Source organism: Somniosus microcephalus, unplaced genomic scaffold, assembly GCF_052327205.1.
Source record: "Somniosus microcephalus isolate GS21.2 unplaced genomic scaffold, FLI_Smic_1.0 unresolved_chr1, whole genome shotgun sequence".
NCBI lineage: Eukaryota > Metazoa > Chordata > Chondrichthyes > Squaliformes > Somniosidae > Somniosus > Somniosus microcephalus.
In genome coordinates this window covers 121961548-122033352 of record NW_028225179.1, presented here as the reverse complement: position 1 = coordinate 122033352, position 71805 = coordinate 121961548, and the positions used below count along the sequence as shown (strand labels likewise).

The window sequence follows — 71805 nt, the reverse complement described above, 5'->3', positions numbered from 1 at the left end:
GGGTAGGACATTTAGGACTGAGATGAGGAGAAATTTCTTCACTCAGAGGGTGGTAAACCTGTGGAATTCTCTACCACAGAAGGCTGTGGAGGCCAAGTCATGGGATATGTTTAAGAAGGAGATTGATAGATTTCTAGATACAAAATGCATCAAGGGGTATGGGGAGAGAGAGGAATACGGTATTCAGATAGTGGAATGCGATGATCATATTGAATGGTGGAGCAAGCTCGAAGGGCCGAATGGCCTAATCCTGCTCCTATTTTTCTATGTTTCTATGTTTCTTAAATACATCAAAAAAACGTTTAAATTGAATTAAAGAAACAATTATATCTACCATGATGACTGTTTGCGCTGATTCATGGCAGACTTTACATCTGTGATAATGCACATGTATTTTTGCGGACATTTGATGCCTAACCTGACCAGTAAAATTTCAAGCAGAGGTTTTGTGCAATTTCCCAATGCACACAGCGGAAACTCTGCCCGATAGCCTTTCTGCAAAAAAAGGGAAACATTTATTTTTTGTCACAAGGCCCACATTGATGTCCTGATGGGAGATTGATTGACACAGGAAGTCACATCAATGGGTGTGTGCTAGATTATATGACAATTGTAAAATTGTCTCCTGGCTTTTTCCTGGCTCATCGTTGCCCATCCCTAGGAGCCCTGAAAAAGTGGTGATCGGCCGTTTTGTTGAACCGCCAATAGCTGCTTAATAGATCTTAGTGGCTGGCTAGGTGATTTCAGAGGGCATGTGAGAGTCAACCAGGTTGATGTGTGACTGGAGTTATACGTAGGCCAGACCGGGTAAGGATGGCAGTTGTCCTTCTCTAAAGGGCATCAGTGAACCAATTGCTTTTTTTTTTACAACAATCAGACAGCTTTTTGGTCACTTTCGCTGTCTTTTTATTTCCATATTTTTAAAACAGTATTAAAATTCTCAAACGACCATGGTGTGACTTAAACTCATGGCCTCTGGATTACCCGTCCAGTGACATAGAATCATAGAATGGCTATTTGACCCGTCGAGCCTGTGCCGGCTCTCTGCAGGAGCACTTCAGCTAGTCCCACTCCCCCTGCCTTTTCCCCGTAGCCCTGCAATTTGTTTTCCTTCAGGTACTTATCCAATTGCCTTTTGAAAGCCGTGATTGAGTTTGGCTCCACCACCCTTTCAGGCAGTGCATTCCAGATCCTAACCACTCGCTGCGTAAAGTAGATTTTCCTCATGTCGCCTTTGGTTCTTCTACCAATCACCTTAAATCTGTGTCCTCTGGTTCTCGACCCTTCCGCCAATGGGAGCAGTTTCTCTCTGTCGATTCTGACTCAACCTCTCATGATTTTGAAAACCTCCTCTCAAACTTCTTTGCACCAAGGAGAACAACCGTAGATTTTCCAGTCTAACCATTTAACTGAAGTCCCTCATCCCTGGAACCATTCTTGTAAATCTTTTCTGCACCCTTTCTAAGGCCTTCACATTCTTCCTAAAGTGCAGTGCCCAGAATTGGACACAATACTTCAGTTGACGTCGGACCAGTGTTTTATAAAGGTTCATCATAACTCCCTTGCTTTTGGACTCTATGCCTTTGTTTCTGAAGCCCAGGATCCCGTACGCATTTTTAACCGCTTTCTCAACCTGCCCTTCCACCTTCAATGATATGTGCCCCCATATACCCCAGGTCTCACACTTTATGCACCCCCTTTAGAATTGCACTCTAGTTTAAATTGCCTCTCCTCATTCTTCCTACCAAAAGCTATCACTTCACAATTTTCGGCATTAAATTTCATCTGCCACGTGTCCGCCCATTCCACCAGCCTGTCTATGTCCTCTTGAAATCTATCGCTATCCTCCTCACTGTTCACTATACTTACAGGCTTTGTGTCATCTGCAAATGCTGAAATTGTACCCTATACACCCAAGTCCAAGTCATTAATATATATCAAGAAAAGCAGTGGTCCTTGTACCAACCCCTGGGGAAAACCACTGTGTAAGTACCTTCAGTCCAAAAAACAACCATTCACCACCACTCTCTGTTTCCTGTCACTTAGCCAATTTTGTATCCACTGTTCCTTTTATTCCATGGGCTTCAAATTTGCCACTACACCACCATGCCCACGACATTATTAAAATGCAGTTTCGGACCTGTACTCTATTTGATATTTTCACTCATAGAGACCAAAGGGAATGTTTCCATTGTGCAGGTGATATCTTAACTCAGGGAAACCAAAAGGAATCTATCCATTTCGTATCTGATATCTTCACTCGTAGGAGGAAAGAGGAACCGTCAGCACTTCGTTAAGCACCCATGAGAATATGCTCCCGCTGTGTTTCCGTCAGAAAGATGACCAATTGTGAAACGTTGTAAATTTTAAATTAGCACAACACACTCTATCAATAACATGTTTAGAAACTGAGCGGCTGCCTTGGAACCGAAGATTCAGCAGAGGAGGAGATAGAAACCGGAAAATGAAAAGATCATAATACTGGCAGGATGTGACTAGTTGTGACCCCCAGGTTCTGTACTGGGGCCACAGCTTTTCTTGATATTTATAAATGACTTGGATGAAGTAATAGAGAGCCAAATATCTAAGTCTCCTGGATGTTAAATAGTGAAGCTGGAAGCAAACATTTGCAAAGGGACATTGATAGATTAAGTGAGTCGGCAAATCTGTGGCAGATGGAGTTCAACGTTTCGGACCTAAGCAAGCTAGATCAGAGTATGTTCTAAAAGGTGAGAAGCTCGGAACTGTTGATGAATAGAGAGATTTAAGGGACCAAGTGCAGGAATCACTGAAACCTAGTGGACAGGTAAAAAAACTAATTTAAAAGATAAATGGAATGTTGGGCTTTATATCAAGAGGGCTGGAATAAAAAGGGGTGGAATTATGTTACATAGGATTACATAGAATGTACGGGACAGAAACTGACCATTCTGCCCATCCAGTCTGTGTCGGCGTTTATGCTCCACTCGAGCCTCCTCCTAGCTTTCCTCATCTAACTCTATCAGGATAACCCTCTATTCCCTTCTCCCTCATGTGCTTTACTAACTGCCCCTTAAATGCATCCATGCTTTTTGCTGCAACCACTCCCTGTGGTAGCGAGTTCCACATTCTCACCACTCTCTGGGTAAAGATGTTTCTTCTGAATTCCCTATTGGATTTCTTGGTGACTATCTTATATTGATGGCCTCTGGTTGTGCTCTTCCCCACAAGTAGAAACACTCTCTGTATGAACTCTATCAAAACCTTTCATAATTTTAAAGACCTCCATTAGGTCTCCCCTCAGCCTTCTCTTTTCAAGAGAAAAGAGACCCAGCCTGTTCACCCTTTCCTGTACAGAGCTCTCGCTGGACCACCATCTGGAGAACTGCATTCAGTTTTGGGCACCGCACATCAGGAAGGATATATTGGACTTGGAGGCAGGAGCGCTGTGGTGTATGTAACCTGTTCCACCTTAAGAGAACTTAAGCCTGGTCCACCTTAAGAAAGGTACTACTTTCTTTGGCTGCTGTATACGTAATACCGGTGGTGACCACACCGGTATATAAGCACAGTGTAATAATATTGTATTCAGTATAGTCCGACCTCCAACCAGTAAAGACCTGTTGAATTTACTCTTGTGGTCTGTGTAGTAATTCTCACTATAACACACAGACTTAATAGTGGCGACGAGTCCGATTCTTACCCTGCTGCAGTAATATCCACGGTGACTTCGTCCACAGACAGGATGTCGAAGAGAGGTTTCCACCCTCATCACCTACGGGAAGACACATCGAGCGGCAGGCATCGAGCAACCGGAGTGCAGAAGACATCCTGACCTCGAAGCCTCCATCAGCGACTGTCAGCTTCTTCTACTACCTCGTGGTGGGTAAGTCGGGTATCGACGCAACAGAAAGTCAACCGCGTTGGCTGTACAGACGGAGCTGGGAAGACGGAGGAATAAGGGCGGTGAGGTCGATCGTGACCAGAGATAAGGGCCGGGCCGCTTTCGAGCGAGAGGCGCAGCGCGGGATATCGATCACGACCGGAGATAAGGGCCACATTCGGGATGAAGGCGCAGCGTCTGGGGAAACTGAAGGCGCGAGAGCCGCAGTGAAGCAGAGACAGCGTTGGGGGACGGGTGAAGACCACCAAGCGTGGGAAAACCGCCATTTTGTGGGCGGAGGACGACGGCAAGAGCGGGAAGCCGCCATCTTAGATAACATTAAAAATACGATAAATTGCTATGATGCCTAAACATGGGAACATTAATGCCTTCGACAGTGATATAGAAGACTGGGCTATGTATGTAGAACGCATACAAAACTATTGTAAGGCAAATAAAATTCCTGAGACAGATAAAGCACTAACATTACTAAACTTAATGGGTGCGAAGACATACGGGCAATTGAAACACCTGTTATCACCAGATGAACCGGCGGATAAGACGTTCGAACAGATTGTTACTCTCCTAAAAAATCATCTTAGCCCCACGCCTCTGATGCTAGCGGAACGATTTAAATTTTATGATAGAAGACAGCGGCAAAATGAAAGCAATGCTGAATATTTGATGGAATTACGTAAGCTAGCAAAATATTGTCAGTTTGGAACGGGACTGACAGAGGCACTTCGAGATAGATTTGTGTGTGGTTTATTTAAACAGGATACACAAAGGCGACTGCTCGAGGAGAATGAGCTGTCTCTTGAGAAGGCGGTCACTATGTCAGCAGCACACGAGGCCACAGCGAGAGGCACGGCAGTAATGCAGCTACGGCCACCGGAACTCGGTACAAACAAATTGGGTTTGAGTTATGTCAAATGTTATCATTGTGGAAAGACAATGCATGATCAGAACCAGTGTTGGTTTAAAAACCAAGAATGCAGAACGTGTGGCAGGTTTGGCCACATAGCTAAAGTATGCCGGTCAGGAAAGAAGACCAGCAATAAAAAGTCACCGCAAGGAAAATATGCAAAGGTACACAAGGTGACAAAGAACAGTTTGACTGAACAGAAGTCAGATTCAGACGCTAGCAGTAATGAACTGGATAGCTTAAGAATACACAACGTTGGTAAGGATACAGACCTCCAGACAATTTGGGTCACTCTTAAGATAGCAGGAGTCCAAGTAAAAATGGAATTGGACACTGGATCGGCATTGATGGTCATGAATAAGAAAGATTACAGAAGGTTATTCCAAAATATTCCCTTACAGGATACGGAGATTATATTGAAAACGTACATGGGGCAAAGAGTGTAAACATCGGAAAAATAGAGGTAGAAGTGGTTCACAAGGGCGAAGGAAGCCAAGTGTGTTGGTGCCAGTCAGTTCCTTCTCTATCCTCTAGATGGCACCTTCACTTGTTTGGCCCTCTTTTTTGTAAGAACAAAATAAATTAAACAAATAAACTGTAACTAAAACTCTAATAAATCTTTAAATAAAACTTAACAAATCAAATTAAAATTTGGTCATTTAAACCAGCTATGCACTCCAGTCCCCGCGGCGCCCACCGGTCACGAAAGTGCTCGAGTGCGCCGGCGGTCACCGCGTGCTCCATCTCCAGGGCCACCCGGGCGCGAACATGGCCGCGGAAGCGAGGGAGGCAATCTGGCTGGATGACCCCTCGGCCGCCCGCTGCCTGGACCAATTAATGGCTTTTTTTGCCAGGCCCAGGAGCAGACCAACGAGGAGGTCCCCCAGCCTGCCCGCTCCCCTCTGCACCGGGTGACCGTAGACCAAGAGCGTGGGACTGAAGTGCAACCAAAAATCAAGGAGCAGCCCCTTCAAATAATGGAAGAGGGGCTGCAACCTCACACATTGAACAAAAACGTGGAACACGGACTCCTCCAGACCGCAAAACAAACAGGCGGTCTGGCTGTCCGTGAACCTATTTAACAATATATTGCACGAGACTGCTCCGTGCAACACCCTCCAGGCCAAGTCCCCAATAGAACAAGGGAGGACTCCCGCATAGAGAGCCCTCCATTGGGGACCTCCGCCTCAGCCGGAAGGCAAAACGGCACGCCATGGCGTGTCCGGACGGCAGGCGAAGATGACAAAGTGGAAGGTGTGCAGGAGCAGCCTGTACAGGAATCCCCTCCGTGCAGAATGAAAAGGCACGGAAGGCATCTCCTCGAGACGGCTCAAGTTGTGAGGCGCTGATCCCCGAGGGGAGTTTCGGGGCAGGGCGCCGATAAGGAATTCCGTCCGAACGGGGGAAAGCTCGGACGGGATCGCCCCACGCACTTGAGCCACCTCGATACACCTCGTGGCGCCAGGGTGCAGCGTCGCTTTCACCGCCTCGATGGTATCGACCGCGAGCCGGACGTTGTCCCAAGACATGCGCCGCGCCAACTCCTCCGGTGCCATCCAGCCCACTCCTCCACCATCGAGTAGGTCCCCGACTCTAGTCACCCTGCCAGGCACAGCCCTGCATTCCGCCAGCCACCCGAACTCGCGGACGTGGAGGTGCGGATTCCTGAACAGCGGCTCCCAGAGGACAGCCGCCATTCCTGACGGGGGAGAGCTCCGCCTGGAAGCGACGTAGTTCCAAACCCATAGCAGTTCCTGGTAGAAGACAGGCAGCTCCCGCAGGCTGGCACGCCTGCCATCCACTTCCAAAAACAGGAGCTGCATGTCGTAATTGAGGCCGTGCAGCTGGCGGAAAAAATACGTCGCCAGTGCACACCATCTCGGAGGATTCTCGACGTACAGGTATCTCTGCAGCATCTGAAGACGGAAAGTCGCAGCCTGGGGGCGGAGGCACACCAACGCCTGACCGCCCTCCCTAAGTGGGAGACTCAGAACCGCGGCAGAGACCCAGTGCTTCCTTTTGTCCCAGAAGAAGTCGACGAGCTTCTTTTGTATCTTGGCGACAAACGCAGGGGGAGGGATCAAAGTGACGAACCGGTACCACAACATGGCGGCCACCAGTTGGTTTATGACCATCGCTCGACCCCTGTAGGACAACACTCGGAGCAATCCTGTCCAGCGTCCTAAGCGAGCGGTGACTTTGGCCTCCAACTCTTGCCAGTTCGCCGGCCAGGCATCCTCGGCAGGGCTGAGGTAGACTCTCAAGTAGAGGAGGTGCGTGGTGCTCCAGGCGAAGGGCCTGAACTCCTCCGGCAGGGAGTCCACCTGCCACTGACCCACCAGGAGTCCAGAACATTTCTCCCAGTTGATCTTGGCGGAGGATGCGTCCGAGTAAATCTGCTGGCATTCCCGCATCCTCCGCAAGTCAGCGGGATCCGTGACCATGAGGAGCACGTCATCGGCGTAAGCCGAGAGGACCACCTCCATGCCCGGCCCTTGCAGAGCCAGTCCCGTGAACCTCTTCCGCAAGAGGTGCAGGAAAGGCTCTACGCAAACGGCATATAACTGGCCGGACATGGGGCAACCCTGACGCACACCCCTCCCGAAGCGAAGGGGCGCTGTCAAGGACCCATTAACTTTAATCAGACTCTCCGCGGCAGCATACAGAAGTCGGATCCGGGCGACAAAATGCGTCCCAAACCTGAATGCGCGCAGATTCCCGAATAGATACTCGTGATCCACCCTGTCGAACACCATCTCCTGATCCAGGGAAAGGAAGGCGACCAACAGACCAGCCCTCTGGGAATGGTGGACCAGGTCCCGGACCAGATGGATGTTATCATGGATGGTGCGGCCCGGGACCGTGTAGGACTGGTCGGGGTGGATCATGTGGGCCAGCACCGCGCCTAGGCGAGCAGACATCGCCCTGGCAAATATTTTATAGTCCGTGCTGAGGAGGGAGACCGGGCGCCAGTTTTTAAGGAGGCGGAGATCACCCCTCTTAGGCAGCAGGACAATAACCGCCCTGCACCAAGAGAGGGGCATCTCCCCGGTCGCCAGACTTTCCCCCAGGACCCGCGCGTAGTCACCCCCCAAGATGTCCCAGAATGCCCTGTGGAACTCCACGGTCAGCCCGTCCTGCCCCGGGGACTTTCCCCTAGAGAGCTGGCGGAGGGCGCCGGTCAGCTCCTCCAAACTCAGAGGAGCATCCAATTTTTCAGCGTCCTCCAGGCCGACCTTCGGCAGGTCCTCCCACAAAACTCTGCGCACATTCTCGCTGAACGGATCCGGAGAGAACAGAGCCCCGTAATAGGCGCGGGTCTCCGCGTGGATTCCCTCCAGATCCGAGACCAGAGATCCGTCGTTGGCCAGCAGCTGCAAGAGCTGCTTACGGACCCCCCGTCTTTTTTCTAGCGAGTAGAAGAAGGGGGAGCCGCGGTCCAGGTCTCGCAGGAACTGGATCCGCGACCTCACGTACGCGCCTCGGGACCCGACAAGCTGCAGGTCCTTCAGCGCGCCCTTCTTCTCTTCGTACACCATCCGCAGGGCCGGGTCCTCGAAGACTTGACCGAGACGGGACTCCAGGTCGAGCACCTCCTTCTCCAATTGCCCGACCCGGGCCTCCCGCCTCTTGGTCGACCCCTTCGCATACTCTTGACAGAAGAGACGGATGTGAGCCTTACCCACATCCCACCATAGCCTCAAGGAGGGGATCCCCCCCACTTCCTTCCCCAGCCGGCCCAGAACCGACTAAATGAATCCCGGAACCATGCGTCCTCCAGCAGCAGGTTGTTAAAGTGCCAATATGCGGACCCCCCCCCCGTGCGCGCAGCAGAACGAGCTCCGCCCACACCGGGTGGTGGTCCGTGCACGGCACCGGCCGCATGGAAGCCGCCGGAACGCAGGAGACGTATGCCCGGGAAATGTAGAGGCGGTCGATCCTGGATGCTCCTCTCCCAGACCTCACGCAAGTGAAGGCGCTGGAGTCGGGATGGAGATTTCGCCAGATGTCCACCAGTCGAGGGGCCCGACCAGGTCCCTCAACTTCTCCATCGCCGCCGGGCATGGCAGGGTGCCCGTGCGATCCCTCGCCTCGAGGGTACAATTAAAATCCCCCCGAGGATGACGCACTCGCCCGCGTCGATGGAGCCCAGAAGAGTGGACACTTCTTCAAAGAAGCGCGCTTCCTGCGCACCGGCCCCAGGGGCATACATGTTCACTAGATGGAGCGGCACACCCCCCAGGCGAACAGTGACCTGGAGTAAGCAGCCAGGCACGAGCTCCTTGACCCCCAAGATCTCCGGCTGAAAATGCGGGGCCAGCAAAATAGCCACCCCACTGGAAACACTGGAGAGGTGACTCAAGCTGACACCTCCTTGCCATTCCAGGAGCCACGTGGCCTCGTCTCCCAGAACGGTGTGGGTTTCTTGCAGGAAGCACACCGCATACTTCCCGTCCCGAAGGACTGAAAAGTTATTAAACCTGCGGCTAGCTTCCCTGCTGCCGTTGATGTTGAGGCTGGCTATGGTTATCTTCATTTCAGAAGCATAATCCACCCTCTACTTAAGACTAACGGGGGAAGGGAGAGGGCGGCCGCTAGTCAACCGCCACTCCCTTTGCAGCCCAGTGAGGAACGTCCGGAGCCAACGCTGCACGAGCGGGCTCAATCCCGCGCCCGCGTCCATGGCTTTGACGGCGGTGCGGGCCGACCCGAGGAGCAGCGCCAGGTCCGGCCATCTGTCGAGGGCCACCCGAATCCTGTGACAACCCTGGCACGTGGCCACAAAGTCCCGGAGTTCCTCGATGGGAATGAGGGGGGTCCCGGCGAGGGACGGGAGGTCATCCGTCGCCTCATCGGCAATGGAATCCCAGTCGTCCTCCGCCCCCACCACCGAGTCCCCGTCCTGCTCCGGGGGGTCGCTACCGGTGGCCGACCCATCCGTCACGCAGAGCGCAGTGAACGGCTCGGCCGCAACGGCCGGCCCCGCCTCCGCCCGGATCCCACACCCAGCATCGGTGGCGGAGGATTCCTCCCTGGGCTCCTGCAGGAGCGCCGGGCCAGAAGACGGCGGCGGTTCAGAGCCCCCCTCTGCCCCAGTCACCGGAACGACCGGAGAGACCGGAGAATATGTAAATCCGATCTCCTCCAAGTCGCCCGGCGCCAGAGACACAGACAGAGGGCCTTCCTCCACCGCGCCACCGGCCTCCAACCCAGCAGAAGGGGTATTTCTTGTAAAATCCTCGACGAGGTCGAGCAGCACCTGGGAAAAGTCCGGGCCGCTTTGTGCGAGCTCATCTTCCGCGAGCTCGCCCGAACCAGACTCCAAGCTGCCCGACTCGTCGAGGGGTAACGCCACCGAAAGGGGATCGATCTCGGCCGTGGGTTGTTCCGCGACCCCCCCCATGGGCAGGGTCTCGTCCCCATCCCCGGGAGGCACGAGCTGGGCAGACACCTCTGCCTCAGCCTCCCCAGGGACGGGCGACCCCTGCTGATCGCTCACGATGGTGACAGCGGTGGGTTGGGGCGCAGTACCCGCGGCGGGCGACGACTCCCCCTGACCGGAGGGATCTTCCTCCTCCTGGTCCTCCTCCTCCTCCTGGGAGTTACACCTTCTTTTTAAAGTGGAGGGATAGGGGGAGACCTCCATTTCTGCAGGGGCCTCCCCTGCTCCCTCCAGTGGAGCAGCTTCGTCGGGTCCCTCGGGCCCAAGCCCGGCCGCAGATTTTGGCGCTTCCGCCTCGGCGGTCGCGGCCACAGGCTCGGGCACGAGGCCCCTCCCACTCTCGCCCCCTGCGATCAACGCGGCAATGCTCTCGGGCATCAGGGGCTCCATGTCATGGGGCACGACCTCCATGGGGGGACCCGCCCTACGGTGTTTATTTTTCCCCCACGCCATCCTCCCGACCGGACACACTTCCTCCCCCTCGCCGGAGGCCTGGATGGCATCGAACTCCGACGACAACCGCACCCCGGTAGTATTTGTTTGGGGGGGGGCACGGCCAGACCCGGGGGGAGGAGCGGCGGCGGCGCCAGCCTCGACCACGCCAGATGATCTGGCGGCCTTGGAGGCGGGGCAGTTTTTCCGTACATGCCCCACCTCCGTGCAGGCGTGGCACCATACGCCATCCGTCGTCCAGATGACGTGGTGAAGGGTCCCCTCATGGAGGGCCGAAAGAGCCCCGTCAGTCTCCCCCTCCCGCGCTAGCTGAACAAAGGCCTGGCGCCGGAAGGAGCAGACATGGCGAAGGCTGGCTTCCCGGAATCCGAGCGGGATCGGCGTGATCACCGACCTCACCTCCCCGAGTTGGAGCAAGTGGGGGAGGAGGAGCTCACTCGAGATGTGGGGCGTGACGTTCGATAACACGACCCTCTGCGCGGTGGCCTCTAGAGGGTCCACCGGCAGGAAGGTCCCGCCCACGGTGAGCCCCTTGGTGATGGCCAGGGCCACTGCCCGCTCCGACTCCAGGAAGAACACAGCCTTCCCATACATTTTCGAGGCGGCGAGTATGGCTGGATGGCCGACAACCCCAGCCATGGCCCTCACGCACGCCTCGATGGTCATGTTGGAGTGGGTGTAGCTCTTCACTCCAAGCTTCTTTGTTAGTAGTCGGAACGGCGATGGGGCAGCAGCAGAAGTGGGAGCAGCCGTGGCTTTGGCCGTCGCTGCTGCATAAGTCATTGCTGGCCCTGTCACCGCCGTAGATGTGGAAGCCATAATGGGGTTGTTTTTAAAAGAGCCACACACACCCCAAGTCACAGGCCTGAAGGTGTTAATGGCCTTGGTAAAAAAGTCTTCCCTTGAGCAGAGGGAGTGTAAAGTAACTGGCCCGCCTCTCCCCCTGATGGAATTAATTGGGAGAGGGGCCTTCCTTCCCTCTGCTCAATTGGCAATTAGTAAGTTAAAAGGAGGTGCTTTTTCAGAGAGGCAAAGAGAGGACAAAGAGAGAGAGAGAGGGGGGGTTGGGAAGGAGGGGGGCCGCAAAGGCAGGGTCCTCACTCAAGGTGGTATTTGGTGGGTGGGTGTCGGCAGGGTGCACTCCCCGATGGAAAAGCAAAGTCTTAGGCAGATGGTCTTCGGGCAGGGGGAGAAGATGTCTTCGCCTGGGTAGGCTGGAGAAAGCCCAGGCTCAGCCCCACACCAGGTCTTCTCAATGCAAGGGAAAAAAGCTTCACCCGGGCAGGCTCCAGCCAACCCAGGCCAGGCTTTCCGACCCGTCTTCTTTCCTCCCCCCGCCTAGAATGCAAAGTCTTTAGGGGAATGCACAAAAGACACCCACCTGCAGATGTTAAAGGATGCAGCTCCTCCCCTCCTTCCAAGTTGGAGCTGAGTGGTATTCCTCTCCCCTCTCTCCCTCTCCTGGACCGGAGGCCAAATTGGGAGGCAGTGATGGATGGCCTCTCCAGTTGTAATAATGGCCTCCTCCTCTGCCCTCTACTCCTCCCTCTCCAGGCACCTCGGTAGATGGTTGAAGTTGGATGTAGGTTGCTGGTAGTAGTGGCCTGGGGTCACTCCTTCCCCTCCACTCCCAGGCCAAGGCGACCACCACCTCCTACACAGCAGCAGCAGCACAACCTGCTCCACTGAGAGCAAGGTCTAGAATGGGGTCCTGTGACGGTGCCAGTCTGTTCCTGCTCTAGCCTCTAGATGACACCTTCACTTGTTTGGCTCTAGCCCTTTGTTAATTGTTCCTAGCCTCCTGTGTTAATTCTTAACGGCCTGTTAGCTGTTCATGGGTTGCACCTGGTTTTCTTGGTATATAAGTTCTGTGGTTGCTTCACTCCTTGATCAGTCCTAACCGGGTAACCGGGGACGAGCCCTTGCTCTGTGGCTCCTGGCTTTAATTAGCTGGTTGCCATGGTTCTCTCGAGCCCTGTATTTAAGATGTATCTCGAGCTTTGTATTTAAGGTGTATCTCGAGCTTTGTATTAAAGATGTATTCTCGAGCTTTGTATTTAAGATGTATTCTCGAACTCTGTATTTAAGATGTAACTAACTTTGTGTTCTTGTTGTTCTTAGTCTTGATAAGGTGCTGGGCTGGACTAGCGTGTTGCCATGCTGGTGCTTGTCTTGAGCTTTGTATTGAGAAGCCTGTTACCCCTGTGGCAGCCCCTCATGATAGCTTGTCTCGGCAAGCTGGTTGCGCTTGTGGTAAGCTTATCCCAGCTCAGTATGGACAAGTATGTTGCCTCATGGAAGCTGTCCTGAGTTCCTATTTTTGACTAGCCGTTTTGTAACTTGTCTTGAGTTCCATGTATACTGTTCTTGTCTCGAGTTCTTACGTATACTGTTGTGTTCCTTGTATGAATCTAGTTATGTGTGAATCTAGTTAAGTAATGAATAAAGTACTGTTCCTTAAGATTGTATACCTGCCTTTAGCCTGGTTTCTGCACTTGGGTCCAGAACCTTCCTTGCCCGGAGAGCATGGCCCCGTATCTACACGGCCCCGTGGCTCCCCAACCCTGACACCAAGTAATGGACTTATATGTGCTACCTGAAGGAGGTCCACCACTACTAGGACGGGATTGGATTAGGAAAATGAATATGGACTGGCACTCCTTGAAAGCACTAATGGTAGATTCTGGGGAAACAGCTGTCAAACCTAAACGATTGGGCAGAATATTGGATGAGGCTAAAGAGCTGTTCCAGCCGGGACTGGGAACACTGAGAGGAATTACTGCAAACATCAAGATTGATGAACATGCACAACCAAATTTTTTTAAAGCCAGACCGGTACCCTATGCAATACGACCTGCGGTTGAAGCGGAGCTGGAAGCACTTGACCGTTCAGGGGTACTGTCTAAAGTAGATTGGAGTGAGTGGGCTACGCCCATTGTTCCCATTATGAAACGTCCTGCGAACAATAAGCCAGGAGATCCAGGGAAGGTTCGCATCTGTGGAGATTTCAAGATCACCGTTAATCCGGTGCTTCACACGGTGCAGTATCCGCTTCCACGGATTGATGCTATTTTTGCTTCACTGTCTGGTGGGAAACACTTCACCAAGATAGACCTGGCGCAGGCGTACTTGCAGATGGAGGTTGAAGAAGAGTCATGCCAATACCTCACGATCAACACGCATCGAGGGTTGTTCCCGTACAATAGGCTGGTTTTTCGTATGGCATCGGCTCCAGCAATTTGGCAGAGGGCCATGGAGCAGATATTACAGGGAATTCCAGGCACACAATGTTACCTGGACGACATTCTGATCACAGGTGATGGTGATGAACAGCATCTCGCTAACTTGGAACTGGTTCTCAACAGACTGAAAGAGTATGGATTAGGGTAAATCGGCAGAAATGTGAGTTCTTCCAGAAGCGGATCTCGTACTGTGGTCATGTCATTGACCGGGAGGGGCTTCATAAGTCTCCTGACAAGATAGCGGCAGTTGTAAAGGCTCCCGCTCCGGAGAATGTCTCTCAGTGGAGGTCGTTTCTAGGATTAATTAACTACTACCATACATTTCTGCCAAATCTATCCACGGTGCTGCATCCATTGAACGCTCTTTTACAGAAAGGGGTACCATGGGACTGGGGCGAAAACTGTAAGAAGGCATTTCGCAAAAGCAAAGAATTGATCACCTCAGAGGAAGTGTTGGCTCACTTCAACCCGACACTGCCTATTCGGTTGTCTTGTGATGCTTCTCCATATGGTATTGGGGCAGTACTCTCACATTAATTGCCAAATGGCACGGAAAGGCCAGCCGCATTTGCATCCAGATCATTGACCTCCGCTGAGCGCAACTATGCGCAGATCGAATGGAAGGCCCTTAGCCTTGTATGCGGAGTGAAGAAGTTTAATCATTACCTACAGGGCCAAAAATTCACACTTCTGCCGGGCCATCTACCGTTGGTGTCCATTTTTAACCCTAAGAAGGGTGTTTCGGTGATGACAGCAGAGCATCTCCAGAGATGGTCTCTTTTCTTAGGGGCACATCAATATCAGATAGAATTCAAAGGTACGAAACAGCATGGCAATGCTGATGGCCTGTCGCACCTGCCACTACCTGAAGATGAAGACACGATGGAAGTTGACCCTGTTGAGTTATTTCATTCGACCATTATCGAGTGTTTACCTGTCACCAATGCAAGTATTGAAAGAGAAACCAGGAACGACCCGACACTGTCCAGAGTCTATGAGGTGACAGTGAAAGGATGGCCAACATGGGGTGATCCTCTGTTACCGGCATTCTCGGCAAGGCGAGACCAGCTGTCCGCCTGCCATGGTACTTTGATGTACGGGACAAGAGTGATTATTCCTCCCAAGTTAAGGGAAAGAGTTTTAAAAGAACTACATGAAGGTCATCTGGGGGGAGTTAAAATGAAAAGTCTTGCTAGGGCTTACGTATGGTGGCCGGGTATTGACCAACAGATTGAGAAGTTAACGAAAAGCTGCGCTGGGTGTCAAAAAGTGCAAAATGCACCTCCGATAGCACCGCTACACCCATGGGAATGGCCTTCAGCCCCATGGCAACATGTACACATTGACTTTGCTGGTCCATTCATGGACTCCATGTTCCTAATCGCGGTGGACGCACATTCCAAATGGCCAGAAGTCATCAAGATGAATACCACTACTTCAGAAAAGACAATTGTGGTGTTAAGAACAATATTCGCAAGGAACGGATTGCCAGAACAGATCTGTTCGGACAACGGACCTCAGTTTGTATCGGAAGAATTCCAACAATTCTTAAAGAAGAATGGAGTTAAACATTATACCTCTGCCCCATATCATCCGGCGACAAACGGGTTGGCTGAAAGATTTGTCCAGACATTCAAAAAGGCTATTAAGGCCATGAATGATGATCAGATTCCGCTGCAACACAAGGTCGATAAGTTCCTGATGTCATATAGAAGCGCCGATCATGCCGTGACTAACCAAAGTCCTGCTATGATGTTTTATAACAGGAGGTTGCGGTCCAAGTTGGACTTGTTAAAACCAAATGTGCGGAGGGAAGTGGAAAACAAACAGTTTCGGCATATTAACAGCAAGACCACTCGAACTTTCGACGTAGGACAACCAGTGATGGCAAGGGGCTATGGAAACGACAAATGGCAGTCCGGAACAATCCGGGCCAGACAAGGACCTCTGATGTACACCGTAGATATTGGTCATAATGTGATAAGGTGTCATTTGGATCAACTGGTAGAGTCGAGAGCAAGGGTCGAACCCATGGTTGTGACAGAGACAGCTGTGGAAGGCGTTCATGAACCTGAAGCATCTACCTCGGCCGAGAATGTATTTGATGATGATGACACCCAATACATTGGCAACCAACTGGAGGAGGCACCTCAACAACAAGAATCAGAGACCACTGAAAGGCGTTATCCAAGCCGAATCAGAAAGCCTCCTGAGAGACTGAACCTTTGAACTGTTATACCTGAAGTTATATATGTATATATGTTATGTTTATTTGGGGATATGACTGTTAAGCTAAAAAGGGAGGATTGTGGTGTATGTAACCTGTTCCACCTTAAGAGAACTTAAGCCTGGTCCACCTTAAGAAAGGTACTACTTTCTTTGGCTGCTGTATACATAATACCGGTGGTGACCACACCGGTATATAAGCACAGTGTAATAATATTGTATTCAGTATAGTCCGACCTCCAACCAGTAAAGACCTGTTGAATTTACTCTTGTGGTCTGTGTAGTAATTCTCACTATAACACACAGACTTAACAAGCGCAGATTCCTAGAATGATCCTGGGGCTAAAAGAGTTTTATTATGAGGGCAGGTGGCGCAGACAATTCTTGCATTCCCTTTAATATAGAAGATTAATATGTGATCTAATTGAGGGGTTAAAGATGATTAGAGGATTTGATAGGATATATAGAGAGAAACTATTTCATCTGGTGGACGTATCCAGAAACAAGGGGGCATAACCTTAAAATTAGAGCTCGGCCGCTCAGAGGTGATGTCAGGAAGCACTTCTTCACACAAAGGGTTGGGGAAATATGGAACTCCCTATCCCAAAAAGTTGTGAATTGAAATTTTTAAAACTGTAATTGAGAGATTGTTGTTAGGCATCATAGTTAAAGTTTCAGAACAAAGGCGAGTAGATGGAGTTAATAAACAGATCAGCCATAAGCTAATTAAATGGCAGAACAGGCTCAAGGGGCTGAATGGCCAACTACTGTTCCTGCGTTCCTAGGTAAAGTCTAAATATACTGAACCTCGCAAGTGCTTATCTATCGTTTAGTGGCTTGAAGCTTCTGGATCAAATTGTCCAATATGTAAATTGCACTTCAACGTTTTCTCCCAGTATACTGATATTGTAAATCTATCTTCAGAATTGATCGCAAATGGAATGCAACTACAACTAAATGTATTACCGGCATGCCTGATTAATTGCTTTTTGATCTGCTGAGCATATGTGAATCCAAATTGCAATGAATGTAAGGGATTTTAAACTATTTGTAGTTCGACAAACCTGTAGAAATAGTTCACCATGCAATTTGACTTGATATCATTTAGCTGCTTAACGAATCGAAGGCCATTCTGTCAGGATGTGAGCGACGTTCGAAGGGCAGAAGTGCGAATGACATCATTCAAAAAGCAATTGTCACATGAGAATAAACTTGGTCAAGAAATGTTGGCATGTTAAAAGGGGAAAGGTGATGATATCGTCTGGCTAGCAACAAAACGCTGGATATAATTGGATGATGAATGATGGAAGTAATTTTTTGGGGAAAGGTTGATGGAGAGAATAGATTCTGAGTTGGTCCTCGCTTGACAATAAAAGAGTCATGGAGTTGGCCATGAGATACTGTGCAGGTAGATGGCCATATAGTTCAAAGAATCATAGAAACTTACAGCACAGAAGGAGGCCATTCGGCCCGTCCTGCCTGCGCTGGCCCTTTGAAAGAGCAGTCGTGCTTAGTCCCACGCCCCAGCTTTTTGCCTGTAACCCTGTCAGTTCCTCATCGTCATGTACCTGTCCAACTCCTTTTTGAAATTATTGATCGAACCTGCTTCCACCACCTTTTCAGGTACAGCAGATCCCAAAAAATCTCCCCTCCATATCTTTTGCCAATGATTTTAAATCGATGGCCTCTGGTTATTGACACACTGGCCAGAGGGAATAGTTTTATTCTATCGACTCTCTCAAAATCGTTCCTCTTCTTGTAAACCTCTATTAGGTCACCTCTTAAACTTATCTGTTCCAAGGAGAACAGTCCTAAATTTGCCAACCTCTCCTCATCTCTGATAAGACCCTGGTAAACCTCCTCTGTACTCTTTATAAGGCCTTGATATCTTTCCTGAATTGTCGTGCCCAGAATTGTCCGCAATGCTTTGGCTGAGGCCTAACCAGTCATTTATAAATTCTACCATGATACATTTGCTTTTACATTCTATTCCTCTACTTATAAACCCAAGTAACCCATAAGATTTTTTAAACTACCTTATCAGCTTCCCCTGCCACCTTTAAGGATTTTGGTATATACTTGCCATAGAGGGAGTGCAGCGAAGGTTCACCAGACTGATTCCTGGGATGGCAGGACTGTCGTTTGAGGAGAGATTGGGTCGACTAGGCCTGTATTCACTAGAGTTTAGAAGAATGAGAGAGGATCTCATTGAAACGTGTAAACTTCTGACAGGGCTAGACAGGCTGATTGCAGGGAGGATGTTTCCCCTGACTGACGGGGTCTAGAATGAGGGGTCACAGTCTCAGGATACAGGGTAGGGCATTTAGGACTGAGATGAGGAGAAATTTCTTCACACAGAGGGTGGCGTACCTGTGGAATTCTCTACAACAGAAGGCTGTGGAGGCCAATCACTGAACATTTTTAAGAAGGGGATAGATATATTTCTAGACACAAAAGGCATCAAGGGGTATGGGGAGAGCATAGGAATATGGTATTGAGGTAGAGGATCAGCCATGATCATATTGAATGGCGGAGCAGGCTCAAAGGGCCGAATGGCCTACTCCTGCTCTTATTTTTCTATGTGTATATGGACACCAAGATCTCTCTGCTCCTCTGCACTTTACAAAACTGTGCCATTTATAGTACACTGTCTTTCAATATTAGATCTCCCAAAGTGCATCACGTTGCTAGGAAGTTTGACAGCAATGAGCAAAACGTTCATTCAAAATCATATGATGGGGCAGTAATTCCTCCCCAAACGCGTGAGTACGGAAGGGGTACTCACGCGTCTGGCTGGAGGAAATGCCGGTTTTCAGCATGCACAGCGCATGCTCTAACCCAAGAGGTGAAGAGGCTAGCGCGTGCGCTGTAGGGGGCAGCGCGTGCGTCTTGGATTTCCTCTGTTTTGGGGGATTTGCGCATGTGTAAATGCCTCCGGTCTTTACGCTTGTAAAAAGCACACGTAAGTATTTATTTTTACAGTTAAGTGGTGTTTTAGTGCAATTTAGAATTTTTTTCCGCACAGATTTATTATTTTAAAGAATCTACAATAAGATAAGTTTAGTTTTAGACCCTTTTTATTAAAAAATTATTTTTTTCAAAAAAAAAATTATTGTTTAAATTATTTTTTTTAACTTATTTATACTTAATTTAATGATTGGGATGTTTTTGACATTTTTATTTAAAGTTTAAATAGTGTTTTGGGCCCCCGTAGTTTCCATGAGTTTGACAGCTATTGCTCTCAAACTCATGAATGAACCTTCCCCTCCCCTGATTGGTTATACAATGCTCACCTGATCCCAGCTGGCACATCGCACTAACTACGCCGCTGGATCAGGTAAGCACTGCGCGCTGACATCTGAACCAGGCCAGGGACAGAAAATGCAAGCCGGCCCGGGCTTCAGATGTCAGTGCGCCGGGTGAGTGCAGATTGGAGGCTTGCACGCGTGGCAAGCCCCCGATCCTAATTTCAGGGCCGATATTAGCTTGTTTAGATGTTGAAATGTCAGACTCTGTCAATGGCGTTGAATATCAGGAACCTAAATCACCAAACTGCTCACCAATAGGAACCTTGTGGTGCAGAAAGGAGTCAAAGAGGCTATCAGTACAAATGCCACACTGAATCCCATACTGCAACAGTGACTACACTGCAAAAATTGGCTGTAAAGCGCTTTGAGACGTCCGGTGGTCGAGAAAGGTGCTATATAAATGAAAGTATGTCTTTCTTTCTAATGATTGGGGTAAGAGGAGACATTTCACGTGGAGGAATAATTTATGATTTAAAAATTTCCTTCATAATTTTGGAAAACAAATGTTTAATTGTGTTAGAATATTTTAACGTACTTTATATGGTTCAAGTATCCCAGCATACTTTGCATTAGCAATTTAGTCAGAGGGCAAATGTGGAGTAAAGGGGAAATTAAATCTTGTCTTTGTGTATGAACAAAGACAGTTTAGAAACTTAAAAGACAGAGAATGATGAACATCCTGGTCAAGAGATGGCCCATACCTAGATGAGGGATTTGTTGTTGCAACACCACAAAGCACAGTAAATGATAAAGATGAACCTACGCATTACAGTATAATAGCAAGCTTGTTGGACATAGTTGGAGGCCAAAAAGATTAGAACGTGCGGTAAACACCTCAAATATGTCCTCACCAGTCGTGCTCCTATGCATACTGCTATGTGTAGGTGCAGCCCAAGGTCGTCGAATAGAATAAAAATGGAACCAGTTCCCTCCAAATGTTAGAGTGCTATCCGGACAGTCGGAAGTTCATTTGACTTAATGGTAGACTAGAGAGCCGGAACTGATCACTCTGGGCCTATGAACCAGGTTGTATTAACTGTTTGCCATTTAATATAATCTGTAGAGCAGTTGCATAAGAACCATACTGTTATTGGTCAATGTATATTAAAGCTTGTTGTTTAGAACCACTTGGGCCTGAATCATGCGGAGGTTATTGGTACAGGACTAACAACCCTTTGTTCCGACCGTAACCTCGGTAAATCCACTAACAAAGTGCAATATGCCTTCAGTTAAAACGTTTGAGCTATCGACGTTCCTCTGGATAGGACGTTGACAAACAGCTATATCCGTAAAACGAAAGCAGGTGTGAATGCAACCGAAAGTGCACAAACAGAACACATGGTTGAGATCAGGCACATGCATTTCGAGCACCATAGGAAGGATCCTACCAGAATGAGAATTCTTTGGAGTCAATAAAATGCAGGATCCAACATACATTCTATTATAATCTTGATGGCAATAAATAAAGGGACCTCGAAGATGCCTGGAAGACACTTTCCACCTCCGTACCATTATCCGTCTCTGCCCTTGCCTCAGCTCATCCACTGCTGAAACCCTCATCCATGTCTTTGTTACCTCTAGACTTGACTATTCCAATGCACTCCTGGCTGGCCTCCCACATTCTACCCTACGCAAACTTGATGTCATCCAAAACTCAGCTGCCCGTGTCCTAACTCACACCAAGTCCCATTCACCAATCACCCCCTGTGCTCGCTGACCAATGTTGGCTCCCGGTTAAGCAGCACCTCGATTTCAAATTCTCATCCTTGTTTTCAAATCCCTCCATGACCTCGCCCCTCCCTATCTCTGTAACCTCCTTCAGCCCCACAGCCCCCTGAGATATCTGCGCTCCCCTAATTCTGCCCTCTTGAGTATCCCTGATTATAATCGCTCAACCATTGGTGGCCGTCCCTTCTGCTGCTTAGGCCCTAAGCTCTGGAATTCCCTGCCTAAACCTCTCTGCCTCGCTACCTCTCTTTGCTTCTTTAAGAGGCTGCTTAGAACCTACCTCCTTGACCAAGCTTTTGGTCATCTGCCCTATTTTCTCCTTGGCTGGTTCGGTGTCAAATTTTTTGCCTTATAATACTCCTGTGCAGTGCCTTGGGACATTTTACTATGTTAAAGGCGCTATATAAATACAAGTGTTGTTGTTGCTGTTGTTAAGTGGCGTTTCACTATATAGTGGCTCTTTTAATATCTTCAAAGTCAGTCTTCATAAGCTAATCCAAAATTAAACCACGTGCTTAAGGCAGGAAACCAACACAAATTGATTTCCATTCCGTGAGTTTCCAGATGATTTTAACCAGTCTCTCAGAAGCAGTGTTCCATGATGGATAACCAGCTGCCTGCGAGCCTGTCTCAGTGGTCATACTGTCACCTCTGAGTGAGAAGATCGTTGTTTTAAGCCTTGCTTCCCAAAACCTGAGCAGATAACCTGGGCAGATATTTTGGTGCAGTATTGAGATTGGCAGATGTGTCATATTGCAGATAACACATTAACTCGAAGTTCCATCTGCCTGTGGGATGGATGAATTCTTAATAAACGATTTAAAAATGTTTATCCTCGTTTTCAAATCCCACCACGGTCTTGCCCTTCACGATCCATGTCAACATTCTTTCTGTTTCACACTCTCTGCCCCATACCTGTCTTTAAAAAAAATTATTCTCAGGATGTGGCTGTTGCTGGCAAGTCCATCATTTATTGACCAAGCCTAGTTGTCCTTGAAAAGGTAGTGGGCCGCCTTCTTGAAATGCTCAAGTGGTTTCTTACAAGCGATACCACTGGATTCCGAGGCAGCTTCAGAGAGCAGTTAAGCGTCAACCACGTTGATGTGTGACTGGAGTCACATTGAAACTAGGCTGGGTAAAGACAGTAGGTTCCCTTCCCTAAGGGACATTCGTGAACCAGTTTTGATTTTATGATAATCCAACAGCATCGTGCTCACTTTTGTTGGTACAAGGGGTGGATGATGACAGCCTTTTCGTGGCCCACCTGGTTACGTGATCTTAGATCACAACTAATGGCCCATATTTTCCAATCACAGGCCTTCCGCGGGCAGAGGACTGCGATGTCAAAAAACCTACGCCCTTACCTGAGGGCTCCCTGGACGCACACACTTCTGCTCCTGGGTCTCTCCAAACTTGAAATGCGCAGGGCCCACGTATGCCAGAGGCGCAGGTAGTTCGCAGCGTCCCTGGGATCATGTGGGCCATGGGGAGCCAACCACAGATGGGAATCTCCCTTCATACATTTGACAGGAAGACCTGTCAAATATATGAATGGAATTCAATGAAAAAACATAGTAAAATTTTAAATAATTTTTTTTAAAAATCACATTTTTAAAATGACTTGAAATTACAATAAATTAATGTTTTAAACAAAAATTAATTTTTTGAAGAAAATAATAAAAGTTTTTTACTGGGCTAAAAATAAACTTACTTTTTAAAAATTATTTTTAAATGATAAATTAGTCAAAAATTTATTTTTTTATTTTTTACTTTTTTGAAATCTTATCCTGGTAAAAGCAGGCCTTACATCTGCTTTTACCAGGCATAAGAATTGTAAGGGTTTTCTGCAGGAGGACGGTCTCCAAATAGCAGAACTATCCGCCCGCAGAGGGTCTTCTCCAGGGCAGCTGGAGGATCTGTCAAGAGCATTCTTGACCGATTGGAAATGCTGGTTTTCAGCGCATACGCTGTGCATGCCTGAAACCAGCATTTCTGATGTCCCTACGGGTGTGTACACGGTGCATACCCACCCGTAGGGATCGGAATATCTGGGCCAATGTCATATCAAAGGACACCGAACTTGTCATTAATTGACTTTTAGTTAGTGTTATTGGGTCATTGTTGGCTGACTCAGTCAGTTTCCGATACCCCGCCCGCACCCCACATCTGTTTAAGGTGCTAGTTTAGTCTGTAGAGTGGGATCATTTTCTGCCTATTGGGTTATATTTGTATAAAGTGGCGGCAGCGGCGAGAGAATAAAGAGCAGCCCAAGAGTGGACCACAAATAAAGCAGCGGCAGCGGCGAGAGGATAAAGAGCGGCCAGAGAGCGGACCTGAAATAAAGCAGCGGCAAGAGGATAAAGAGCAGCCCGAGAGCGGACCTGAATTAAAGCAGCAGTGAGAGGATAAAGAGCGGCCCGATAGCGGACCTGAAATAAAGCAGCAGGGAGAGGATAAAGAGCGGCCTGAGAGCGGACCTGAAATAAAGCAGCAGCAAGAGGATAAAGAGCGGCCCGAGAGCGGACCTGAAATAAAGCAGCGGCAAGAGGATAAAGAGCGGCCCGAGAGCGGACCTGAAATAAAGCAGCGGCAAGAGGATAACGAGCGGCCCGAGAGCGGACCTGAAATAAAGCAGCAGTGAGAGGATAAAGAGCGGCCCGAGAGCGGACCTGAAATAAAGCAGCAGCAAAAGGATAAAGCACAGCCCGAGAGCGGACCTGAATTAAAGCATCGGCAAGAGGATAAAGAGCAGCGCGAGAGCGGACCTGAATTAAAGCAGCGGCGAGAGGATAAAGAGCGGCCCGAAAGCGGACCTGAATTAAAGCAGCGGCAGCGGTGAGAGGATAAAGAGCAGCCCGAGAGCGGACCTGAATTAAAGCAGTGGTGAGAGGATAAAGAGCGGCCCGAGAGCGGACCTGACTTAAAGCAGCGGTGAGAGGATAATGAGCGGTCCGAGAGCGGACCTGAAATAAAGCAGCAGTGAGAGGATAAAGAGCGGCCTGAGAGCGGACCTGAAATAAAGCAGCAGTGAGAGGATAAAGAGCGGCCCGAGAGCAGACCTGAAATAAAGCAGCGGCAAGAGGATAAAGAGCGGCCCGAGAGTGGACCTGAAAAAAAGCAGCGGCAAGAGGATAAAGAGCGGCCTGAGAGCGGACCTGAAATAAAGCAGCGGCAAGAGGATAAAGCACAGCCAGAGAGCGGACCTGAATTAAAGCAGCGGCAAGAGGATAAAGAGCAGCCCGAGAGCGGATCTGAATTAAAGCAGCGGCGAGAGGATAAAGAGCGGCCCGAGAGCGGACCTGAATTAAAGCAGCGGCAGCGGTGAGAGGATAAAGAGCGGCCCGAGAGCGGACCTGAATTAAAGCAGTGGTGAGAGGATAATGAGCGGCCCGAGAGCGGACCTGACTTAAAGCATCGGTGAGAGGATAAAGAGCGGCCCGAGAGTGAACCGAAATTAAAGCAGCGGCAGCGGCAAGAGGATAAAGAGCAGCCCGAGAGTGGACCTGAATTAAAGCAGCAGCAAGAGGATAAAGAGCGGCCCGAAAGCGGATCTGAATTAAAGCAGTGACAGCGGCGAGAGGATCAAGAGTGGCCCGAGAGCGGAACTGAATTAAAGCAGTGGCAAGAGGATAAAGAGCGGCCCGAGAATGGACCTGGATTAAAGCAGCGGCGAGAGGATAAAGAGCGGCCCGAGAGCGGACCTGAATTAAAGCAGCGGCAAGAGGATAAAGAGCGGCCCGAGAATGGACCTGGATTAAAGCAGCGGCGAGATGATAAAGAGCGGCCCGAGAGCGGACCTGAATTAAAGCAGCGGCAAGAGGATAAAGAGCGGCCCGAGAATGGACCTGGATTAAAGCAGCGGCGAGATGATAAAGAGCGGCCCGAGAGCGGACCTGAATTAAAGCAGCGGCAGCGGCGAGATGATAAAGAGCGGCTCGAGAGCGGACCTGAATTAAAGCAGCGGAAGCGGCGAGATGATAAAGAGTGGCCCGAGATCGGAGCTGAATTAAAGCAGCGGCAGTGGCGAGATGATAAAGAGCGGCCTGAGAGCGGACATGAATTAAAACAGCGGCAGCGGCGAGAGGATAAGGAGCAGCCTGAGAGCGGACCTGAATTAAAGCAGCGGCAGTGGCGAGAGGATAAAAAGCGGCCCGAGAGCGGACCTGAATTAAAGCAGCGGCGAGAGCATAAAGAGCGGTCCGAGAGCAGACCTGAATTAAAGCAGTGGCAGCGGCGAGAGGGTCAAGAGCGGCCCGAGAGTGGGCCTGAATTAAAGCAGCGGCAGCGGCGAGATGATAAAGAGCGGCTCGAGAGCGGACCTGAATTAAAGCAGCGGAAGCGGCGAGATGATAAAGAGTGGCCCGAGATCGGAGCTGAATTAAAGCAGCGGCAGTGGCGAGAGGATAAAAAGCGGCCCGAGAGCGGACCTGAATTAAAGCAGCGGCGAGAGGATAAAGAGCGGTCCGAGAGCAGACCTGAATTAAAGCAGTGGCAGCGGCGAGAGGATAAAGAGCGGCCTGAGAGCGGACCTGAAATAAAGCAGCAGCAAGAGGATAAAGAGCGGCCCGAGAGCGGACCTGAAATAAAGCAGCGGCAAGAGGATAAAGAGCGGCCCGAGAGCGGACCTGAAATAAAGCAGCGGCAAGAGGATAAAGAGCGGCCCGAGAGTGGACCTGAAATAAAGCAGCGGCAAGAGGATAAAGAGCGGCCTGAGAGCGGACCTGAAATAAAGCAGCGGCAAGAGGATAAAGCACAGCCAGAGAGCGGACCTGAATTAAAGCAGCGGCAAGAGGATAAAGAGCAGCCCGAGAGCGGATCTGAATTAAAGCAGCGGCGAGAGGATAAAGAGCGGCCCGAGAGCGGACCTGAATTAAAGCAGCGGCAGCGGTGAGAGGGTAAAGAGCGGCCCGAGAGCGGACCTGAATTAAAGCAGCAGTGAGAGGATAAAGAGCGGCCCGAGAGCGGACCTGAAATAAAGCAGCAGGGAGAGGATAAAGAGCGGCCTGAGAGCGGACCTGAAATAAAGTAGCAGCAAGAGGATAAAGAGCGGCCCGAGAGCGGACCTGAAATAAAGCAGCGGCAAGAGGATAAAGAGCGGCCCGAGAGCGGACCTGAAATAAAGCAGCGGCAAGAGGATAACGAGCGGCCCGAGAGCGGACCTGAAATAAAGCAGCAGTGAGAGGATAAAGAGCGGCCCGAGAGCGGACCTGAAATAAAGCAGCAGCAAAAGGATAAAGCACAGCCCGAGAGCGGACCTGAATTAAAGCATCGGCAAGAGGATAAAGAGCAGCGCGAGAGCGGACCTGAATTAAAGCAGCGGCGAGAGGATAAAGAGCGGCCCGAAAGCGGACCTGAATTAAAGCAGCGGCAGCGGTGAGAGGATAAAGAGCAGCCCGAGAGCGGACCTGAATTAAAGCAGTGGTGAGAGGATAAAGAGCGGCCCGAGAGCGGACCTGACTTAAAGCAGCGGTGAGAGGATAATGAGCGGCCCGAGAGCGGACCTGAAATAAAGCAGCAGTGAGAGGATAAAGAGCGGCCTGAGAGCGGACCTGAAATAAAGCAGCAGTGAGAGGATAAAGAGCGGCCCGAGAGCGGACCTGAAATAAAGCAGCGGCAAGAGGATAAAGAGCGGCCCGAGAGTGGACCTGAAAAAAAGCAGCGGCAAGAGGATAAAGAGCGGCCTGAGAGCGGACCTGAAATAAAGCAGCGGCAAGAGGATAAAGCACAGCCAGAGAGCGGACCTGAATTAAAGCAGCGGCAAGAGGATAAAGAGCAGCCCGAGAGCGGATCTGAATTAAAGCAGCGGCGAGAGGATAAAGAGCGGCCCGAGAGCGGACCTGACTTAAAGCAGCGGCAGCGGTGAGAGGATAAAGAGCGGCCCGAGAGCGGACCTGAATTAAAGCAGTGGTGAGAGGATAATGAGCGGCCCGAGAGCGGACCTGACTTAAAGCATCGGTGAGAGGATAAAGAGCGGCCCGAGAGCGGACCTGAATTAAAGCAGTGGTGAGAGGATAATGAGCGGCCCGAGAGCGGACCTGACTTAAAGCATCGGTGAGAGGATAAAGAGCGGCCCGAGAGTGAACCGAAATTAAAGCAGCGGCAGCGGCAAGAGGATAAAGAGCAGCCCGAGAGTGGACCTGAATTAAAGCAGCAGCAAGAGGATAAAGAGCGGCCCGAAAGCGGATCTGAATTAAAGCAGTGACAGCGGCGAGAGGATAAAGAGTGGCCCGAGAGCGGAACTGAAATAAAGCAGTGGCAAGAGGATAAAGAGCGGCCCGAGAATGGACCTGGATTAAAGCAGCGGCGAGAGGATAAAGTGCGGCCCGAGAGCGGACCTGAATTAAAGCAGCGGCAAGAGGATAAAGAGCGGCCCGAGAATGGACCTGGATTAAAGCAGCGGCGAGATGATAAAGAGCGGCCCGAGAGCGGACCTGAATTAAAGCAGCGGCAAGAGGATAAAGAGCGGCCCGAGAATGGACCTGGATTAAAGCAGCGGCGAGATGATAAAGAGCGGCCCGAGAGCGGACCTGAATTAAAGCAGCGGCAGCGGCGAGATGATAAAGAGCGGCTCGAGAGCGGACCTGAATTAAAGCAGCGGAAGCGGCGAGATGATAAAGAGTGTCCCGAGATCGGAGCTGAATTAAAGCAGCGGCAGTGGCGAGATGATAAAGAGCGGCCTGAGAGCGGACATGAATTAAAGCAGCGGCAGCGGCGAGAGGATAAGGAGCAGCCTGAGAGCGGACCTGAATTAAAGCAGCGGCAGTGGCGAGAGGATAAAAAGCGGCCCGAGAGCGGACCTGAATTAAAGCAGCGGCGAGAGGATAAAGAGCGGTCCGAGAGCAGACCTGAATTAAAGCAGTTGCAGCGGCGAGAGGGTCAAGAGCGGCCCGAGAGTGGGCCTGAATTAAAGCAGCGGCAGCGGCGAGATGATAAAGAGCGGCTCGAGAGCGGACCTGAATTAATGCAGCGGAAGCGGCGAGATGATAAAGAGTGGCCCGAGATCGGAGCTGAATTAAAGCAGCGGCAGTGGCGAGATGATAAAGAGTGGCCTGAGAGCGGACATGAATTAAAGCAGCGGCAGCGGCGAGAGGATAAAAAGCGGCCCGAGAGCGGACCTGAATTAAAGCAGCGGCGAGAGGATAAAGAGCGGTCCGAGAGCAGAACTGAATTAAAGCAGTGGCAGCGGCGAGAGGATAAAGAGCGGCCTGAGAGCGGACCTGAAATAAAGCAGCAGCAAGAGGATAAAGAGCGGCCCGAGAGCGGACCTGAAATAAAGCAGCGGCAAGAGGATAAAGAGCGGCCCGAGAGCGGACCTGAAATAAAGCAGCGGCAAGAGGATAAAGAGCGGCCCGAGAGTGGACCTGAAATAAAGCAGCGGCAAGAGGATAAAGAGCGGCCTGAGAGCGGACCTGAAATAAAGCAGCGGCAAGAGGATAAAGCACAGCCAGAGAGCGGACCTGAATTAAAGCAGCGGCAAGAGGATAAAGAGCAGCCCGAGAGCGGATCTGAATTAAAGCAGCGGCGAGAGGATAAAGAGCGGCCCGAGAGCGGACCTGAATTAAAGCAGCGGCAGCGGTGAGAGGATAAAGAGCGGCCCGAGAGCGGACCTGAATTAAAGCAGTGGTGAGAGGATAATGAGCGGCCCGAGAGCGGACCTGACTTAAAGCATCGGTGAGAGGATAAAGAGCGGCCCGAGAGTGAACCTAAATTAAAGCAGCGGCAGCGGCAAGAGGATAAAGAGCAGCCCGAGAGTGGACCTGAATTAAATCAGCAGCAAGAGGATAAAGAGCGGCCCGAAAGCGGATCTGAATTAAAGCAGTGACAGCGGCGAGAGGATAAAGAGTGGCCCGAGAGCGGAACTGAATTAAAGCAGTGGCAAGAGGATAAAGAGCGGCCCGAGAATGGACCTGGATTAAAGCAGCGGCGAGAGGATAAAGAGCGGCCCGAAAGCGGACCTGAATTAAAGCAGCGGCAAGAGGATAAAGAGCGGCCCGAGAATGGACCTGGATTAAAGCAGCGGCGAGATGATAAAGAGCGGCCCGAGAGCGGACCTGAATTAAAGCAGCGGCAGCGGCGAGATGATAAAGAGCGGCTTGAGAGCGGACCTGAATTAAAGCAGCGGAAGCGGCGAGATGATAAAGAGTGGCCCGAGATCGGAGCTGAATTAAAGCAGCGGCAGTGGCGAGATGATAAAGAGCGGCCTGAGAGCGGACATGAATTAAAGCAGCGGCAGCGGCGAGAGGATAAGGAGCAGCCTGAGAGCGGACCTGAATTAAAGCAGCGGCAGTGGCGAGAGGATAAAAAGCGGCCCGAGAGCGGACCTGAATTAAAGCAGCGGCGAGAGGATAAAGAGCGGTCCGAGAGCAGACCTGAATTAAAGCAGTGGCAGCGGCGAGAGGGTCAAGAGCGGCCCGAGAGTGGGCCTGAATTAAAGCAGCGGCAGCGGCGAGATGATAAAGAGCGGCTCGAGAGCGGACCTGAATTAAAGCAGCGGAAGCGGCGAGATGATAAAGAGTGGCCCGAGATCGGAGCTGAATTAAAGCAGCGGCAGTGGCGAGATGATAAAGAGTGGCCTGAGAGCGGACATGAATTAAAGCAGCGGCAGCGGCGAGAGGATAAGGAGCAGCCTGAGAGCGGACCTGAATTAAAGCAGCGGCAGTGGCGAGAGGATAAAAAGCGGCCCGAGAGCGGACCTGAATTAAAGCAGCGGCGAGAGGATAAAGAGCGGTCCGAGAGCAGACCTGAATTAAAGCAGTGGCAGCGGCGAGAGGGTCAAGAGCGGCCCGAGAGTGGGCCTGAATTAAAGCAGCGGCAGCGGGTAGAGGATAAAGAGCAGCCCGAGAACGGGCCTGAATTAAAGCTGTGGCAATGGCAAGAGGATAAAGAGCGGCCCGAGAGCGGACCTGAATTAAAGCAGTGGCAGTGGCGAGAGAATAAAGAGCGGCCCGAGAGGGGACCTGTATTAAAGCAGCGGCGAGAGGATAAGGAGCGGCCTGAGAGCGGACCTGAATTAAAGCAGCGGCGAGAGGATAAGGAGCGGCCCGAGAGCGGACCTGAATTAAAGCAGCGGCGAGAGGGTAAAGAGCGGCCCGGGAGCGGACCTGAATTAAAGCAGCGGCGAGAGGATTAAGAGCGGCCCGAGAGCATACCTCAATTAAAGCAGCGGCAGCGGTGAGAGGATAAAGAGCGGCCCGAGAGCTGACCTGAATTAAAGCAGCGGCGAGAGGATAAAGAGCGGCCCGAGAGTGGACCTGAATTAAAGCAGCGGCGAGAGGATAAAGAGCGGCCTGAGAGCGGACCTGAATTAAAGCAGCGGCGAAAGGATAAAGAGCGGCCCGAGAGAGGACCTGAAATAAAGCAACGGCAGTGGCGAGAGGATAAAGAGCGGCCCGAGAGCGGACCTGTATTATAGCAGCGGCGAGAGGATAAATAGCGGCTCGAGAGCGGACCTGAATTATAGCAGCGGCAGTGGCGAGAGGATAAAGAACGGCCTGAGAGTGGACTTGAATTAAAACAGCGGCAGTGGTGAAAGAATTAAGAGTGGCCTGAGAGCGGACCTGAATTAAAGCAGCGGCAGCGGCGAGATGATAAAGAGCGGCCCGAGAGTGGACCTGAATTAAAACAGCGGCAGCGGTTAAAGGATTAAGAGCGGCCTGAGAGCGGACCTGAATTAAAGCAGCGGCAGCGGGTAGAGGATAAAGTGCCGCCCGAGAATGGACCTGAATTAAAGCTGTGGCAATGGCAAGAGGATAAAGAGCGGCCCGAGAGCGGACCTGAAATAAAGCAGCGGCAGCGGGGAGAGGATAAAGAGCGGCCCGAGAGCGGACCTGAATTAAAGCAGCAGCAGCGGCGAGAGGATAAACAGCGGCCCGAGAGTGGACCTGAATTAAAGCAGCGGCAGCAGCGAGAGGATAAAGAGCGGCCCGAGAGCAGACCTGAATTAAAGCAGCAGCGAGTGGATAATGAGCGGCCCGAGAGCGGACCTGAATTAAAGCAGTGGTGAGAGGATAAAGAGCGGCCCAAGAGTGGACCTTAATTAAAGCAGCGGTGAGAGGATAAAGAGCGGCTCGAGAGCGGACCTGAATTGAAGCAGCGGCGAGAGGATAAAGAGCGGCCCGAGAGTGGACCTCAATTAAAGCAGCGGCAGCGGTGAGAGGATAAAGAGCGGCCCGAGAGCGGACCTGAAATAAAACAACGGCAGCGGCGAGAGGATAAAGAGCGGCCTGAGAGCGGACCTGAAATAAAGCAACGGCAGCGGCGATAGGATAAAGAGCAGCCTGAGAGCGGACCTGAACTAAAGCAGCGGCGAGAGGATAAAGAGCGGCCCGAGAGAGGACCTGAAATAAAGCAACGGCAGCGGCGAGAGGATAAAGGGCGACCCGAGTGCGGACCTGAATTAAAGCAGCTGCAGCGGTGAGAGTGTAAAGAGCGGCCCGAGAGTCGATTGAATTAAAGCAATGGCGAGAGGATAAAGGGCGGCCCGAGAGAGGACCTGAAATAAAGCAATGGCGAGAGTATAAAGAGCGGCCTGAGAGCGGACCTGAATTAAAGCAGTGGAGAGAGGATAAAGAGCGGCCTGAGAGCGGACCTGAATTAACGCAGCGGCAGTGGAGAGAGGATAAAGAGCAGCCCGAGAGCAGACCTGAATTAAAGCAGCAGCAAGAGAATAAAGAGCGGCCCGAGAGCGGACCTGAATTAAAGCAGCGGCGAGAGGATAAAGAGCGGCCCGAGAGCGGACCTGAATTAAAGCAGCGGCAGCGGCGAGATGATAAAGAGCGGCCCGAGAGTGGACCTGAATTAAAACAGCGGCAGCAGTTAAAGGATAAAGAGCGGCCTGAGAGCGGACCTGAATTAAAGCAGCGTCAGCGGGTAGAGGATAAGGTGCGGCCCGAGAACGGACCTGAATTAAAGCTGTGGCAATGGCAAGAGGATAAAGAGCGGCCCGAGAGCGGACCTGAAATAAAGCAGCGGCAGCGGCAAGAGGATAAAGTGCGGCCCGAGAGCGGACCTGAAATAAAGCAGCGGCAAGAGGATAACGAGCGGCCCAAGAGCGGACCTGAAATAAAGCAGCAGTGAGAGGATAAAGAGCGGCCCGAGAGCGGACCTGAAATAAAGCAGCAGCAAAAGGATAAAGCACAGCCCGAGAGCGGACCTGAATTAAAGCATCGGCAAGAGGATAAAGAGCAGCGCGAGAGCGGACCTGAATTAAAGCAGCGGCGAGAGGATAAAGAGCGGCCCGAAAGCGGACCTGAATTAAAGCAGCAGCAGCGGTGAGAGGATAAAGAGCAGCCCGAGAGCGGACCTGAATTAAAGCAGTGGTGAGAGGATAAAGAGCGGCCCGAGAGCGGACCTGACTTAAAGCAGCGGTGAGAGGATAATGAGCGGCCCGAGAGCGGACCTGAAATAAAGCAGCAGTGAGAGGATAAAGAGCGGCCTGAGAGCGGACCTGAAATAAAGCAGCAGTGAGAGGATAAAGAGCGGCCTGAGAGCAGACCTGAAATAAAGCAGCGGCAAGAGGATAAAGAGCGGCCCGAGAGTGGACCTGAAATAAAGCAGCGGCAAGAGGATAAAGAGCGGCCTGAGAGCGGACCTGAAATAAAGCAGCGGCAAGAGGATAAAGCACAGCCAGAGAGCGGACCTGAATTAAAGCAGCGGCAAGAGGATAAAGAGCAGCCCGAGAGCGGATCTGAATTAAAGCAGCGGCGAGAGGATAAAGAGCGGCCCGAGGGCGGACCTGAATTAAAGCAGCGGCAGCGGTGAGAGGATAAAGAGCGGCCCGAGAGCGGACCTGAATTAAAGCAGTGGTGAGAGGATAATGAGTGGCCCGAGAGCGGACCTGACTTAAAGCATCGGTGAGAGGATAAAGAGCGGCCCGAGAGCGGACCTAAATTAAAGCAGCGGCAGCGGCAAGAGGATAAAGAGCGGCCCGAGAGCGGACCTGAATTAAAGCAGCGGCAAGAGGATAAAGAGCGGCCCGAAAGCGGATCTGAATTAAAGCAGTGACAGCGGCGAGAGGATAAAGAGCGGCCCGAGAGCGGAACTGAATTAAAGCAGCGGCAAGAGGATAAAGAGCGGCCCGAGAATGGACCTGGATTAAAGCAGCGGCGAGAGGATAAAGAGCGGCCCGAGAGCGGACCTGAATTAAAGCAGCGGCAAGAGGATAAAGAGCGGCCCGAGAATGGACCTGGATTAAAGCAGCGGCGAGATGATAAAGAGCGGCCCGAGAGCGGACCTGAATTAAAGCAGCGGCAAGAGGATAAAGAGCGGCCCGAGAATGGACCTGGATTAAAGCAGCGGCGAGATGATAAAGAGCGGCCCGAGAGCGGACCTGAATTAAAGCAGCGGCAGCGGCGAGATGATAAAGAGCGGCTCGAGAGCGGACCTGAATTAAAGCAGCGGAAGCGGCTAGATGATAAAGAGTGGCCCGAGATCGGAGCTGAATTAAAGCAGCGGCAGTGGCGAGATGATAAAGAGCGGCCTGAGAGCGGACATGAATTAAAGCAGCGGCAGCAGCGAGAGGATAAGGAGCGGCCTGAGAGCGGACCTGAATTAAAGCAGCGGCAGTGGCGAGAGGATAAAAAGCGGCCCGAGAGCGGACCTGAATTAAAGCAGCGGCGAGAGGATAAAGAGCGGTCCGAGAGCGGACCTGAATTAAAGCAGTGGCAGCGGCGAGAGGCTCAAGAGCGGCCCGAGAGTGGGCCTGAATTTAAGCAGCGGCAGCGGGTAGAGGATAAAGAGCAGCCCGAGAACGGGCCTGAATTAAAGCTGTGGCAATGGCAAGAGGATAAAGAGCGGCCCGAGAGCGGACCTGAATTAAAGCAGCGGCGAGAGGATAAGGAGCGGCCCGAGAGCGGACCTGAATTAAAGCAGCGGCGAGAGGGTAAAGAGCGGCCCGGGAGCGGACCTGAATTAAAGCAGCGGCGAGAGGATAAGGAGCGGCCCGAGAGCGGACCTGAATTAAAGCAGCGGCGAGAGGATAAGGAGTGGCCCGAGAGCAGACCTGAATTATAGCAGCGGCGAGAGGATAAGGAGCGGCCTGAGAGCGGACTTGAATTAAAGAAGCGGCAGTGGCGAGAGGATAAAGAGCGGCCTGAGAGCGGACCTGAATTAAAGCAGCGGCAGTGGCGAGAGGATAAAGAGGGGCCCGAGAGCGGACCTGAATTAAAGCAGCGGCGAGAGGATTAAGAGCGGCCCGAGAGCGGACCTCAATTAAAGCAGCGGCAGCGGTGAGAGGATAAAGAGCGGCCCGAGAGCTGACCTGAATTAAAGCAGCGGCGAGAGGATAAAGAGCGGCCCGAGAGTGGACCTGAATTAAAGCAGCGGCGAGAGAATAAAGAGCAGCCCGAGAGCGGACCTGAATTAAAGCAGCTGCGAGAGGATAAAGAGCGGCCTGAGAGCGGACCTGAATTAAAGCAGCGGCGAGAGGATAAAGAGCGGCCCGAGAGAGGACCTGAAATAAAGCAACGGCAGTGGCGAGAGGATAAAGAGCGCCCCGAGAGCGGACCTGAATTATAGCAGCGGTGAGAGGATAAAGAGCGGCTCGAGAGCGGACCTGAATTATAGCAGCGGCAGTGGCGAGAGGATAAAGAACGGCCTGAGAGTGGACTTGAATTAAAACAGCGGCAGTGGTGAAAGAATTAAGAGTGGCCTGAGAGCGGACCTGAATTAAAGCAGCGGCAGCGGCGAGATGATAAAGAGCGGCCCGAGAGTGGACCTGAATTAAAACAGCGGCAGCAGTTAAAGGATTAAGAGCGGCCTGAGAGCGGACCTGAATTAAAGCAGCGGCAGCGTGTAGAGGATAAAGTGCGGCCCGAGAACGGACCTGAATTAAAGCTGTGGCAATGGCAAGAGGATAAAGAGCGGCCCGAGAGCGGACCTGAAATAAAGCAGCGGCAGCGGGGAGAGGCTAAAGAGCGGCCCGAGAGAGGACCTGAATTAAAGCAGCAGCAGCGGCGAGAGGATAAACAGCGGCCCGAGAGTGGACCTGAATTAAAGCAGCGGCAGCAGCGAGAGTATAAAGAGCGGCCCGAGAGCAGACCTGAATTAAAGCAGCAGCGAGTGGATAATGAGCGGCCCGAGAGCGGACCTGAATTAAAGCAGTGGCGAGAGGATAAAGAGCGACCCAAGAGTGGACCTTAATTAAAGCAGCAGTGAGAGGATAAAGAGCGGCTCGAGAGCGGACCTGAATTGAAGCAGCGGCGAGAGGATAAAGAGCGGCCCGAGAGCGGACCTCAATTAAAGCAGCGGCAGCGGTGAGAGGATAAAGAGCGGCACGAGAGCGGACCTGAAATAAAACAACGGCAGCGGCGAGAGGATAAAGAGCGGCCTGAGAGCGGACCTGAAATAAAGCAACGGCAGCGGCGATAGGATAAAGAGCGGCCTGAGAGCGGACCTGAACTAAAGCAGCGGCGAGAGGATAAAGAGCGGCCCGAGAGAGGACCTGAAATAAAGCAACGGCAGCGGCGAGAGAATAAAGGGCGACCCGAGAGCGGACCTGAATTAAAGCAGCTGCAGCGGTGAGAGTGTAAAGAGCGGCCCGAGAGTCGATTGAATTAAAGCAATGGCGAGAGGATAAAGGGCGGCCCGAGAGAGGACCTGAAATAAAGCAATGGCGAGAGTATAAAGAGCGGCCTGAGAGCGGACCTGAATTAAAGCAGTGGAGAGAGGATAAAGAGCGGCCTGAGAGCGGACCTGAATTAACGCAGCGGCAGTGGAGAGAGGATAAAGAGCAGCCCGAGAGCAGACCTGAATTAAAGCAGCAGCAAGAGGATAAAGAGCGGCCCGAGAGCGGACCTGAATTAAAGCAGCGGCAAGAGGATAAAGAGCGGCCCGAGAGCGGACCTGAATTAAAGCAGCGGCAAGAGGATAAAGAGCGGCCCGAGAGTGGACCTGAATTAAAACAGCGGCAGCAGTTAAAGGATAAAGAGCGGCCTGAGAGCGGACCTGAATTAAAGCAGCGGCAGCGGGTAGAGGATAAGGTGCGGCCCGAGAACGGACCTGAATTAAAGCTGTGGCAATGGCAAGAGGATAAAGAGCGGCCCGAGAGCGGACCTGAAATAAAGCAGCGGCAGCGGCGAGAGGATAAAGAGCGGCCCGAGCGTGGACCTGAAATAAAGCAGTGGCGAGAGGATAAAGAGCCCCGAGAGCGGACCTGAATTAAAGCAGCAGCAGCGGCGAGATGTTAAAGAGCGGCCCGAGAGCGGACCTGAATTAAAGCAGCGGCGAGAGGATAATGAGCGGCCCAAGACTGGACCTGAATTAAAGCAGCGGCGAGAGGATAAAGAACGGCTCGAGAGCGGACCTGAATTAAAGCAGCGGCGAGAGGATAAAGGGCGTCCCGAGAGTGGACTTCAATTAAAGCAGCGGCAGCGGTGAGAGGATAAAGAGCGGCCCGAGAGCGGACCTCAATTAAAGCAGTGGCAGCGGCGAGATGATAAAGAGCGGCCCGAGAGTGGACCTGGTTTAAAACAGCGGCAGCGGTGAAAGGATTAAGAGTGGCCTGAGAGCGGACCAGAATTAAAGCAGCGGCAGCGGCGATAGGATAAAGAGCGGCCCGAGAGTGGACCTGAATTAAAGCAGCAGCGAGAGGATAAAGAGCGGCCTGAGAGCGGACCTGAATTAAAGCAGCTGCGAGAGGATAAAGAGCGGCCTGAGAGCAGACCTGAATTAAAGCAGCGGGGAGAGGATAAAGAGCGGCCCGAGAGCGGACCTGAATTAAAGCAGCAGCGAGAGGATAAAGAGAGGCCTGAGAGCGGACCTGAAATAAAGCAGCGACAGTGGCGAGAGGATAAAGAGCGGCCCGAGAGAGGAACTGAATTAAAACAGCGACAGTGGCGAGAGGATAAAGAGCGGCCCGAGAACGGACCTGAATTAAAGCAGCGGCAGTGGCGGGAGGATAAAGAGCGGCCCGAGAGTGGACCTGAAATAAAGCAGCGGCAGCGGCGAGAGAATAAAGAGCGGCCCGAGAGCGGACCTGAATTAAAGCAGCGGCAGCGGTGAGAGGATAAAGGGCGACCTGAGAGCGGACCTGAATTAAAGCAGCGGCAGCGGCGAGAGGATAAAGGGCGACCCGAGAGCAGACCTGAATTAAAGCAGCAGCGAGAGGATAAAGGGCGACCCGAGAGCGGACCTGAATTTAAGCAGCGGCGAGAGGATAAAGAGCGGCCCGAGAGCGGACCTTAATGAAAGCAGCGGCAGCGGCGGGAGGATAAATAGCTGCCCGAGAGTGGACTTGAATTAAAACAGTGGCAGTGGTGAAAGGATAAAGAGTGGCCCGAGAGCGGACCTGAATTAAAGCAGCGGCAGCGGCGAGAGCATAATGAGCGGCCTGAGAGCGGACCTGAATTAAAGCAGCGGCAAGGGGATAAAGAGCGGCTCGAGAGCGGACCTGAATTAAAGCAGTGGTGAGAGGATAAAGAGCGGCTCGAGAGCGGGCCTGAATTAAAGCAGTGGAGAGAGGATAAAGTGCGGCCCGAGAACGGACCTGAATTAAAGCAGCGGCGAGAGGATAAAGAGCGGCTCGAGAGCGGACGTCAATTAAAGCAGCGGCGAGAGGATAAAGAGCAGCCTGAGAGTGGACTTGAAATAAAAAAGAGTGGCAGTGGTGAAAGGATTAAGAGTGGCCCGTGAGCGGACCTGAATTAAAGCAGCGGCAGCGGCGAGATGATAAAGAGCGGCCCGAGAGCGGACCTGAATTAAAGCAGCGTGAGAGGATAATGAGCAGCCCGAGAGCGGACCAGATTTAAAGCAGCGGCAGCGGCGAGAAGAAAAAGAGCGGCTCGAGAGTGGGCCTGAATTAAAGCCGCGGCGAGAGGATAAATAGCGGTCCGAGAGGGGACCTGAATTAAAGCAGCGGCAGCAGCAAGAGAATAAAGAGCGGCCCGAGAATGGACCTGAATTAAAGCAGCGGCAGCGGGTAGAGGATAAAGAGTGGCACGAGAACGGACCTGATTTAAAGCTGTGGCAATGGCAAGAGGATAAATAGCGGCCCGAGAGCGGACCTGAATTAAAGAAGCGGCAGTGGCGGGAGGATAAAGAGTGGCCTGAGAGCGGACCTGAATTAAAGCAGCGGCAGCGGCGAGAGGATAAATGGTGACCCGAGAGCGGACCTGAATTAAAGCAGCGGCAGTGGCAATAGGATAAAGAGCAGCCTGAGAGAGGATCTGAAATAAAGCAACAGCAGCGGCGAGAGGATAAAGAGCAGCCCGAGAGGGAACCTGAAATAAAGCAGTGGCGAGAGGGTAAAGAGTGATGCAAGAGCGGACCTGAATTAAAGCAGCAGCAGCGGCGAGAGGATAAAGAGTGGCCCGAGAGCGGACCTGAATTAAAGCAGCAGCGAGAGGATAAAGAGCGGCCCAAGAGCGGACCTGAAATAAAACAGCGGCGAGAGGATAAAGAGCGGCCCGAGAGTGGACCTGCAGTAAAGCTGCGGCAGCAGCGAGAGGATAAAGAGCGGCCCAAGAGCGGACCTGAATTAAAGCAGCGGCGAGAGGATAAAGAGCGTCCCGAGAGCGGACCTGAATCAAAGCAGCGGCAGCGGCGAGAGGATAAAGAGTGGCCCGAGAGCGGACCTGAATTAAAGCAGAGAACAACAAAAAAATAATCAAATAATGACGTCACAGGGGTAGGGGGGCATCTATTAACTGGTTTGAGGTAATTTCCCTGGCCTTGCAGCTATTTCCTGCATTCTGACCAATTCCAATCTTTTACGTGGTTTCCGGTAATTCACCTGGTCAGGCAGTCTGCTGCTACACTGTAAACCAAATTCCAATAAACCTATTTTCAAACAGCGGTTTCGAATCGCTACCCCACCTTCCAGTTCTGACTGAAGGACTTATAATTAATGATATTAAAACGGACAAATAGTCTGGATGAGAGTAAATCAAGCTTTATTAACTAGAAGAAACAATAATCAAATATAAAACTATACCACACGAACACAGTAAATATAAAGTAAAGTTGCTTAAATGGAGGAAGGCAGATGGCAAATATGAGGGGTAAGTGGCAACAATGTTGATTGAGCAATCTTAGCAATATCCCCTTAATTACCATCCCCTAACTCCTTACTAGGTTGCTTTGCTGAGGAGTCCGAAACCTTGCTCACCTGTGGTTCAGCGAAGTAAGAGCTAAGAGAGAGATAGCTTCTCAGGAGCTATCTTTATACCTGGAAAAGTCTGTCTGCAAAATTCACGCCCAAAGTTCCAATACACAAGAGAAATGCTGATGATTGGTTGATTCAAAGTGGTTGGAATGGGTTAATATGTCTGCACTGTGGGGCCGAAATGTTCCCACCCACATCCAGAGCTCACCTGGGCTAAAACAAAAGGAAATGCAACTGCCCTATTGTCCAGAATGATGGGTGCTTCAAAAACCCATTCAATTCCTAAACTATTGCATAAAAAAAATCCATCCCATGGTTTCAGTATCTCATTGTCTGTGAGTGCTTTGAATGGCTGTGTAAACAGAAGCAGTTTCAATCGATTGTCCTGCAGTTAGTCTCAAGTGGGCTAATCTCTTATGTCAATAAACAACTTCAAGTGCTTCTGAAGGGAACCTCCATTTGATTGGCAGGTCTTTGACTGCCACTGTATCCTCCCACTTTCTCACAGACAACTCGAGCTGCTTTTTTTTCAAGCCCCATTGTTCTTGGCCAATGCTTTCAGTGGCCATTTTAAAACCTTTTGTGATTGTCCAAACTCCAGGGAACAATTTTATTAATAAAAGTACTGTCTTAAGGTGTGTGAATATTTTCCACAGAGCTCCACAAGTCCAGTGTTGTCCACGTTCTTTCCATCTCAGAGCAGTCTTTTGCGGTTCTAGGCACATTTTAAAACATTGTAGACAAGTCACATTACCCAATTCTTCGTCCATGATGTGGACCAATATTTTCAATCTTCAGGGAAAAATAGGGGAATTCTGCAAAAACCCTGCACAGGAGAGCAGGTAGCTGATTGGTTGGTGAGTATTACAACTTTTTTTTTGCTGCCTAAGTTAGGGAAGGGCGTTAAATTAAGAGCTGATATACAGTAACTTGATAGTGCTTATTAAATTAATAACTTAAACTAGATAAAATAATCAAACAATAGAACTAAAATATCGATTGACTAAAAGCATTAATTAATTAATAAATAAAACAAGGTTTGAGATGACAGGGCAGGTGGTGTGTCATAACTGCAGCATGTGGGAGTTTTTGGAGAGCATCGCAATCCTAAGCAACCACATCTGCATTTTCTGTATCAAGTTCTAATACATTGATGTAAGCATTCGTATTCACATCATAATTTCATTTTCATAACCCCATATATTTTGTATACCCGAATTTCTAACAGCATGCTCATGAATGTCTTTCAGCATCTTTATTACACTCCGGACATCCTCACACATGAGCGTTCATTACCAACATCTGTAACCTTGAAACCTTCATCTCCTCAATGTTTTACAAAAGGGACTTCATCACTAGCCACACTCCCCAAACTTCTTCCAGACACACTGGCCTAATTAAATTCCACCTTCACACTCACCTCCGTTTGGCTGCAGCTGGGTGTCTTTTACCAAGCTGTGCTTTATAATAACTGAACCCCTGCAATTATTCCAGGTTAATATCTACACAATTCCAACTAGCTTATTTATGTAATAATTTGAATGTTTATATCCTTACACCCGGCTCACCTGGAATACACCGAATTGCCAACTACAGAGTAGCAATGCAGGAGGGCTGGCAGGAATACCGTTCCTTAAAATCTCTGGGAGCCAGAATAATGGGCCGAGAACCAAAGGATACAGATGTAAAGTGATTGGCAGTAGAACCAAAGGCGACATGAAGAAAAGCTTTTTGAAGCAGTCAATGTTTAGCATCTGGAATGCACTGCCTGAGATGGTCGTGGAGGCAGATTCAATCATGGCTTTCAAAGGGAATTAGATAAGAACCTGAAAAAAATGCAGGGCTATGGGGAAAGGGTGATGGGTGGGACTCGCTGAGTGGCCTTGCAGAGAGCCGGCATCGGCTCGATGGGCCAAAATTCAACATCGGTGGCTTTTGAAAACCGGAGATAGCGCTGGGATAATTTTAACCTTACTGGCCCATCGGGAAACTGAGGCAATTTCTCTCTTTCTATCTGCCTGGTGATGTCACATATTGCGACAAAACGCATCTCACCGAGATCAGAGGGAATATTCGCCCTGTCCCTGTCTCTCATAGACAAACTCCACTGGAAATCCTCGCCATCTTCACAGAAAATGTCAACAACGGGAGCTCGGGCTAATGCTAACTTTTGGCAATGGCGTAACACAGGTGATATCGGCGTGGAATACCGTGATACATACGCTTGATTTTCCGCTCTATCGGCTTGAATGGAAAGGTAAATGGGATTGGGGTTGCAACATGGCCAGCGACCCATTATCGCCAGTTTCATGCCGAAAGTTAAAATTGCCACCAGTGCCCCGGTGTAAAAATTGCCCAATTGATATGATACATTACATTCCCGGAATCGATCCGATTGTGTTTTAGTCTCAAAACTCAACAATGGTGCAAACTTGTGAAGTTTCACTTACTGTGAGACAAACTGTTAGGACGTGTCTTGTTATTAAAAGGTGATGTGGTGAGATTCAGAGCGGCAGTTAGATTATCATCTCCTTCCACCAATAGGGAAAAGGTGGGGGTAGATTCTGGGATAGGTTGGGAGGTGATATTCGGGAAGACCTGCCTCACCGAACTGATCAGGTGGCGCTGTCGAACCAGACAATTAACTCTGAGTGAATCCGGCTATTTTAATCGCTTACATAATTTAACAATGAGAGTAAATGGATATTTCACAATGTTCTCAATCTCCTCTCGGAATCTCTTCTGGGTCAACGCATAAATGCAGGTGTTTGTACAGGAGCTGGAATACATCAACAGAAGGGTGATCCTATTCACCAAATAAAATGAGTTTGGACCTTGGAAAACAGTCGACTGCGTGATGTCGACACAGATGTGAAGTATCACAGCTGCTGTCCACAACACAATAAAACTCCCCGAAATAGTGAAGAGCAGAATGATGGATGTTCTTCGGTTCTTCATCTCAGGATCACTGCGGTTCTCCCCAGTGATGCGGCTCTTCAGGGCACTGCGAGATCTACTGGCCACTAAGATGTGCCTGGCAGTGAGAGAGTTCAACAGCAACAGCAAAGGAAATGGCAATAGTGGGACTGAGAGAGTGTCATAGAGTCATAGAGTTTTACAGCACAGAAAGAGGCCCTTCGGCCCATCGTGTCTGCGCCGCCCATCCATCCCTGTCCAGTCTAATCCCATTTTCCAGCATTTGGTCCATAGCCTTGTATGCAATGGCATTTCAAGTGCTCATCCAAATGCTTCTTGAATGTTGTGAGGGTTCCTGCCTCTACCACCCTTTCAGGCATTGAGTTCCACATTCCAACCACCCTCTGGGTGAAAAAGTTCCTCCTCAAATCCCCTCTAAATCTCCTGCCCCTTACCCTGAATCTAAGCCCCCTTGTTATTGACCCCCCTACTAAGGGGAAAAGTTCCTCTTTGTCTACCCTATCTATGCCCCTCATCATTTTGTACACCTCAATCAGGTCCCCCCTCAGCCTTCTTTGCTCCAAGGAAAACAACCCCAGCCTGTCCAGCCTCTCTTCATAGCTGAGGCGCTCCATCCCAGGTAACATCCTGGTGAATCTTCTCTGCACCCTCTCCAAAGCAATCACATCCTTCCTATAGTGAGGCGACCAGAACTGCACACAGTACTCCAGCTGTGGCCTCACCATCGTTTTGTACAGTTCCATCATAACCTCCCTGCTCTTATATTCTATGCCTCGGCTAATGAAGGCAAGTATCCCATATGCCTTTTTAACCACCTTATCTACCTGTTCCGCTGCCTTCAGGGATCTATGTACATGTACACCAAGGTCCCTCTGACCCTCTGTACTTCCTAGGGTCCTACCACTCATTGTGTATTCCCTTGCCTTATTTGTCCGTCCAAAATGCATCACCTCGCACTTTTCAGGGTTAAATTCCATTTGCCACTTTTCCGCCCATCTGACCAACCCGTTTATATCGTCCTGTAGCCTGAGGCTTTCCTCCTCACAATTTACCACCTCACCAATTTTCGTGTCATCTGCGAACTTACTGATCATACCTTTTACATTCTCATCCAAATCATTTATGTAGATCACAAACAACAAGGGACCCAGCACCGATCCCTGAGGTACCCCACTGGACACAGGCTTCCAGTCACAAAAGCAACCTTCGACCATCACCCTCTGCCTCCTGCCACTCAGCCAGTTTAGGATCCAACGCGCCAAGGCACCCTGGATCCCATGGGCTCTTACCTTCTTGACCAGTCTCCTATGCGGGACTTTGTCAAAAGCTTTACTGAAGTCCATGTAAACCACATCCACAGCATTTCCCTCATCCACCCCCCTAGTCACCCCCTCGAAAAATTCAATCAGATTTGTCAGACATGATTTAACCTTGACAAAGCCATGCTGACTATCCCCGATTAATCCTTGCCTCTCCAAGTGGAGACTAATTTTGTCCCTCAGAATTTTTTCCAATAATTTCCCTACCACAGATGTTAGGCTCACTGGCCTGTAATTACCTGGTTTATCCCTGCTACCCTTCTTGAATAATGGTACTACGTTAGCTGTTCTCCAGTCCTCTGGTACATCCCCTGTGGCCAGAGAGGTTCTGAAAATTTGTGTCAGAGCCCCTGCAATCTCCTCCTTTGCCTCCCACAGCAGCCTGGGATACATCTCGTCTGGGCCTGGGGATTTATCCACTTTTTGGCCTGCTAAAACCGCTAGCACCTCCTCCCTCTCGATGCTAATATGTTCAAGTATGTCACAGCCCCCTTGCCCGATTTCTATGTCTGCATCGTCTTTCTCCATAGTGAACACAGATGCAAAAAATTCATTTAAAACCCCGCCTACATCATCTGGCTCTACACACAGATTGCCACTTTGGTCCCTAATGGGCCCTACCCTTTCCCTGGTTATCCTCTTGCCCTTAATATACTTATAAAACATCTTAGGATTTTCCTTTATTTTGCTCGCCAGTGTTATTTCATGGCCCCTCCTCGCCCTCCTAATTTCTTTTTTAAGTATGCCCCTGCATTTTTTATACTCCTCTAGGGCTTCTTCCGTCTTTAGTCTTTTGTAACTGCCAAAAGCCCCCCTTTTATTTCTAATGCATTTTTGTATATCCCTTGTCATCCAAGGTTCCCTTTGCTTGTTGGTCCCACCCTTGACCTTTACAGGAACATGTTGGCGTTGTACTCTCTCTATTTCCCTTCTGAAAGTCTCCCACTGTTTTGATGCGGATTTTCCTATAAGTAGCTGCTCCCAATCCAATTTGGCCAGATCCTGCCTTATCATATTAAAATCGGCCTTCCCCCAATTTAGAACCCTTATTTCCGGGCCGTCTTTGTCTTTTTCCATGACCACCTTAAATCTCACCGAATTGTGGTCACTGTCGCCAAAATGCTATCCATTTGTAAGCTATCCATGCTGGGGAAGTACCATATGCCGTTACTGTGCGGCAGCCCCACTCTATATCCCCAACAATATAGTAGGGCTCATAACGGAAATAAACTGGAATGTTTATCAAAAAGCTGAGCACACCCACGATCGTTAGAACCACAGTGGCAGTTCTTCCGGTGCAATATTTTAATTTTACTTTCTGACAACAAATGGCTATGAAGCGGTCAAAGGTGAACGACACTGTGGACCAGACAGAAAGTTGGATGCTAGATACTTGTATAAAGGAAGTAAAACAACACATATAAGTGTAGCTCAAGAATGATTGCAGAAAATGATATCTAAAGATGGCTTGTACAGTTACATTGAAGAGACAGACCATTAGATCTGCTGTTGCCATGGTTACCATGTAACGAGTGATTCCTTTGGCGAGACCGCACTTTCCCCGGGACAGGATGACAACTGACATCAGGTTAGCTGTAAGAAATAAGAAAACAAGGAAATTAGGAAAGAAGTAGATCACCGATGTGAAATGACACCTCGTAATCGAATGGTTGGGAATAGCCAGACCGGGGAGACTTGTTATGTGGTACAATCAGAGTTGCCGGTCCCTCCCAGCCTCACTGGGTACGGGACTGAGTCAAGTACAACGGGAAGATGCCAAGTTCCCTGCCTGCTGACTGAACTGATTACAGTCGAGTACATCCATGCTACATACGAACAGGTGGAGGTCCACCCTGTCCTTGCCCTACTTGATTCACCCCAACAGCTTTTAGAAATGTTCTTTTGGGAGGAGCATGATTGGTGAGAGTGTTTTCCCTCCTGCCAATGTCTTGAACAACCTTCAGTTAAATAGGCTCCGGTTCAGTTCAAACTCTGACTCGGTGACAAGGAACGAAATCAGGAAAATACGGTGACAGATGGAGTCAGAAACAAATAATCTTGGACAGGTTCAACATGGCTGTCAGCATCTGGAGCAGAAAAAACAGGTTAACCCGTAGATTAAAGTTAATAAGAAAAAGTGAGATATTTCTACTGAATAAACTGTCAGCAGAAACTGGACAAACATGGGACACAGATAAGGAGAAAAAGTAGGTAGCAAAAAAATAACATTGCATTGAATGAATGAGCTTCCAAAATTAATAATTGTTTGCTGTGACTCACCAGGAATGCCGATGATTGCGAGAATCAGATAACAAATCACCGTGCCGTCGACAGCATCTGTTCTTCCCATCTTATACAAAAATGAATGAAGATTCTTGGGAGCGAGGCTCCGGCTCATGCACTGAGGCAACGCAATGAATGCAGCACTGATTTATATATGATCCCATTCTCCATTGAGACACTGAATTTACATTATAGCTGTCATTACGGACAGGCAATCCAACAAAAACTATTAACACAGTTCTTTCCAAATCAGTGAGCAAAGACAGCTCCACGGACACTAATTGGGGATTGCCACTAACCTGGTTGTACAGGGCACTTTCAGGCTCAATATTCCCCCAGCTCTGCGACTATTGCACCTCGCGGCATCTTGATCTCATTAGCGTGCTCTTGGTAATTAGATGCTTAAAATAGTCCTCCGAATCTAATGCCCTTTTCACCAACTCGTTGCATTTCTATTAGGACCAATGTTAGTTTACTCCGCCCGGTGGTTACCGGTCGGGATTAAGACATACATTTGTTTTACACTCGGCCCGACTGCACTGTGCGTTGAATTCAATGGCTAGTATAAGTGGACAATGTATTAAGCGGACAGCAGACCTGAACCAGTCCGCTCCCACCGATTGATACAGAGGAACACCAGCAGAGGGAGATAGACAAAGGTGTGAGTGACTACAGTGAGTAATAGAGACAGATCAGCACAAGGAGATAGATAAAGGCGTGACTTAGTACCGTAGCTAGTACAGAGACACACCAGCCGATAACAGAGGTAAAGGTGTGTCGAAGTACAGTGAATGATACGGAGAACGTCCAGCAGAGGGTGATAATGGTGTGACTGTGTAAAGTGACTGAAAAAGTGAGACATCAGCAGAGAGAGATGCACCATCCTGTGACTGAGTACAGTGAGTGACAGGGAGAAACACCAGCAGAGGGAGATAGATAAAGGATTGAACAGTAAAATGAGTGATACTGTGGAGGGGAAAAGTTGTTGATCCACAAGGGGTTGACTGAGTACAGTTACTAATAGAAGAGTTCCTCGGGATCGCAGCTGACGCCCAAATACCTTCCGCTGCTTCATCAATAACCATCTCATCCTGCTAAGGTCAGAATTAGAACTTTTCGCTGACGATTGCACAGTGTACAGTCCCACCACAATCCTCAGATAATGAAATCATCTCTACACACTTGCCTATTAATAGGGAAGTCACATTCATGCCACACATTGCCCATCTCTAACAAGGGAGAGATCAAACGACTCCGCTTGACATTCAATGCCATTATCATTGCAGAGTAGCCCACTATAGACATCCTGGCAGAATACACCATTGACCAGACTCTCAGGTGGAACAGCCACATTATCGCCGTGGCTAATAGAGCAGGTAAGAGTTTGGGTTAATCTTCGGTGACGGGCTCACCTCCTGACACCCCAAAGATTCTTCACCATCTACAGTGCGCAGGTAAAGATTGTGATGTTGGACTCTCCACTTTCCTTGATGGGTGATATTACATCCGTGAATGATTGAGACACGGACAGCAGGAGTGGAACAAAATAAGTCTTTTCTGATGGAAGTCAATGGTGAAACTGAAACAACAGAGGCTCACTAGCGCCTTTTATACAGGGGTGGTCACTGCCGGTACTGCAGTCTGAGACCAGTTATTCTCTTAAAGGTACATACACAACAATTCCTCCCCTTTTAGATAAACAGCTTTTGGATAAACAGTACATAACACTCATTTAACAACTAAATGAGAACTAATTACAATCACAATTACTGTTGCAAGATACATTGGTTAAGTTTAAGCAATTTTAAGTTCAGTCTTTGAGGAGGCTTCCTGATTCTGTCTGGATAACGCCTCTTTGGGGTATCAGGTTCTTCTGGCAATGTTGAGTTGGGATCAATGTCGTTGTTTGGTTCATCTGCTTCCAATATTACCGGTTCTGCGGTAGCTGCAATTGGAACATCGATTTCATTACCAGGTGTATCAGATCGTGGTGTGGAGTTGACGTTTTCCAGTGACTCTAGAATCTGGTCAGCATGGCGTCTTACAATGCTCTCCCCAACGTTTACGGTTTACATGAGAGATCCTTGTCGTGTACAAATCGTTCCTGGCTGCCATTTCTCAGTGCGGTAGTCCCGGGCCAAAACTGGTTGACCTATCTTAAAACTCCTGGTCGGCCTTTCATTCATATTCTGAAACTGCCTGTTCTCCACATCTCTTCGGACGTTTGGCTTAACCAAATCCAAGCGGCATCGTAGTCTTCGATTGAAGAACATCATGGCTGGAGTTTGCTTGGTAACCGCATGTGTCGCATTGCGGTAGGCAAACAAGAAGTTGTCCACCTTGTGTTGTAGGGGTATATCTTCATTACACATTGCCTTGATAGCCTTCTTGAATGTTTGGACAAACCTCTCGGCCAATCCATTAGTGGCTGGATGATATAGGGCAGATGTTTAATGCTTAACACCATTGTTCTTTAAGAACCTCCGGAACTCTTCAGACACAAACTGTGGTCCATTGTCAGAGCAAATCTGTTCAGGCAGCCCATTCCTGGCGAATATGGTTCGTAAAACTGTGATAGGTTTTTCCGTGCTGGTTGAGGACATTTTAATTACCTCTGGCCACTTTGAATGTGCATCCACCACAATTAAAAACATCGAGTCCATGAAGGGACCAGCAAAATCAATGTGCACCCTTTGCCATGTAGACGAGGGCCACTCCCATGGATGCAGACGAGCTTGTGGTGGGGCGTTTTGGACCTTCTGGCATCCTGCACAGCTTTTGGTCATCTCTTCGATTTCTCTATCGATTCCCAGCCACCACACAAACGCTCTGGCTATGTTCTTCATTTTTACCCCACCCAGATGACACTCATGAAGCTCATTGAGCACTCTATCCGTCAACTTAAGTGGAATTACTACTCTGGATCCACACATTAAAGTTCCTCTGCACACTGACAGCTGTTCTCTTCTCGGCGAGAATGCTGGCAGCAGTGGTTCACCATGTGCTGGCCATCCCTTCACCGTTAAATCATAGACCCGTGATAGTGTCGGGTCATTCCGTGTTTCCTTTTCTATGTTTGCATTCGTCACAGGGAGACATTCGACTATGGTCGAGTGGAATAACTCCATTGGACCCACTGCAAGGTCTTCTTCTTCCACCGTCGGCAACGGTAGGCGTGACAATCCATCAGCATTTCCATGCTGTTTAGTTCCTTTGTACTCGATGTCATATTGGTGTGCCCCTAGGAAAAGGGACCATCTCTGCAGCCGTTGTGCTGTCATTATCGGTATGCCCTTCTGAGGGTTGAAAATGGAGACAAGAGGTTGATGATCGGTTAGTAGAGTAAATTTTTGACCGTGCAGGTAGTGATTGAACTTCTTCACCCCCCACACTAGGCTGAGGGCCTCTCTGTCAATCTGGGCGTAGTTACGCTCAGCAGAAATTAACGAGTGTGACGCAAAAGCTATCGGCCTCTCTAAACCATCAAGGAATTTAGGTGACAGTACTGCCCCAATGCCGTAGGGAGACGCATCACATGCCAGTCTGATCGGCAGTGCTGGGTTGTAGTGAGCCTATACTTCCCTTGAAGTGATTAAGTCCTTACTCTTCTGAAAAGCACGCTTACAATCATCGCTCCATTTCCATGCTACCCCCATTCATAGCAGGGCGTTCAGTGGGTGCAGAATTGTCGACAAATTTGGCAAAAACTTATGATAGTAATTCACCAACCCGAGGAATGACCTCAGTTGCGACACATTTTCAGGCGCTGGGGCCTTAACAACCGCTTCAATTTTGTCAGGGGACTTATGTAACCCCTCTTCATCAATCACGTGGCCACAATACGATATCTGTTTCTTTAAAAATTCGCACTTGGGGCGGTTGGCTCGCAGCCCATGTTCCCGTAGTCTAGTGAGCACCTGTTCTAAGTTGTTAAGGTGTTCACTGTCATCTTCACCTGTCACAAGGATGTCGTCCAAGACACTGAGTCCCCGGAATCCCTTGCAGGACTTGTTCCATCGCTCTTTGCCATATCACCGGAGCCGATGCTACTCCGAATACCAATCGATGATACTGGTAAAGACCTTTGTGAGTGTTTATCGTGAAATACTTCCTAGAGGACTCTTCAACCTCCATTGGCAAATATGCTTGTGCTAGGTCAATTTTTATAAAAAACGCTTCGCTCCAGACAGCGAGGCGAAGATGTCTTCTATCCTTGGAAGAGGATATTGTACTGTGTGAAGGATTGGTATCACCGTCACCTTGAAATCCCCACAGATGCGAATCTTCCTTGGCTCCCCGGACTTATTGCTTAACGTTTTCTTCATGACAGGAACGATGGGTGTTGCCCACTCGCTCCAGTCGACCTTAGACAACACACCCGCCTTCTCCAGATTCTCCAGCTCTGCCTCGATGGCTGGGCAAATTCCATATGTTACCGGTCTTGCTTTGAAAAACTTGGGAACTGCATTCTCTTCTATTTTTATCGAGGCGGCTACGCCTTTAAGCGTGCCCAGTTCTTGTTGAAATACCTCTTTGGCGTTAGCTAAGATTGTTGACAATCGTCCAAGAGTGATGTCTTCATCTTTTTTACCGTCCACCGTCATTGCATGAATGGCGTGCCTATCTAAGTTTATCTTCCTGCTCCATTCCCATCCCAATAACGGTGGTCCACCATTTGGCAGTATGTAGAGATACAATTTCCGTATTTTCTTGCCGTTGTATTCGACAGGCACCCTTATTTTTCCTCTGGGGTATACATTTTGCCCCGTATACATCGTCAAGACGATGGATGTCTCTCTCAAGGGTATGTGTGAAAATAGCCGCTCGTAGTCTCGTCGATTCATGACGGTTAGCGCTGATCCTGTATCCAATTCCATTTTAACTTGGGACCCTGCTATCGTGAGGGTGACCCAAATGGTTCGGTGATCCTCTTTTGTGATTACATTGTGATGTTTGAGGCAGCTTAGTGTCCTGTTCCCGGATTCACTATCGCTCATCTGGTCTTCGGAACTACTGTCTGTCATCTTTTGTACTTTCTTGTACGGTTCCTTAGTAGCCTTTTTGTTGTCGCTGGTCTTCTTCCCAGACCTGCAAACTCATGCAATGTGTCCCATCTTCCCACATTGCCTGCATATTTTGTCTTTGGACCAGCAGTCCTTCTGGTCATGGTTAGTTCTGCTGTAGCGATAACATTTTGCAAATCCCCGTGTCATTTCGTGGGTGCCGTATTCCTGTGGTTTTTGTTGAATTTCTGCAGCTCCCCTGGCTGCTGCTTCATACAATACTGCCATGCTGAAAGCCTTATCTAGCGTCAGCTCTTTCTCTGAGAGTAACTTCTTCTGTGTTCCTTCACTCAGGAGTCCACAGATAAATTTGGCCCATAGGGTATCTGCCAGTCCTGCTCCGAACTGGCAGTGCTTTGATAGCTTGCGTAGTTCCATAAGATACTCAGCATTGCTCTCATCATTGTGCTGAGTTCTCCTGTGGAATTTAAATCTTTCTGCTATCAACAGCGGTGCAGGGTTTAGGTGTTCCTGTAGGACAGCAACAATTTTGTTAATACTCTTCACCTTTGGCTTGGCTGGAGTAATCAGGTCCCGCAATAGGCCGTACGTTCTAGCGCCCATTTAGTTTAGCAATATTGATGCCTTTTTCTCCTCCGCTATTTCGTTTGCTTCAAAATATACCTCGACTCTTTCCACATACGTGGTCCAGTCCTCTATTGTATTATCAAAAGCAGTGATACAGCCAGTCGTCGGCATCTTGCAAATCTAAAATGGCGCCTCCCGCGCTTTGCCTTCTTCCCCGATTTAACAAAATGGCACCTTCTGCGCTTTGCCGTCTTCGCCGCTGAATAAGATGGCACCTCCTGCGCTTTGCCTTCTTCCCCGCTGTTGTTAGCGCTGCTTTCCACGGTTTCTTGCGCGTTTATATTTTTTTTTTTTTTTTTCCCATCGTGGAACAACACTGTGGGACTCTTGCCTCCCTCTTCGCGGGTCTATACACAGCCCGGCTTCGTATCACTGGCTGTGCCCTGTGTGTTCCACCCTCTCTCTCTCTTCTTCCCGACAACGCTGCTCGGCCCCGTTGCAAACCACCCGCTCGAGTTCATGACCGCCGCAGCCCAGGAAGGATCAGTGCACTACCTTCCACCAGCCCGATTAGCTGAAGCACCGTCGACAGGAACCAGGCCCTGCATCCGACAGCTTCTCCAGCAATCTTCAACTATGCAACACAGGGCGGATGCCCACGGTCGACGCCCGTTTCTACTGCCTCTTACTTTCTTTTCTTTCTGGCCTCGAACTCTACTCACTTCGCTGTAGGAATGCATCCCAGGAGGTGGTGCAGACTGTAGGTAGGTTCGTATCTGCTCGTCGCCAGTATTACGTCCGTGAATGATTGAGACATGGACAGCAGGAGTGGAACAAAATAAGTCTTTACTGATGGAAGTCAATATTGAAACTGAAACAACAAAGGCACACTAGCGCCTTTTATACAGGGGTGGTCACTGCCGGTACTGCAGTCTGAGACCAGTTATTTATCAGGAAAATCAGTCTGCTCAATGAGATGCTCATCCAGGACTTTAAACAGAAATTCCCTCCATCACTGATGTGCCTTGGCTCCAGTGTGCACCACCTACACAATGTCCTGCAGTAACTCGCCGAGGATTCCTCAGCAGCACATCGCTGAGGAAGTAGGCATTCTGTGGGATAGAGAAAATGTGGGGCCGGAAGCTGAGCTCAGGCACAAGCAGGATGCCGAGATTGTGAACTGCTTAGATCAGTCTCAGTGGCCGTGGAGTGAAATCGGTGGCTCGGGAACAGAGTGTGTGGCAATGGCCGAAGACAATGGCTTCGATGTTCCCAATAATTAATTGGAGGAAATTTCTGTTCTGCTCTCGTCTGCCAAAACTGCTCACTTATCCAGGATCATTCTGGAATGGAAAGTTAACCCCCAGCTTCTATTCTATACTGCTAACCATCTTCTTAAATCATTCTCCTCTGCCTCCTCCACCCTCACCTCCAACAACAAGTGTGAGGAGCTCATGGACATCTTTGTTTCTAAGATTGAGACCATCCGATCAGTTGCCTCTGGCACTTCCCTTCCTTCCCCTAGCCCACGGGGCCCAACTTCCTCTAAGTTTGCCCCCTGCCCTTGCCCTGAACTCACATCTTTCTCCAGTTTCTCTCCAATCTCCCCTCATGACCTCTGTGCTCATCTTGTCCATGAGACCCACTTCCTGCTCCCTCGAACCTATTCCCAGTAAACTGTTGACCACCCAACTTGCTTTTCTGGCTCCCATGTTAGCGGATATTGTTAACGGCTCTTTCTCCTCAGGAACTTTTCCACTCTCCCTCAAATCTGCCGTCATCACCCCTCTCAAAAAACAACCCTTGACCCCTCTGTCTTTGCAAACTGTCGCCCTATCTCCAACCCAACTCTCCTCTCCAACATCCTTGAACAAGTTGTCGCCTCCCAAATCCGCACCTGTCTTTCACGGAACTCCATGTTTGAATCACACCAATCACGTTTCTGCCCCTGCCACAGTAACAAAACAGCTCTCAAAGTCACAAATGTCATCCTTTGTAACTATGACAACGGTAAACTATCCCTCCTCGTCCTTCCCGACCTGTCTGCTTCCTTTGACATGATTGACCACTCCATCCTCCTCCAACACCTCTCCACCAGCCTCCAGCTGGGCGGGACTGAGCACGCCTGGTTCTATTCTTATCTTTTGAATCGTAGCCAGAGAATCATCTGCAATGTCTACTCTTCCCACTCCCGCATCATTACCTATCCTTGGCCCACGCCTATATCACATCCACACGCTGCGCCTTGGCGACACCATCCGAAAACTCAGCATCAATTTCCACATGTAAGCTGACAAGACACAGCTCTACATCTCAACCACTTCGAACCCTCCACAGTCTCTAAATTGTCAGACTGCTTGTCCGACAGCCATTACTGATGAGCAGAAATTTTCTACAATAAAATATTGGGAAGACGAAAGGCATTGTCTTCAGTCCCCGTTACAAACTCCATTCCCTAGTCACAGTCTCCATCCCTCTCCCTATCATCTGCCTGAGGCTGAAGCAGACTTTTCACAACTTTGCTGTCATATTTGACCCTGAAATGAGCTTCCGACCACATAACATCGCTCATCTCCGCCCCTGCAGTCCTGGCTGGCCTCCCATGCTCTACCCAATGTAATCGAGGTCATATCCTAACTCACACCAAGTACCTTTCAACCATCACCCCTGTTCTCACTGACATACATTGGCATCTGTTTAAGAAACACCTCGATTAAAAAATTCTCATCCCTGAGTATCTGGAGACATGAGTTCAAATCCCACCATGGCAGCTGCGGAACTTAAATTCAGTTCATTTAATAAATCTGGAATAATAATGTAGGACCAGTAGTGGTGGCCATGAACTACCGGATTGTTGCAAAAACCCATCTGGTTCACTAATGTCCTTTAGGGAAGGAAATCTGCCGTCCTTACCTGGTCTGGACTATGTGACTCCAGACCCACACCTTCTCAAGTGCAGCTAAGGATGGGCAATAAATGATGGCTTTGCCAGCGACACACATGAATGAATTTTTAAAAATCCCTTTATGGCCACGCCCATCCCTATCTCTAATCAACTCCAGTTCCACAACCTCCTGAGCTACCTATGCTCCTCTAATTCTGCCTTCTTGAGCATCTCTGATTATAATCGCTCAAGCATTGGTGGCCGTCCCTTCAGCTGCCTCGGACCTAATCTCTGGAATTCCCTCCCAAACCTGTATGCCTCTTTACCTCGCTTTAAGATGCTCCTTAACACCTACCTCTTTGACCAAGCTTTTGGTCACCTGCCCTAATTTCTCCTTATGTGGCTCAGTGTCAAGTATTTTTGTCTTATAACACTCCTGTAAAGTGACATGGGATGCTTTACTACGTTAAAGGTGCTATATAATATAAGTTGTTGTTGTTGTTCATCCAAGAGTGGCTGTCGGACAAGCAGCACAAAACATCATAGAGAGTGAAGGGTCGAGAGAGGTGATGGTGAGTTAGAGCTTGTTGTCAATAGTTTTGGCATGTAGAGGAGGGCACAATCAAGGATGTCGCCAGGAAGACCAGGCTGCATTGACGCAAACCTTGCAATGATATAAGCAGATCATGAAACCTTACTGCCAAGCCACACTCAACTTCATCCTGCTGTGCCTCTCATCACATCCACATCACACTGCCTTCCCTATCCATCTCCTGCACATCTTTACTCACCAGCTTAGCTTGCACCTCGACCCATCCCTCTCTATCTATATTATCATGTCCACATCTCACAAACTGCCCCTCACACTCACTCTCATCCTACTGCAAGCATATGAACTAACAACACACAAGTGTAGGCACCTGGCTGGTTTAGCCAATGTTCATGTGAAGCTTCTGTTAATGTGTTGTCAAACACTGAAACCTTTGTCAAACACTGAAAACTATATTTTCAACACTTTACCTTATTGGCAGATCTGTGCTCACCTTTGGAAGTGTCTGAGTGAGTACCAGTGAATGTTGAGATATAACTCCCCCCACCCCAAATTGTGATGAGTGTGAAAGGAATGGCTTTGAATTTGCAGGAATGCTTTATGATGCTGGTGTGGGGTAGTGTCAACCTGGTGCATCATGTGGCAGCCATGGTGTAGAGTGTCAAGTGAAGTAAATCTACCAATGGTGATGAAATCGCTGGTCTCCTGGGCAGCAATGTTGTCAGGTGCTGATGCCCTGTGTCCTGTGCAACATCAGGTGATTGCGGAGAAGGTTGGTATTGTTTTTGGTGATGTTGGTGTGCCTGGTGATGTGGCTGCTGGGGCTGATCATGGAGGGATTCAGAGGGCCAAGGTGAGATTTTTTCAAGGGTTGGGACACATGGCAGCTGAAGTTGAGATGGCAGAAGCGACCTGTCAATGGTGAGAGAGCTTACTCTAAGGAGGTGCCCGATAGAGAGTTTACTCCAAACACTTCCAAGCTGCATAAAGCTCAAAAGTATCTTCCAAATCCTGAAGGCCCAAGCTTCTGATATTGGAACGTGACCAGCTGTGAAATGATAGCTTTCATACCACTTTTGCAGCTGTCACCCGTTCACAGCATTGGGGAGACAGAGAACCTGACCTACTTACCTGACGTGATCTCCGCACAATGTGAAGTCCGTTAAAAAAGTGGGAAAATAGAAATAGGCTGGCAAAATACTAGTTAGCAAGCATTTATCAAGAATTTAGCAATCTTAAATGCCTCCCGCACCGCTTGGTGCCGGGTCTGTTCTAAAATCGCAGACCCCACTCTTGAGCAACTTACATGGAGGCGGGTTCGGAGCGGGTTCCCAACCCGCTGTCAATCATTCTGATTCTGACAGCGGATCCACCTCCGAACCCACAGTGAGCGCCCGCAAAATCACAGCCTAACGGTCTTGACACTTGAGGGCAATTTTCACCTTCACTGCTAGGCTGGTAAACTGGCGAACTATCCACCCATTATAGAGCTCAACTGATCTCATTGATTTCAACTACCCTGTAACTGTGTAATGTTCCAAGTTATATATCTAAATTTCAGTACATGAATGTGCATTTCATTGAACGCACTATTGCAAACTACCTGGTGTACCTATAATTCCTGTAGGTGGTGCTGACTGTGTAGCTATTTTCAATGTTAAAGGTCTCACATTATGTGAATCAAGATAGCTGCTATTTTACAGTTAGAACATCTTACCCAGAGATTGCACAATTCCTTGAAATTGCTCACAATGCTTGATGAAATGCATTTTTGGCGCCATTTTTGTATCAGTGACTGAAATTTCTAACATCCAAAATAAGGATTTGAAAAATTACCAATTCAAAAAATTACATATTTTACAATAACATGATTATATCCATGTGTAGTGGTTCGTGTTAATCGCCACTAAATGAAAGAGTTTAACTTCGACGAACTATAAATAAGAGGTTTATTTACCAGAACAAGATAATTACAGCAGGTAAGGTAGCAGGTAAGATGGCTGACTGCAGGAACACCATGTTGTAGGTCTTACCAGAACAGAATAGTTACAGCAGGTAAGATAGCAGGTAAGATGGCTGACTGCAGGAGCACCATATTGTAGGTGTTGTCCCAGCGGGGACTCCGCAAGGACTGTGTCCCAGTCCCGTGGGGAGCAAGTGAGGAGCCTCTTCCCGCTCCTCTCTTTATTCCCGCACTTAGGGCGTCACGTGACCACGTCGTGACGTCAACACGTTCACGAGCGCTTAGGCGGTCACGTGACCCGCGCCGTTATGGGTGCATCTCCCCAGTACGGAAGCAGGCCTTTAAGGCCGAAATCATTAGGCCGGGCTATGCCAGTACTTGCTGCGGGAGCAGACAATCACTTCGCTCCCGCCTGCTGGCCAATGCGGCCGAAGTCGCGATAGGCCGGACTATGCCGGCGGCCATCTTGGGAGCCCAAATCGGGCCGGCAGCCAAAGCACATGCGTGGTGATGTATGACGTCAGCGCGTTAGGTCAGCGGCCGACGCGCATGCGTCACGTGAGGCGTGACGTTAGCGCGTTAGGTCAGCTCTTAAAGGGGCAACGGCCCAACAAGTAAGTTAAAGGGGTAACAACCCTAACTGGTAAGTAATACAATTAAATAAATTAAATACATACAGTTAGGTAAGTTATACATGCATAAGTTAAGTTAAAGAGAATTATGTATCTCAATATAAAGAACAACCCGTGGGACCGCTATACAGGCCCCCCAGAATTCAGTTTAACGAAAGTCCAAGAATGAGATGGTCTGATGAGCTGGTAGTCACAGCGGTCATGCTGTCTTGACTTGGTAGGCGAGGTATAAAAATACTACTCGTAAGCGGATCCTTACGTACGTCATGGTGAATGAAACGTATCCATCAGGCGAAGGACCATAGAGACGTGCGAAACAGCAGGCCTTATCAGAGTGACGGGCAGATTGGGCGGACGCGGGCGATGTCTCCGTTGACTGGTGAGCGAAACCTTCAGGAGGCTGGAACGCACGGAACAGTGCGTGCCATAATGCTATGACATTAACAGAATGGAGGGTGAAGAGTTGCTGTGTTGACCTGTGATCAGAGCAACTTTCACGTGTTGATCGTGGCCGCTGGATGCCCGTTGGATCCGTCCTTGATGTATACAGCTTCAATAGACATTTGCATTTGTTAAAGGAAAAACTGGAGAAAGGGCGGCAACAGTCCAGGTTGTTGTTACTTTCAGAAGAGATTAATTATTTTAGGAAAAACAGCCAGTAAGGCGGCACACTTTTGTTCACGCCGAATCATGTCACAAGCTAAAAAGCTGGTGCACCGTCGGCGGGAAAAGAGTCACCAGTATTCACGAGGTAGGGGTTCTCCTGGATGAGACATGCGTCCCCGTATTTTGCAGGGGTGCGTCCTCGTAGTATCCCCGCTGGGTGCGCTCCGATCCTGTGTGCCCGAACATGCTGTACCCCACGCTTGGAGAGATGTATACTTGCTGTTGCTATAGGCGTAGAGGCAAACGATCTGTGAGGCAGTAGAAGAATCGAATACGGAAACCTTGTGCACTTGCGTGGTCTGTACCGCATCGCTGTTCACAGCGAACAGGGCTTCTTCCTTCAAAAAGCACGAGGGAGTCCGTGGCTCCCTGAATTGCGGTAGCGACAGCAAAACGGCTGATGCTTCCATTGCATGCTTCGTTTGTGAAAAACGTTCACAAACCCACCAATTGTCGCGCTGGTGGACGACTGTTGCCGTTGGTCGTGCTCTACTTTTATGAAATTGTTCATGAAAAACATGCTCACCTCCAAGCTGCGCTTCCATTGCGAAGACGTTTGCAAAAACGGGGTCCCTTTTAGTAAAATCTGTATTAAGCAGTTGCTGTTCCATGTTGTTCGTCGGTTGTGCGTTGGTCATCTTGAGTAAAGACGAGGTTCAGGCGTGCGTTGCTACCGTGAAAATCGTTCACGGATACGGGTTCACCAATTGTAGCTTTGGAATTGATGAGCTCCAGTACTCACGTTGTAGGGTCACCAATGTCGTGTTGGAATTGATGCACTTCCGTACTCACGTCGTAGGGTCACCAATGTAGTGGTTCGTGTTAATCGCCACTAAATGAAAGAGTTTAACTTTGACGAACTATAAATAAGAGGTTTATTTACCAGAACAGGATAATTACAGCAGGTAAGGTAGCAGGTAAGATGGCTGACTGCAGGAACACCATGTTGTAGGTCTTACCAGAACAGAATAGTTACAGCAGTTAAGATAGCAGGTAAGATGGCTGACTGCAGGAGCATCATATTGTAGGTGTTGTCCCAGCGGGGACTCCGCAAGGACTGCATCCCAATCCCGTGGGGAGCGAGTGAGGAGCCTCTTCTCGCTCCTCTCTTTATTCCCGCACTTAGGGCGTCACGTGACCGCGTCGTGACGTCAACACGTTCACGAGCGCTTAGGCGGTCACGTGACCTGCGCCGTTATGGGTGCATCTCCCCAGTACGGAAGCAGGCCTTTAAGGCCGAAATCATGAGGCCGGGCTATGCCAGTACTTGTTGCAGGAGCAGAGAATCACTTCGCTCCCGCCTGCTGGCCAATGCGGCCGAAGTCGCGATAGGCCGGACGATGCCGGCGGCTGTCTTGGGAGCCTGAATCGGGCCGGCAGCCAATGCGCATGCGTGGTGATGTATGACGTCAGCGCGTTAGGTCGGCGGCCGACGCGCTTGCGTCACGTGATGCGTGACGTCAGCGCGTTAGGTCGGCTCTTAAAGGGGCAACGGCCCAACAAGTAAGTTAAAGGGGTAACAACCCTAACTGGTAAGTAATACAATTAAATAAATTAAATACATACAGTTAGGTAAGTTATACATGCATAAGTTAAGTTAAAGAGAATTATGTATCTCAATATAAAGAACAACCCATGGGACCGCTATACATGCCCCCCCAGAATTCACTTTAATGAAAGTCCAAGAATGAGATGGACTGACGAGCTGGTAGTCACAGCGGTCATGCTGTCTCGACTTGGTAGGCGAGGTATAAAAATACTACTCGTAAGCGGATCCTTACGTACGTCATGGCGAATAAAACGTATCCGTCAGGCGAAGGACCATAGAGACGTGCGAAACAGCAGGCCTTATCAGAGTGACGGGCAGATTGGGCGGACGCGGGCGATGTCTCCGTTGACTGGTGAGCGAAACCTTCAGGAGGCTGGAACGCACGGAACAGTGCGTGCCATAATGCTATGACATTAACAGAACGGAGGGTGAAGAGTTGCTGTGTTGATCTGTGATCAGAGCAACTTTCACGTGTTGATCGCGGCCGCTGGATGCCCGTTGGATCCGTCCTTGTTGTATACAGCTTCAATAGACATTTGCATTTGTTAAAGGAAAAACTGGAGAAAGGGCGGCAACGGTCCTGGTTGTTGTTACTTTTAGAAGAGATTATTTCTTTTAGGAACAACAGCCATTAAGGCGGCACACTTTTGTTCACGCCGAATCATGTCGGAAGCTAAAAAGCTGGTGCGTCATCGGCGGGAAAAGAGTCACCAGTGTTCACGAGGTAGGGGTTCTCGTGGATGAGACATGCATCCCCGTATTTTGCAGGGGTGAGTCCTCGTGGTATCCCCGCTGGGTGCGCTCCGATCCTGTGTGCCCGAACATGCTGTACCCCACGCTTGGAGAGATGTATACTTGCTGTTGCTATAGGCGTAGAGGCAAACGATCCGTGAGGCAGTAGAAGAATCGAATACGGAGACCGTGTGCACTTGCGTGGCCTGTACCGCATCGCTGTTCACAGCGAACAGGGCTTCTTCCTTCAAAAAGCACGAGGGAGTCCGTGGCTCCCTGAATTGTGGTAGCGACAGCAAAATGGCTGATGCTTCCATTGCATGCTTCGTTTGTGAAAAACGTTCACAATCCCACCAATTGTAGCGCTGGTGGACGACTGTTGCCGTTGGTCGTGCTCTACTTTTATGAAATTGTTCATGAAAAACAGGCTCACCTCCAAGCTGCGCTTCCATTGCGAAGACGTTTGCAAAAACGGGGTCCCTTTTCGTAAAATCTGTATTAAGCGGTTGCTGTTCCATTTTGTTCGTCGGTTGTGCGTTGGTCATCTTGAGTAAAGACGAGGTTCAGGCGTGCGTTGCTACCGTGAAAATCGTTCACGGATACGGGTTCACCAACTGTAGCTTTGGAATTGATGAGCTGCAGTACTCAAGTTGTAGGGTCACCAATGTAGTGTTGGAATTGATGCACTTCCGTACTCATGTCGTCGGGTCACCAATGTAGTGGTTCGTGTTAATCGCCACTAAATGAAAGAGTTTAACTTTGACGAACTATAAATAAGAGGTTTATTTACCAGAACAGGATAATTACAGCAGGTAAGGTAGCAGGTAAGATGGCTGACTGCAGGAACACCATGTTGTAGGTCTTACCAGAACAGAATAGTTACAGCAGGTAAGATAGCAGGTAAGATGGCTGACTGCAGGAGCACCATATTGTAGGTGTTGTCCCAGCGGGGACTCCGCAAGGACTGCGTCCCAGTCCCGTGGGGAGCGAGTGAGGAGCCTCTTCCCACTCCTCTCTTTATTCCCACACTTAGGGCGTCACGTCAACATGTTCACGAGCGCTTAGGCGGTCACGTGACCTGCGCCGTTATGGGTGCATCTCCCCAGTACGGAAGCAGGCCTTTAAGGCCGAAATCATTAGGCCGGGCTATGCCAGTACTTGTTGCAGGAGCAGAGAATCACTTCGCTCCCGCCTGCTGGCCAATGCGGCCGAAGTCGCGATAGGCCGGACTATGCCGGCGGCCGTCTTGGGAGCCTGAATCGGGCCGGCAGCCAATGCGCATGCGTGGTGATGTATGACGTCAGCGCGTTAGATCGGCGGCCGACGCGCTTGCGTCACGTGATGCGTGACGTCAGCGCGTTAGGTCGGCTCTTAAAGGGGCAATGGCCCAACAAGTAAGTTAAAGGGGTAACAACCCTAACTGGTAAGTAATACAATTAAATAAATTAAATACATACAGTTAGGTAAGTTATACATGCATAAGTTAAGTTAAAGAGAATTATGTATCTCAATATAAAGAACAACCCATGGGACCGCTATACATGCATTGATTTATCTTTTGTGTCTTTTAACACCTTCTTTGCTTGATGGTCTCAGCCTCTCTCACAAGACTGGGCTTGGGGTTGATTTATTCCCCCTGAGCTATGATTCTGTGGGATGAATTAAATGTTGCAGTCTGGCCCTGTGCATTGTGACTGATTTCCCAGGTTGTATCAGTAGCACTCAGTCAGCTGTGCTGATGGAATCCTTTTACCTGCTAGCACCTTCTGCCTAATAGATTTCCTTCAAATAATGTTGAAAAAGGAGGCTGCAATATTCAAAAGGTTTTACTGAGTTAAATATATATAGGCCCAGAAATTCGGCTCTCCATGGGTGAGTACGCATGGGGTACTCACCCGTAGGCCTGATGGAAGTGCCGGTTTTCTGCATGCACTGTGCATGCGCGGGTAACCAGCACTTCTGATCCTCAGAATGAAGAGGTTCAGAGGTCGAACACGTGCGTGGGAGAGGCTGCGCGTGCGCTTTGATCTTAGGCTTTTTTTGCAGGTTTTCCGGGATCGTTAGCCTGCAGTATTTAGAAATATAAAAAGCAGTCGTAAGGCCTGCTTTTTACAAGGTAAGTGGTTAATTAATTAAAAATGAAACATTTTTCCACAGGTTTATTATTTTTAAATAATTTAAAGCAAGGTAAATTTATTTTTAGCCCCGTTAGAATATAAAATTATTTTTTTCAAAAATGTAAATTGTTTAAAATAGTTATGTAATGTAATTTATAGTTTATTTAAAAAGTGTGATATAAAAAAAAATTATTTGAAGATTTACTGCTATTTTGGGGCCGTAGTATTTATAAGTTTTGACAGGTCTTCCTGTCACTCTTAAGAATGGGATTTTCCCTCCTCCGATTGGCTGGCCATGGCTCACGTGATCCCAGGGGATGCATTGCACTAACTGCACCCCTGGGACACGCAAGCACAGCGCGCCAGCAGCTGGGCCAGGCCCCGGAGCGGAATTCCATGGGGTCCAACAGCTCAACTGCTGGCGCGCAAGGTAAGTGCAGGTCGGGGGTTTGCACCCGCGGGAAGCCCCCGACCCGAATTTCTGGGCCATTACGTTTTTTTTTAAACAGGAATACAGTGTGAGTGTGTATGCGTGTGCATATGCGTGTGTGTGCTTATGTATGTGCATGTTTGTACATGTGTTCATGCGTGTTTGTAGAAGGGTTAAGTGTTAGGTGAGTGAAAGTGGAGCAAAGGAAGGGTGAGGATACAGGTGTTAAATGGGCCATGCAAAGGAGATGAGGGGATCATGATAGATTTCAGGGGGTGGTAGGAAGTGGAACAGATAGTGGGAGGGTTACGAAAAAGGAAACATAACTGATAGAACTGAAGGCTGATTAGCAGCACAATTGATTAGGAAGTACATGGGAAGGGAGTTGACGAGATCGCACTTTCCTTGCAACCCCTAATCCAGCCAGTTGGTGGCAACTTTTCCTGCCACAGCACAATATTCCACCCACTACTCAAAGGGAAATAATAAAGGAAGAAAAGACTGGAGTGAAAAGCAAAGAAGGTTAAGTGGAGAGAAGCAAAACAGAAATATAGAGAAGAGAGAGCCATGATGCAGAAGAGACAGTGAGAATCAGCAACAGAAGACATCAGAGAGAGTCATAGAGTCATAGAGATATATAGCACAGAAAGAGGCCCGTTGGCCCATCGTGTCCACGCCGACCATCAAGTCCTGTCTATTCTTATCCCATTTTCCAGCTCTTGGTCCGTAGTTTTGTATGCTATGGCGTTTGAAGTGCTCATCTAAATGCTTCTTGAATGTTGAGGGTTCCTGCCTCTACTATCCTTTCAGGTAGTGAGTTCCAGATTCCAACCACCATCTGGCTGTAAACATTTTTCCTTAAATCACCTCTAAACCTCCTGCCCCTTACCTTGAAACTATGTCTCCTGGTTATTGACCCCTCTACTAAGGGGAGAAGTTCCTTTCTATCTTCCTTTTGGTACACCTCAATCAGGTCCTCCCTCAGCCTTCTCTGCTCTGAGGAAAACAACCCCAGCCTCTTCAGTCTCTCTTCATAGCTGAAGCACCAGCCCAGGTAACATCCTGGTGAATCTCCTCTGCATCCTCTCCAATGCAATCACATCCTTCCTACATTGTGGCGACCAGAACTGCACACAGCATTCCAGCTGTGGCTTAACTAGCGTTTTGTACAGTTCCATCATAACCTCCCTGCCCATATATCCTATGCCTCGGCTAATGAAGGCAAGTATCCCATATGCCTTTTTAACCACCTTATCTACCTGTCCTGCTGCCTTCAGTGATCTATGTACATGCACACCAAGGTCCCTCTAATCCTCTGTCCTTCCTAGGATCCTGCCATTCATTGTGTATTGCCTTGCCTTGTTAGTCCTTCCAAAATGCATCACCTCACACTTTTCAGGGTTAAATTCCAGTTGCCACTGTTCTGCCCATCTAACCACCCCGTCTATATCGTCCTGTAACCTCAGGCTTCCCTCCTCGCTATTTACCAGTCCACAAATTTTCATATCATCTGCGAACTTACTGATCATACCTCCTACATTCATATCTAAATCAGTAATGTACACAATAAACAGCAAAGGACCCAGCACCAATCCCCACAGTACACCACTGGACACAGTCTTCCAGTCACAAAAACAACCTTTGATCATTACTATCTGACGCCTGCCACGAAGCCAATTTTGGATCCAATGTGCCAAATTGCCCTGGATCCCATGGGCCCTTAACTTCTTGACCAGTCTCCCATGTGTGACTTTAACAAAAGCCTTACTGAAGTCCATGTAGACTACATCAACTGCACTAACCTCATCCAAACACCTCGTCGCCCCCTTGAAACATTCAATCAAATTTGTCACACATGATCTCCCCCTGACAAAGCCATGTTGACTATTCCAGATTAATCCCTGCCTCTCCAAGTGGAGACTAATTCTGTCCTTCAGAATTTTTCCCAGTAATTTCCCTACCACTGATGTTAGGCTCACTGGCCTATAATTCCCTGGTTTTTCACTACTAACCTTTTTGAACAATGGTACTACGTTATCTGTTCTGCAGTCCTCTGGCATCTCCCCTGTGGCCAGAGCCGATCTGAAAATTTTTGTCAGAGCCCCTGCAATCTCCTCCCTTGCCTCAAACAGCAGCCTGCGATACATCCCGTCAGTGCCTGGGGATTTATCCACATTTAAGCCCGCTAAATCCGCTCGTACCTCCTCCCTCTCAATACTAATTTGTTCAAGTATATCACAATCCCACTGCCTGATTTCTATGCCTACATCGCCCTTCTCCATAGTGAACACATATGCAAAATATTAATTTAAAACTTCACCTACATCTTCTGGCTCTACACACAGATTGCCACTTTGGTCCCAAATGGGCCCTACTCTTTCTCTGGTTATCCTCTTGCCCTTAATATACTTATAATAAAACACCTTGGGATTTTCCTTTATTTTGCCCGCCAGTGTTTTTTCATGCCCCCTCTTCGCTCTCTTAATTTCTTTTTAAATATCCCCTGCACTTTCTATACTCCTCTAGGGCTTTCACTATTATTAGTCCTTTGTATCTGCCAAAAGCCACCCGTTTTTTCCAAATCCATTCTTGTATATCCCTTGATATCCAGGGTTCCCTGGGCTTGTTGGTCCCACCCTTGACCTTTACGGGAACATGTTGCCGTTGTACTCTTTCTATTTCCTTTCTGAAAGTCTTCCATTGCTCTGATGTGGATTTTCCTACAAGTAGCTGATCCCTGTCCATTTTGGCCAGATCCTGCCTTATCATATTTAAATCGGCCTTCCCCAATTTAGAACCTTTATTTGCGGTCCATCTTTTTCCTTTTCCATAACTACTTTAAGTCTCACCGAATTATGGTCACTGTCACCAAAATGCTCTGCTACTGACAAATCTACCACTTGCCTGGCTACATTATCTAGAATTAGGTCCAGTATCACCCACACTCTTGTAGGACTTTCTACATGCTGGCTCAAAAAGCTCTCCTGGATGAATTTTAAGAATTCCGCACACTCTAAGCCTTTCACACTCTGACTATTCCAGCTAGTATTGGGGAAGTTGAAATCCCCTACTATTATTACCTTATTATTTCTAAACTTCTCTGAGATTTGCCTACATATCTGTTCCTCAATCTCCTCCTGACTGGGGGCCTATAGTGCACTCCCAGCAAAGTGCTTCCCCCTTTTTGTTTTTAAGTTCTACCCATATGGCCTCATTCGAGGAACCTGCGAATATATCATCCTTCCTTACAGCAGTAATTGACTCCTTGATTAATATTGCAACAACTCTACCTTTTTACACCCCCTCTCTCTCGCCTGAAGATTCTATACCCCGGAATATTGAGCTGCCAGTTCTGCCCCTCCCTCAACCATGTCTTGGTGATAGCAACAATATCATACTTCCATGTGTTCATCAACAGCTTCAATTCATCTGCCTTACACGCAAGACCCCTTGCATTAAAATAAATGCCATCGAGCCTTGCCATACTCCCTTGTGCCATTACATATTTGCACTGCCTTCCAGACTGACTTGCATTTTCCTCTATATTTGGCTGTGCATCACCCCCTACTATAGCTCCACTCCATATCCCATCCCTCTGCCAAGTTAGTTTAAAACGCCCCCCCCCCAACAATGCTAGCAAACCTCCCCGCAAGAATGTTGGTTCTGTTCCAGTTCAGGTGCAACTGGTCTGCTTTGTACAGGTCCCACCTTCCCCAGAAGCAGACCCATTTCTTCCAGGGAACTAAAGCCCTCCCTCCTGCACCAACTCTTTAGCCATGCATTCATCTGCTCTATCCTCCTATTCCTATATCACTAGCACGTGGCACCAGGAGTAATCCAGAGTTTACAACCTTTGAGGTCCTGCTTTTTAATCTGCTGCCTATCTCTCTAAATTCTTGTTGCACGAGCTCATCCCTCTTTCTACCCATGTCATTGGTACCAATGTGAACCACGACCTCTGAATGTTCGCCCTCCCCCTACAGAACACCCTGCAGCCGTTCAGTGACATCCTTGACCCTGGCACCAGGGAGGCAACATACCATCCTGGAGTCACGTCTCTGGCCACAGAAACGTCTATTTGTTCCCATTACGATAGAATCCCCTATCACTATTGCTCTCCCACTCTTTTTCTTCCCCTCTTGTGCAGCTGAGCCAGTCATAGTGCCACTGACTTGACTCTTGCTGCATTCCCCTGAGAAACCATCTCCCACAGCAGTATCCAAAACAGAAAATCTGTTGGAGAGGTAGATGGACCCAGGGTGCTCCTGAACTACCTTCCTAGTCCATTTACTCTGTCTGGTGGTCACCATTTCCTGTCTGCCTGTGCACTCTTTACCTGTGGTGTGACCGCCTTGTTAAACGTGCTATCCACGAAGATCTCAGCTTCTCGGATGCTCCACAGTGACTCCCGCCGCTCTGAAACACGGATTTCGAGTAGATGCAGCTGGAGGCACTTCCCGCACATGTGTTCACCCAGGACACCTAATGTGTCCCTGACTACCCACATAGCACAGGAGGAGCACTGTGATGTCCTACCCTTAATTTACTCCCTTTACTTCCTTTAATTAAAGAATATTAAATACACTAGGGACCTTATTTCCCTTTAAACACTACTTACTCTAAACTAGAGGCCTTACTTTTACTTTAACGACTGGACTGTAGAAATACTCACCAGGTCCGACTTACCAATCAGCTTCTTCCCTGGTTGTGACGTCACTTTAGTGGTTTCACAGTTGTTGTTCTTTGACTGCTCCAGCTCTCAGACTCTTTCCTTGGTGTAAAGTAAGAACCAATCTGTACAGGGAGAAAAGATTGGAAAAACAATGGTGAAGCAAGGTGTTGTGTCGCTACCTTTCTACCTAGACACAATTTAGGACTCAGAACTCAGAGATTCAAACATGGAGTCCTCTATTGGAAGGAAAGGAAGTTCTGGAAAGTTCCGAACAAAGAGAGCTAAACTTAACCGAGAGAATACCCAACCATTTATCTCCTGTGACAGCGCCACCACAGGTGGGAGGAGAACACACAATAGAACACAATACATAACATTTCCTCCCCTCTTAAATGGAAGGTCCACATTATTCCTCAATAGGTAAGTTACTTTCAATACACTCAACTAACCTAAGGTAGAGGTAGACTGCCTCAAACCCTAAATTTACCCTGGGGTTTATTCTGCCCCAGTCTTGTGGGTAAGTCACTAAGCCTACAGATCCAAGTGTCTTGGAGGCCGCCGCTCTCCGACAGGATACCGGCGGTCATCGCTGGCTTCCACAGCAGTAGGCATTGACACAGGCCTGGATGGAGAAGGTGCCTGTGTCAGTTGAAAGTCAGGAGTTTGCACAAGTGGAACAGTCTCTTTGACTTCCTGTGTTGGAGCAGAGCACAGTGGCAAAGGATGCTGGTTTGCGGTATCATTCGGAAACAGTTCAGGCCAACCAACCGTTGGAGCCTCTGTGGCTGTCTCTGCTCCTAGCTACAGTTGATCTGTGTGTCTTCTCCAGACGACGTCCTCAGCAGTCTCAACCGTGTAAGACACAGGGCCCATCTGCGCGATCACCATAGCAGGAACCCATTTCGGTCCAGTGTTGTAGTTTCGAACTAGGGCATGCTCTCCCGGATGAAACCGTCTCTCCTTGGCTCTTTTCTCTCTCTTTTCAACTTGAGCTTGTTGTTGACGATGGACAACCTGCTCTGCCCTTGGAGGTTTGAGTAAGTCAAAACTTGCCCGCAACTGCCTCTTCATCATGAGCGAAGCGGGGCAGGTTTTGGTTGTGGCATGCGGCTCGTTCCTGTAGGACAACAAGAAGCTGTTCAGACGTTGGTGGATTGAGCCCTGACCTTGCAATGCCTTCAAGGCGTGCTTCAGAGTTTGCACGAACCTTTCTGCCTGGCCGTTAGTAGAGGGATGATAGGGCGCAAACTTGATGTGTTGGACACCATTCACATGCAGGAAGGTTGCAAACTCCTGTGATACAAATTGTGGACCATTGTCACTTACGAGTTGTTCCGGTGAGCCATAACGGCTGAACATCTCACCAAGTTTCTTAATTGTTTTCTCTGCCATGGTAGACCTCATCACAGTGACCTCCGGCCGCTTGCTATGAGCATCCACAACCACCATAAACATCTTCCCTTCGAAAGGACCGGCGAAGTCCACATGTACTCGCTGCCACACTTCTGCAGGCCAATCCCAGAGGTGTAGGGTTGCCAGGTGTGGAACATTCTGGACCCTTTGACATGGGGAACATGTTTTGGCTTTCTCCTCAATATTCCCATCGAGACCTGGCCACCAGAAGTAGCTTCTTGCCATTTCCTTCATCCGAACCATCCCACTGTGGCCTGTATGAAGTTGTTGCAGTACAGGTTCCCTCAGAAGTGGCGGAATGATGACACGGCATCCGCAAAGAAGACAACCTGCCTGGACAGAGAGCTCATTTCTTTTTGAAATGTAAGTTTTCAAACTAGGAGAATCTCCTATCACTCTCCCTCGAATGACATCGTCCATTACCTCAGACAGGACTGGATCATTGCGGGTGTACCTTCGCACCTGAACTGCAGTGACAGGTGCTCCCTCCACTTGTCTAAAGTAGAAGATGTCTATCTGACGAGGCTCTGGGGGAGTAACAGGCAAGGGTAGCCTCGAGAGACCGTCTGCGTTGCCGTGCAAGTCTGATTTGCGATATTTGATGTCGTATGTGTGTCCTGACAACAGTAAAGCCCACCTTTGCATCCTGCTTGCAGCGAGAGATGGAATTCCGGTGTGGGGCCCAAAGGTTGAAGTCAATGGACGGTGGTCTGTCAGGAGTGTGAACCTTCTCCCAAACAGGTACTGATGAAATTTTCGAATTCCAAAAACGATTCCCAAGGCCTCGCGCTCGATCTGCGCAAAGTTACGCTCGGCATTGTTCAAGGTGCGTGATGCGAAGGCGATAGGTTTCTCTTCACCCGAAGGCATGATGTGGGATATGACTGCTCCCACACTATATGGTGATGCATCACATGCTAGCTGCATGGGTAGCTTTGGGTCGAAGTGTGTCAGGACCTCCGAATTCAGCAATGCTTTCTTTGATTGGGTGAAAGCTTCGTTGCACAGTTCAGTCCATTTCCATGTTTTGCCTTGACATAGCAACTGATGTAATGGCTTCAGCAATGTTGCTAAGTCTGGAATAAACTTCCCATAGTAGTTAAGTAGCCCCAGAAATGAACGTAACTGGCTCACATTCTGGGGTGCTGGGGCCTCCACGATCGCCTTGACATTTGGCGGCGCCTTATGCAGGCCAGTAGCGTCAATCACATGCCCCAGGTACTCAACTGAAGGCTGAAAGAATTCACATTTGTCTTTACAAACTCTGAGTCCTTAATCTTTCAGTCGTTGTAGTGTCGCATCCAAGTTCAGAAGATGATCCTCCTCATTTGTCCCAATGACAAGGATGTCGTCCAGGTAGCCCTAGACTCCTGGCAGCCCACTCAAAATCTGATCCATTGCCCTTTGGAATAGAGCAGGGGCCGACGTAATTCCAAACGGAAGGCGGCAGTACCTGTATAGCCCCTTGTCTGTCACAATTGTCAGCAGCTCCTTTGATTTGTCATCGACATGCATTTGTAGATAAGCCTGGCATAAGTCTATTTTGCTGAACTTTTGCCCTCCGGCCAGGCCTGTAAAAAGATCATCAATGAGGGGAAGAGGGTACTGTTCCTCAGACAGCACCGGGTTAACAGTCACTTTAAAATCCCCGCAGATTCGAACAGATCCATCCTTTTTTAGGACAGGAACAATGGGTGTGGCCCATTTGCTCACGCTCACAGGCTCCAGGACTCCATTCTCAACTAAGGCCACCAAGTTAGCCTCAACTTTTGGCCTAATTGCATAGGGTACAGGTCGGGCTTTGTGAAACTTCGGCTTGCTGTCAGGTTTAATGTCCAGTCTCACGCTGATCTTTTTCATGCTCCCAAGTTCCCCATTGAAGAGTTCTGCATGTTTGTTTAACACTGCACTCAGACCTGACTCCCCTTTTGACATCATGCAGACTGCAGGCCAGTCCAGCATGATTTTCTCTAGCCACGCACGTCCCAGTAGCGATGGGTAATTTCCCTTTACCACATATAGTGGCAGTTTTGCAGTCTGTCCGTTCAATTTAACTGTCACCTCAATGACGCCTCTCATGGCCACAGGTTCGCCGGTATACGTGTTTAGCACAATATTTGTTGGCTGAAGGGTAAGATGCTTTCGCATTTTGTTGCAGACAGTGTCTGAAACAAGGGACACAGCCACGCCTGTGTCCACCTCCATCCGCACTGATTGTCCCTCCACCAGTGGTGAAACCTAGTAGCCATTTGAACCACCTGCAACCGTCAGTATATGCACCTCTTCCTCCTCAGAGGTGTCGCTCCCCTCTGTTTTGCTTGTTCCATCATACTGCACTGAATGAACACTCTTTTTCCTCTCTTGTCCAAATACAGATATTTTGCTTCCATGCTTCCCAGCTCTGTCTGTTCTTTTTTTCCCTCTACAGGCGCGTTCAATGTGACCCTTTTTGCCACAATTTCGGCATTACAGCTCCGTACACCAGCAGTCATTAGAGTGATGGCCTGTTTTCCCACAACGGTAACATGTGCCGTTCCACGCACCTTTAGGCTCAGACGACACCTTGTGAACTCTCCCTGTTGAACTCAACTGGTGAGCCTCCTTTTCCGCCATCTCCATGGAGACACTAACTTCAATGGCCTTTTCAAGAGTAAGGTTGTCCTCAGTAAGAAGGCACTTCTGTGTGGCTGCATTTTGCAGACCACACACAAGTCTGTCTCTAATGGTATCATTCAGCACCTCCTTGAACTGGCAGTGTTCCGACAACCTTTTTAAAGCAG

General features: G+C 49.3%; 1 protein-coding gene across 1 annotated transcript; it reads right to left on the bottom strand.

The window, feature by feature from the left end:
• Positions 1–41948: 41948 nt before the first annotated feature.
• Positions 41949–45068, bottom strand: LOC147095780 (putative G protein-coupled receptor 139). The gene is made up of 2 exons (XM_085973716.1): positions 44665–45068; positions 41949–42384 (listed from the first exon to the last, which is right to left on the bottom strand). Exons 1-2 carry the CDS (start codon positions 45066–45068, stop codon positions 41949–41951), a joined length of 840 nt encoding a protein of 279 aa, XP_085829842.1.
• Between the last annotated feature and the right edge of the window lie 26737 nt (positions 45069–71805).

Bases quoted from the DNA above. Each gene is read 5' to 3' on its own strand.
- LOC147095780 (XM_085973716.1), bottom strand. From the start codon at position 45,068: ATGGTAACCATGGCAACAGCAGATCTAATGGTCTGTCTCTTCAATGTA. The intron at 42,385-44,664 runs ATTTTGGCGACA...ATGACTCTATGA, and splicing joins ATAGCTTACAAATGGATAGC to CACTCTCTCAGTCCCACTAT.